At 38.2% G+C, this 63,842-nt stretch overlaps 2 protein-coding genes, 1 long non-coding RNA gene and 3 other non-coding genes across 21 annotated transcripts in view; 4 read left to right on the forward strand and 2 right to left on the reverse strand.

The window, feature by feature from the left end:
* Nucleotides 1-5,849, reverse strand: part of LOC148875241 (G1/S-specific cyclin-E protein) — a 9,692-nt gene extending 3,843 nt beyond the window's left edge. For 5 of the 16 annotated variants that reach the window (XR_016104926.1, XR_016104927.1, XR_016104928.1 and 2 more), the window contains exons 1-8: nucleotides 5,069-5,848; nucleotides 4,828-4,943; nucleotides 3,422-3,563; nucleotides 3,033-3,326; nucleotides 2,798-2,945; nucleotides 1,437-2,411; nucleotides 1,078-1,316; nucleotides 909-982 (exon numbers count right to left, since the gene is read on the reverse strand). Coding sequence is in view for 5 of the 16 variants with exons in the window: in XM_088964320.1 (XP_088820446.1) it covers nucleotides 909-982; nucleotides 1,078-1,316; nucleotides 1,437-2,411; nucleotides 2,798-2,945; nucleotides 3,033-3,326; nucleotides 3,422-3,563; nucleotides 4,828-4,889 (1,934 nt within the window). In the remaining 11 variants the exon portion in view is untranslated. Of the gene's footprint in view, nucleotides 1-908; nucleotides 983-1,077; nucleotides 1,317-1,436; nucleotides 2,412-2,797; nucleotides 2,946-3,032; nucleotides 3,327-3,421; nucleotides 3,564-3,977; nucleotides 4,670-4,827; nucleotides 4,944-5,068 lie in introns of those variants that run through there. The other 11 variants (XR_016104932.1, XR_016104933.1, XR_016104935.1 and 8 more) reach the window with 8 other exon arrangements.
* A 40,246-nt stretch (nucleotides 5,850-46,095) lies between these two features.
* Nucleotides 46,096-46,304, forward strand: LOC148875242 (small nucleolar RNA Z112). The gene has a single exon (XR_016105973.1). It is a non-coding gene; the product is annotated as a small nucleolar RNA Z112 (small nucleolar RNA).
* A 28-nt stretch (nucleotides 46,305-46,332) lies between these two features.
* LOC148875243 (small nucleolar RNA snoR2/U65) lies at nucleotides 46,333-46,491 on the forward strand. Its single transcript, XR_016106007.1, has one exon. It is a non-coding gene; the product is annotated as a small nucleolar RNA snoR2/U65 (small nucleolar RNA).
* Nucleotides 46,492-46,556: 65 nt separating this feature from the next.
* On the forward strand, nucleotides 46,557-46,650 carry LOC148875244 (small nucleolar RNA snoR77Y). The gene has a single exon (XR_016106193.1). It is a non-coding gene; the product is annotated as a small nucleolar RNA snoR77Y (small nucleolar RNA).
* A 165-nt stretch (nucleotides 46,651-46,815) lies between these two features.
* LOC148875245 (uncharacterized) lies at nucleotides 46,816-47,105 on the forward strand. Its single transcript, XR_016104938.1, has 2 exons — nucleotides 46,816-46,948; nucleotides 47,061-47,105. It is a non-coding gene; the product is annotated as an uncharacterized LOC148875245 (long non-coding RNA).
* LOC148875246 (nucleobase-ascorbate transporter 1) lies at nucleotides 47,105-57,119 on the reverse strand. Its single transcript, XM_088964327.1, has 14 exons — nucleotides 56,820-57,119; nucleotides 53,666-53,763; nucleotides 52,679-52,855; nucleotides 52,010-52,110; nucleotides 51,844-51,919; nucleotides 51,292-51,351; nucleotides 51,007-51,194; nucleotides 50,823-50,919; nucleotides 50,254-50,340; nucleotides 49,145-49,203; nucleotides 48,950-49,041; nucleotides 48,678-48,755; nucleotides 48,246-48,406; nucleotides 47,105-47,611 (listed from the first exon to the last, which is right to left on the reverse strand). The coding sequence occupies exons 1-14, from the start codon at nucleotides 56,893-56,895 to the stop codon at nucleotides 47,399-47,401; spliced, it is 1,563 nt and encodes a 520-aa protein (XP_088820453.1). The 5' UTR covers nucleotides 56,896-57,119; the 3' UTR covers nucleotides 47,105-47,398.
* Nucleotides 57,120-63,842: the final 6,723 nt, after the last annotated feature.

Here is a 63,842-nt window from a genome sequence, read left to right on the forward strand (position 1 = left end):
AATGAACAATCATTTCACAGTTAGATATAAATAAATGTCTAAACTTCAATTATCAAAGCAAAAATAAATTAATTAATTGCTAAAAATAATAGACACACCAGTAACTTGAATGGCACAATTTTGGAAAATGGGATACATCAACCATATGCTTTGCAACCATTAGTTGTTGGTTATGTGCGTAACCCCCCTGCGCCTCTCGGAACATGAGTTCCCTATTTGTCAATGCTCTCTATTAATCTACAGATTTGATTTTAATTAGTTGCATGGCACTATAACATTTTGAAAGTTTGAGGTGTACTTATTTTCCAGAATTCCAAATAAATTGATTTATTGCCCAATTTCCACTCTGGGAGTCCAAAATCTACTGTTAAAAAATTGGCAGAGTTGATCCAGTGGGTATGCATATGACTTGTGCATGGTTGATGCTTATCCTTGTTTAAGCCAACCGATAAGGGTCGTTGGACTCCGAAATGTCCAGAGGGATGACGGTAGTTCAGGTTGGTGAAAAGGAAAAAGGAAAGAGGAAAGAGAGGAGAGAGAGAGAATCTGGGTTCTCTCCATAATGGATCTAACTAATGTTTTAATAACGAGTCCCCATATGGATATGGGGCCTATTTATAGTGTTTCGGGTTTCATCTTTCTAGAATTTTCTTTTTCTTTCACTTTACCCATTTTTCCCTTGTGCTTAATTAATGCACATGTTTAGTTAATGCATGTGCTCTTAATTATCATTCTAGAATATTCTTAAATGTTATTGTTCTAAAAGCCTCAACTCTTGATTTGTTTTATAAATTTATAAATAATTGGCAGATAATTAATCTGACCCGGATTTATGCCGGATTGGACGGGTTGATGTTCTTACACAACTCCACTGTATTACACCTTGTTGCAATTTGCAAACAACATACCTTAATCGATGCCTGTTGCAGGCTATGAAGAAGGCAATGAAACCATTTAAGATGCTCCGGACAGCACGGAAAATCTGCAGGAAAGAAATGAAAGTTGATTTGAAATGAAAATAAAATGTGTGAATTTTACTATTGACCGGAATATATATAATTATACAGTCACAAAAACCTGAGAGAAAAGGTCATTCCACAGTGCACGCCACATGGAAATCTCAGAGGTGCTCACTGCTGCCTCAGAAGCTGTGGCAATCTGGAAGATACTACTTATTGATGACCACAGCTCTCCCAGCAAATTAAATATGCAGGAGCAAATAAAGGCCATAGAACTTGCTAATGCAATAACCAGGCGGATGGGAGTATATAGTATTTCCTTAAGGGCCCAAAATATTGGGTATATAATTGATGATCCTTTGATATGATACAAACAAGAAAAACATGCTGTTAGTATGATATCCCATCAAGACATTAGCTAACAAATATATCAGTAATTTGAAAGAAGCATAGTCCTTGCATCGAATGATGACATACCGATTCTCCAGATGATAGAAATAATAAACCACAATGGTGAGAATAAAACCTCTAAAAGGTTCATTACTAGGCTGCATGAAGAACCAATTGTAATCCAAATTACAGAACAGAAGCCCTCAACTGCTTCAAGACATGTATTCCAAATGGGAAAGAGGAAATCCATAAACTCCAGAAATGGCCCTATTGGTTGTGTGAGAACTGAAAGAAATGATCTGATGGCATGTGTGACCATTAAGAACCACTTAACTGCCTTCTCAAAATTATGAAGAAACAGCATGGTGCCCAAGTATCTGATCCTTGATATCATCTCCCAACTTTCTATCCAGTCAAAAAGAGGCCCACACAAGCGTGATGCAGTTGCTTTCAGGAGTGGAACATTTTTGTATAAATCATAAAACCCAATGAGAACAGTAATAACTGAAATCAGCACATACAAACCTCTTGCAAGGGGGCACATCCATGGACGATAGAGGTGGCAAAATACTGGATATGATTGAAGAAAAATAACCCAAGATGGAAGCCCAGACTCTAGTAAAGTTAGTAACCGCACATCTGACATGATTATTTCCCTCAATTTAAATGGAAGGTCATGGTCATTGAACCTAAACAAAATCAAAACGTCCCTGTACTCACTAGCTTCAACTGTATTTTCACTGTCACTGCTACTAGTAGAAGTTGAAATCTCTGAATGTTGTTGTGAGTTATCAATTTCACTGTGAGTCTTGGAAAATGTATCCATTTCATCTCTGGAATTAATGTATTTTATTATTTTTCTTCTCTTGTATGGCCCAGTGGCAGGAGGTGGTGTGTGTAGTGCACTTTTATTTTCAACACTTGCAGGGTATACACCAAATTTGTTGCCGATGCTGTAAGGAGATTTTTCTGGAAGACAATCATCATCAGAATAGATGCTTTCACTGAAACTAACAGGTTCAGTCCATGAGAAATCTTCTCTGGTGTCATAGAATACATCTCCTGGAGAAGTTTCAAAAACTATCAGTTGTTGAAAGGGAGTGTATAAATAAAGTAGTATCTCTAGTCAGCCAGAAAATGGAGGGTCGTGCTACCCGTCATTTGGCGGTCCAACAAAACAGATCTTCTAAAAGCCATACAAGAAGATTAATTATCCAAAAGAATATAGTGGATTAGATAGTCGATTTGGTAAATTTGTGGACAAATAATTTCATGGTGATTATGTGGGATGCATGGGTGCTCCATCCCCACCACCAACAAACAAAAAGAAAAGAAAGGAAATAAAATGGTATGGCATGTGACAGAATAGACTGTACCAGTTGCTACTTTCCATTCATCCACCTTTATGCATATTAAAAGAAAGGAATGATGAAAAAGAGAGAAAATACCTCTAATGGAATCTAGGCACTTTCGCAATAGAATCTGTTCAAAGTGTGTTCCTGAGAACCATGAAGGAATTGAACTTGAAGCTTGTTCTATACTTTCAAATTCCCATCTTTTCATGAATTTAGCCTCTATTGCCATACATGTAGCTGTCTGTTAGTGGCACACAAAAACATTTAGGACACGACAGCAAGCAGAGAAAAATAGACATTGAAGATGCAGCACAAAGTGTGAGACTACCTGAAGCTCATTCAAATAGTTGATACCGCGGACACTTTCCCATGCAACTTCAAATACAAAGAAACCATATAAGATCTGATTCAACTGACGATCCAAGAGCAAGGAATTCCTCAGTTTCTCAGGCAACAGGGCTTTCTTTTGAGATAATTTTGTCACATCAATCAGCATGGACCATCTCTTATATTTACCGGGCTTGCTAGTGTTGAATATGGAGCTATCCTTCAAATCAAACCTATTCTGGAGGTTCTTTCTCTCCCTTCGTGCTTTAGTGTTTGCAAAGGGGGATAACCTAGACTGTACAGAATACAAATTAATGTCATTATTGTCATTATTCAATAACTGGCTAAGACTCTATGAGCAGCACTTTGTCAAAGGAAATATGTTATAACCTTTACAACCATGAATTGCCACAAATGTGCAGCTCGTGAATCCAGGTATGTTGACCATGGTCGATTGTCCACTAATATAAAGAATTTCTTAGTTTCAGGGGCCAGGAAAAGACTAAGATGCGAAAGATAAGATTGTAAATCCCTGCATGGTGCAAACATGGAAAACAAGGCAAAATTATTCACCATAAAAATAACCAGTAAATGCACATGCATGAGCTTTACATATCACTCTGATCATATGACAAATTATTTCACTATTGGCCTTGGTAACCCTTGCCCTAGAATAAACTAAATTGTTACATATTCATCTATCTCGGTGTTTAATGTCCAAAGGGGGAAAAAGAGAAATAAAAGGAATAAATTATATGATATATCTAAGAATGCAATTCACATTTTTCAGACCAACAACATACTTAATTTTCTGCAGAACTGCATGAAATTGCCAATCTTTCATGTTGGATACTAGCTGCTAACTGCCTACCTTTTAGAGGTCCACATTGGAAGTCCAATGGGTTGTAAGGTTGTTGATATCAAACATATGACTGAGAATATTTACCTGTAGTGGCATTTTCCTTCCTCTTGTATTCCTATAAAGAGTATTTAAGGACATTGAAACTTGAGTGAAAACCACACTAGAAAACCTGTGGCTCTCATGCTTCACCAAAATCAATACTTCTAGGGTGGTTTTTGCCTTTTCGCGTATGAGTTGGGGTGGGGGGGGAGATTAGAATAGCTCAACGTCTGACCCATGCAAGTGCGATCAGATCATTTCTGGTGGCTGAGCAATACTAGCACAGAACATAACCTCATAATGCTATCAATTAGTACAGCCGTCTGTCCAAACCTTGAAATGATAATTAAAAATTCAAAGGAACAAGAAGGCTTTTAAATGATAAATATTTAGGAGTGGTGTACATTATGCTGGGAACCCGCAAATGTGATTGTATAGCATACATTCCACCAAAGAGGCATTGACTGGTCTCTAAGAAATTCCCAGAAATCAATTTGAGTTACCTCCAAAATCCTGCAATGATAAGTAGAACTGCCTCTACAAGCAGAGCAGAAACAAAGTTTGCTGAATTTCATTTTCAGGCTATGAATACTCAACGATATGGCAACTCCCGAAGATCCAATTGGACAATTATGTTTAGATTCGGTAATATAAATACAATCTTTAATTCAAAATTCAAACTTTAAGAGATCTACCTACTCAAAATTTTGAAAAAAAAAAAAAAAAAGCAAAAAGAAAACACAGTAAAGACGAGAAAGAGATTGAAATTGATTTCAATCAGTCCTCATGTGTCTGGATGGGAACAATGGTATGATTAAAAACGTTTCACATTCCTATGATCAGTGTCCAATAAATTCCAACAAAGTGAAGAAGGGGGAAGGACAGTCTTACACACCCAATTTGTAAGCTTGTTAAAGGGAAAAAACACTGATCATTTTCGTCTGTCATCCTCGACATTATGCTCTAAGCGCTGCTTAAAGCAGGAATTAATACCGAGAAATCCTGAAATATCTGCAAAAGTTTAATACAATACACGACATGTTAGAGAATTCTCCACTACAATTAAAACTAAGAAAAAATAAAAGAAAGAGGGACGATACTAGGAGGGAATATGAGAAAAAGGAAAAAGAGAACACCTAAAACCAAAAGTTGATCAAACGCATTCCATGAGAGCGATGGAATGACGACGAAGAAGACGAGGAAACAGAAACGAAGCAATCACCACCGAACTTCATAACAAACTAGCCGCGCCCAGAACTAAAGTGAATTCGTCTGAGAAACGTTAACGGCCGTGATCAAAAGACGGCAGATATCATACGGACAAGCAGTAGCGACACGCGCACCGAAACATCGAGAATTCGAGACAGAAATTAATACGCAATAAGAAGGCAGTTAATGAAGGAGACGGAGAGAGAGAGAATTCAAAACCCAATTGGAAGGAGAAGAGCAAACCAGAATCGCCCCTTCTCTCTCTCTCCAAACATTATTGCACTGATGGAGGAGTTCCCTTCGCTTGTAAGGCGTGTCCAGGAGAAGCCTCAATCGAGGAGAAGGACACGTTGAGGGGGAAACGTCAATGCCTCATTGGTGATTGGAGTTTTTCTCGTAGCAGAAGAAATCCGAATAAACAATTAATAGAAGAGGCTGCTTTATTCTTAATTCTTAAGATTTTTCTTAATTAAGCCTCAATTCCCGTAGGGATTATCGGGATCTGATACTCGCCGCCAGCATCATCTCTCTGTCTCTGAACTTCGGTAGTCTTTTCAGTCTTTCTCTCCCTTCTCTCTCTCTCTGTTGTCTATCTCTAGTCTCTTCTCAGAAGGAAAGAGAGGATTGAAGGAGGGCCAAAGACAATTAAAGATTTCGAACGCGAGTGGGAAAGCGAAGGAAATCCCCAGGGAAATTATATGGACACGCGTTGTTGGCGACAGCCAGACACAGAATTATGTCAACATTACAATTAGGTACCGAGTACGACTACCGAGTCGAGTCTTCCTCCATGATACAGTTTAGTTTAGCTGGTGGGGCCTCATCCACTGGATCCCATTCAAAAGGGACATCATCTCTCGTCTACATCTAGAGCGATGATCTGCGATCCTATCTTGATTTCATTTTAGATAAGATACATCCGTTCGTACCATTGATTTTAACAGTTCGGAATTATTCTTGAACGGCAAACGCGGCCAGGGCCATCCTCTTTTCTCTGCCTCGCTTTGGCCTCTGGGTACGAGAGACGGTGGGGGTATGGTATTGGTATGGAGGAATGTGTGCACTTTTCAGTTCACGGCTTCACGCATTCCGTGGACTGGATTCGTTCAAATTATTGAGTAGGTCCCGCTAAAGTTTGGAGGTATGTAGGGCAACAGCGCGGTCGCGGTGGGCTTGGTGGTGGGGTCCATCAGCCGTTTCGGGCAAGATCTGGCTTCTTTCTTCAGTGACAGCGTGCGTGATGTACAGATGTGATGCTATATCAATAATTCCGATTTACTTTAATTATGGGATAAGGTACTGTGCATCACATGGGGGGTAGGACTAGGATGGATTTATGTATCTCCAGTCCTATGTATAATACCATTATAGCCTAGTCTGGCCCGGCCTCATCTCACCTCTCTCTCTATCTATGGATCGGATCGACCTGTCCAGCGGCCCAGCCCAATTACTGATATAATTTGGGGAGAATGTCGGCCCAGCCTAATGAATCGACTGATCTCAGTCACAACTGATAGTGATAATGTGATATTGACATCTTCCTAATGGATATCAGTAAATTTCCAATTATATCCTTGTTACAAATTTTAACAGTAACAAAAACTGTTTTGATTGGAAAAACATGATGGTTAACAAAACCAGTGAGCCAGTGGCTTGTGCAGAGCAGATTCGTTCGTTCCTTGTTTTGTTTTTTGTGCGTCCAAATGATATTTATTAAGGCTAAGCGTAAGTGCGTAACATGCTTCCCAACTAATCCTCTCTACTATCCACCAACTATTAATATTTTAATGAAATTTCCTTTATTCGCTTATTGCAATCGTTTTCGGACATAAGTATCTAAGAAGAAATCAGTTCACAATATAAAAGATATGGTGGGTTGGGAAAAACAGAAGCATCTCAGCCATTATTTAATTGTAATTTAAGGAATAAAGAAGAGAAAGGAAGCTGAAGTTGAAAGAGTTGAAAGAGTTTCCCCATAAGAGGAAACAGTCTCATTGATGATGATTTCATGGCCCATTAACAAACCAGTTTAAATCCAATCCAACAGAAAAAAAAAAAAAAAAAAAAGTGGCAAGTTAATTCCTGATTAAACCAATATGACTAAGTTTGAGAGTTCTTATTTGAAAAAAATAAGTATTTATTCTAATAAGTGTTTATGAGCTTTTGGTGAAAAAACACTTATTTCAAATAACGGTAGTATAGGTATTTTGAAAATGATGTGACAGGCCAAGCAAGAAAGGAAATAAGAACTCGTTGAATAATCACTTAAAAAATAAGTCAGAATTTTAGGCTTCTCAAATAAATGTTTATTTTTGGAATAAGTATTTATTTTAGGCTTATTTTCCAAATGCCCATAAGTGTTTATAGGTATGGTCCGGAAACATACATGCTGGCCTAGGCCCATCTCAAATAATAAAAAACTCGAATTTCTCGGGCCCAGACCGAAAATCCAATCGCAACCTGTACATTGGACTGGGGTTTGGCTCACCCAAATTGCACCCCAGCCCAAACCTGCTACATTTATCATTCATTACAAGGTCCAAAAGGTATAAATACTCTTCCAGAACAATGATTTTAGTTTCTGAATCAAGCAAAAACTACTTAATGGTAGTACGAAAAAAATGTGGTCCATTGGTGGTAAATATTATTAGTACTACTGAATGCATGGCTTTAAATGACCACTTGTGTAAATGTGTGATAAGAAAATCTGGTTTTTACCCGATTAATTTGTTACCATATCCGGTTTACACGGTCCATTTCATTCCACTTTCTTAGTCCAGGACACCTCTGGTTGATGTCAACCACTAGACTGGGATAACCCATCTAACTAGATTCCTTTTCCCTTCTCTTTCCTCCTCCAGTTCTTTTCCCTTCTCTTGTTTCTCCATTTCTTTCCTCCTCTAGCTTATGACAAGTGATAATTTATAAGGCATTCTACAACATGAATTGTTTTTCTTGTTGCTAGTTCTGAAAACAAATCAAAGCTATCTCATTTTAAAGAAGATTGTTTATTAAAACAAAAGCACAAGAAACATGTTCTTGGTTGTGTATGTGTTTTCTGTTTTTAAAACTGGAGCCAAAAATATGTTTTTGAATCTGATTTCAATATCATATTTTCATTTGATTATTCAACATCATGTTCTATAAAATCATATAATTTTGTTACTGGAAATTTTGTTTTTGTTTTAAAAAGTAATATTTTGTTGGTTCCAGAAACATGTATTGCTTTTTGAAACAATACCAATTTTTTTCCCTTTAAAAACAAAAACAAAGTTCAAGAAAATGTTTTTATTTTTATTTTTTGCTGATGTGGCAATGGTGATTCCAAAAACAATTGAAAACAAAAGCATTCATGTTGTAGAAAGCCCCCTTAATAAGTCATCAACGTTTTATTTCTGTTTCCAATGAGGTAGAGTCACACACTCAAGAGTCCATTGCCCCTCCTTCAAAAGGATCTTTGGCGGGTGTGACAGGCGAAGAGAAAGAATAATCTAGTTGGCTGTTGCAATTTTTGTAAGTATGGTAAATGATTCTCTTCTTGTAATGATGGGAGAAGTAAATTTATTCTATGTTTTTGGAATTTTTATTGACTAATACCTTTCTTTTTGAAATATGTGCCTCTTTATTGTATGGGTAAAAATGTAATTTGATTATTATTATTAAGTTCATTCAATTTCTTTTCATTAAATCCCAAATTTAAGGTATTTGCTCCCATTCTCCTTCATTAAATTATATATTTAAGGCATTTATTTCTAATCACCAAATTCTAATAATTAAACCAATACACAATAATTTTTATAATATAAAAATCAATATTTTTAAAGTCTATCCAGAAACAAAATCATATTTTTGTCTAGGTGGTGGTAAGAAGTTCAACCATTTTGGATCAAATGGGCCAACACATGATACCATAAATAAATAAAATACAAAATATAAAAAACAAAGGAAATATATAGAAAACCTTAGGCACATGAATGATAAACAAAAATATTTTTATTAATGATGGAAATGAAATATAAAATTTAAAATCAACTAGAAATGAAACCACTTTCCAATTGCCTCTCATTAAGTTCCATATATAAGGTATTAACTCTTATTCTTTCATTAAATCCTATATTTAAGGTATATTTGTTTCTCATCATTAAATTCTACTAATTAGATCTATAACATTAATTTTCATAGTATAAAAATCAATATTTTGAAAATTAAATCACCTAAAAAAAAACTATTTTCTTCCTGGGTTAACAAATGGTACCATAATTAAGGGTTAACAAATGTACCATAATTAAGGGTTAACAAATGTACCATAATTAAATAATAAAAAATCAAAAATAGATATAGATAAGGTACAAAAATACAGAAAAAAAAAGATTTAGGCATATCTCTAATATTATACAGTATATATTCATTATACTAAATAAAAATAAGTATGATATTATTATAATTTGAAATTTCTACATGCAACACAGTCCATTTACTAGGGGATTGGCCAAAAAAGGGGAAAGTTATCTTAATATGAATAGCATCTTTCAATTAATATAGCAGTAATCTTTGACAGGGTCTCACACTTTTTTTCTATTTCACTCAGATGATACAGATGTTCTACATTCTTAATGAGTTGATAATGGCTTAACAAATAGGGTTAAAATTTCTTTACCAAAGAAAAAGGTTAAAAGTTTCAATTTAATGGAGAACATAAGCACAGAATAATCACATTGAAGAACAATTATTTTCTGCAATGGCATTTTACCATTTCTTTGTTCTTTACATAAAGAAAGTATCCTCTAATTGAATGGAACCTGGAATTAGTACATGGTAGAACTAGAAGACAAACGCAGAGCAGACAAAAGAAAACAGAGTAACATTTCAAAATCCCTACTGAATACTGTAGAGAAAGGAATTTACTTTATCACATGCACCCGTTGCCACTGGATAAAACATAACGCTGGTGATCTCATGAGAGAGAATCTGTTATACATGCACAGATACGTAGCTCATCCTTGCCCACATTATTAATTGGTATCAAGAAATGCACCATATATAAGCATTTTAATGTTACATCATACATCAACAGTTTCTCACTCACAGCATTCATTTTGCAAACATATGGAGTGCATTATTTATTGAGCTCAGGTTGTAACATTTACAACAATAACAATAATTACTGAGAGATGCTGAAATGAGTGTGGTTCGACACTTGAGCTCTGGATAAGCTCTATTTAAAGCCATCACTGTTTTCAACAGGAGTGGCTCACAAGCTCTGCTGCAGGTATTCCTGTGGGGGGGAATTTGCATGAGCTTTGGATTGGATATCAGTCCATATTGAGAAATAATTGAGGGATCACATTGACTTGAACATTTAAGACTAGCTGGCCTGCTAGGTGTAGAAAATATCTAAAGGAAATAAATTCAAAATATTTGAAACGTCTGGTTGGATATATGTCAAAAGCAAAAGAAGAAACTTGAATGAAATAAAGAGTCGAACCATTTAAATTTGGGAGAATGACTGTTCAGCTCACCCTAGAATTCTTAACCCTACTGTACAGTTGGAGTAGGTGATAGTTCGGAATTGATGCTAGACGGGTATTGGTGTTTAGGGTGGAGATGTTTGACATTTTAAACTACTGTAGGTCTGTAATAGAATTCAGAATTCTTCTGTGAGGTGCAGTGTATTTTTCGGTTTAAATTTTGGTTTCAAAAACCTGAGATTTGATATAATGATATAGATAAGTATCTCATAATTATACAAATATATAATCAATTTGATAGTTTCCTTCACACAGGAGAGAACTCCTTGCAAATGTCTATGCATTAACATGAAAAAGATCACAAATGGGAAAGTTTGATTCAATCTTTGCAATGAGATATTCTTCCCTTCCCTTCCCTTCACATTGTTTGCTCTTATCAATGAACGATTCATTAAAGATGAATGAGAAGCATATGGATGGAAGCAAAAAAACAAACCGACTAAGTGTCAAAAGGTCAACTTCCAATATTTAAGTGTAAAAACATGACATCATTCAGTAGATGAGAAGAGGATATATGGGAATAGACGCTTAAATAGGGGCGTGCTGCTCGTGGCCTGGCACAATTTTGAGCAGGCCCCACACGATCGTATGGGTTACCAGGTCAGGGGTTTTACGTCTATGGGTTGATACGGCACAACATGACTGAGCGGCCTGTGCTCCCGAGGCTCGCATGCCAGCACAGCCCATACATACATACGTACACATATATAATATTATTAATATATATATATAATTTTATTTTCAATCTTATTATATTATTTCATTTTATTATTGTATATATAAACAATTGTAAACATCAAAATTCATATAAAATAAAATTTTAAGATCTTTTTTTATTTTTGTCTATTTTTTCTTTTTTTTTTCAAAATTTTTAAAAAACATGGCTTGACCCAATCTACAGCCCAACCTGGCCCAACGCTCAGCCCATGAACCAGCCTAGCCCATAGCATGGCATCGGCACGCACGGGCTCGGGTCGTGGACCATGTCAGGCCAACCCCCCAAAGTATCCCAGGGGAGAGAAATATGACTCGGCTCGGCCCACACTTTGCATAGGTCGCATGTTGGCTAAGGCATGTCGGCCTAGCATGGCCCAATTTATACTTCTATATGAGAACTAACTTCTAAGAAACATAAATGTGCTTTATCTTAGTGTGGGCCTCGTGTATTTTATCTTAGTGTGAAATATTATCATTGGTTCTATAGCCCACGAAACGACTCAATTAATCCAAATTCAAGTAATAGAAACAAAAAGTTAAGGGAAACCAAATATAGTCTTAGATTAGCTAATCAGGGTGTTGATTGGTTTCAATAATAGTATGTATACAAGAAATTTGACTTGGTTTGCATTGGCAAGTTTGGGTTTGAAATCAATATGGGCATAGGCTAGGGTCCATATTTAGGGTTGGTCGTGGGTTTGCCCTTAACCTGATCCAGTCCATCTAAAACGTAAGAGGGTTTTTATTTTTGACTTTTATGTTTTTAATAATTCATTTTGAAAATAAAAAACTAAGGGGCGTTTTACAACATGAGTGTTTTTGTTTCCATTTGTTTCAGGAATTGTCACGTGGCCCACATCAACAAAACAAAAAACAAAAAAAATGTTCTTGAACTCTGTTTTTGTTTTCGTATGGAAAAACAAGCTGATTTTTTTCAAAAAACAATACATGCTTTTGAAACCAACAAAATATTGGTTTCTAAAATAAAACAAATTTTCTAATATAGAAATTATATGATATATGGAACATGAAGTTGAATAATCAAATGAAAACATGTTTTCAAAACCAAATTCAATAACATGTTTTTGGTTTCAGGATCCATGTTTTCAAACCAAATTCGACCAAATAGAATTGGATCTCAAATCAGATCGGATCATGATCCAATCCATTTGCACCCCTAATTATAAGAGAAGGGGTCTACTTGCAATTGTGTTAAAAAGTTTAGATTAGGTGATTTCAATTACCAAACATCATGTGAGGTTTTAGCATTTTATCCTTAAGAAAACATGGGCTTCATATTGGTAAAACTTGTTTCATAAAGATTTAATTATTATAATTTATTAAATAAAAACACCTTAAATACAAAATTGAATGTGAGAGAATGTGAATTAATTCCTTAAATATAAGGCTTAATGAGAGGGAATTGAACAACGTGAAAACTTGTAAAGGATATTACATTATTGGCCCTCAAAATTAAAGAAGAAATAATTTATTAAACAAAAAAAAACACCTTAAATACAAAATTTAATGTGAGAGAATGTGAATTAATTCCTTAAATATAAGGCTTAATGAGAGGGAATTGAACAAGGTGAAAATTTGTAAAGGATATTACATTATTAGCCCTCAAAATTAAAAAAGAAAAAGAAAGTTTCACACCCTCATTGGTACTTTTAATAGTATAAATAAATATACTATACACAAAGTATATGTATGTATGTATGTATAAAAATAATAATATTATTTTTCATTTAATGTTGATTTATAAAAATTAATTATTGTTAATTGAATATGAACAAATATTTTATAATAGCTTTAGTTTTATTAATAATTTATAGTAATTTTAATAAATTTTATTATTTTAAATGAAATTTTGATTTATTTTAAATAAATAAAAAATAATTATAAAAGATAACATTTTTATTAATTCCACTAATAATTAACAATTATATAGGAATGACAACGGGGTGGGTTCAAGGCAGGGCACCCCATCTCTTTCCCTGCCCCATAGTCAAGACACTCTACCCTATCCTCGCCCTGTCCCTAGTGTCACACAGGTTTAGGGCAAGGTAACCACTCCTCAATATTGGGAGAGTTCTAGGGCAATGCACCCCAATCCTCATCAAAGATGGAGAATCCTCAAGTTTCCCTAGCCTATCCCCAGTATTGGGTGGGTTCAAGTAGAGGTGTAAATTGGGTCATGCTAGATCAGCACGACATGACCTGCATATGACCCACACAAAGTGTGAGTCGTACCGTGCTAGCCTACGAGGCATCCCGAGCCATGCCTCCCTCCTCTAGGATAATTTGGGGATTGGTTCGACACAGCCCATGGCTTGATCTTGCACGGCCCATTTCGTAACGTGGGTTGGGTTGGTCCATGGGTTGAACCTTGGGTCAGGCCATGCTGCACACCAAGCCAAGCTCAAGGCAAGGCAACCACTCATCGTCCAAGGTTTTTAAAATTAGACCGGGTAGGGAATCGTTCTGGAGTCGAACGGTTTGACTATTTTGGTCTGAACGGATGACTCACTCTGACAAAAAAAATAAAAAATTAGAAAAACAAAAAAATGCCAAAAATTGTTGTCCAGGTTGACGGTTCGACCACTTAGGTCAACGGTTCGCTAACCAAATAAACGGTTTTTGGACAAAAAGCGGTTTTGAGGTGAAATGGTGTCCAGTTCCCAATTTTTTCGGTCTAACCATCTGGTTTGATCCAGTTTTGAAAACACTGTCCTCATCAACCCAAAATTCAATTTGATGATACAAAATGATCAAATGGATATATTGAGTATCAACCACATGGTAAATTTCTAAAAGTATACTAAATTGTCTTTAAGATTCAAAAATGTAATTGTGTGAAAAGTTTAAAAAATTTATTGTACTTGTGTAATTTGAAATTTTATTCAAATTTATTTAAATTTTTATTAAATAATTTATATTTCTTTTTAAATGGTTTACTTACAGAATTAATAATTTCTAATATAAACTAACCAATAATTTCCTTTTTTCCAATATTATACTAATTTATCTTAATAATTTGTATAATTATTTGATCAAACTATAGTTTTCCATTTCCCATAGTCATTTATCTTTAATAATTTTCAATAATTTGCAATGGAAATTACATAAATTTTCAATGGCTTTCCAAAATATACCAAATGTAATAAATTTTCCTAAATTTTCCAAAATATTCTAGTAATTTTCAATAATTATTTAATGCATTTTAAAACTTTCAAATACTTTATATCTTTTACTTTCAAAAATGTTATTTTGCGAAAACGTAGTTTTATGAAAATTTTTGAAAAGTTTATTATATTTGTGTAACTATGGGGATTTATTGAATTTTTTTAAATTGTTATTAAATATATTTTTTATTTGGTAGTTTACTAACAAAATTACACTAATTTATCTTTTATTTTTTAATATAAATTAATTAATAATTTCATTTTCTTTTCTAACATTATAATATTTTGTTCCCCCATTTGCATTTGGTTATTAATTATAATAATAAGAATAACTAACATTTTATACTTTTTGATAATTGTTAAATATAATTCCCAATTTTATAGAAATTAGTTAAAGATTTTTCGGTTTATATAGAATATTGTTAGTGAGTTAATTAATAATAATATTTATTAATTTTTGGTAATTTACTAACAGTACTAATAAGAATATTTAATTTTTGGTAATTTACTAACCATATTTATTAACTTTTGGTAATAACACTATTTAATACTCATTGAATATGGGTATGATTAAATATTAACCATATTTAACTATTTATTAATTAATATGAATATTTTAAATGAGGGAGAGTGGATATAGATTGGGGGGATGCATTTTAGGAATTGATTAGGGAGTAGGGCAACATGATACTTTCCTATTGGTTTAAATGAGATACGTTAGGAGAGAGATTATAGGAATATCTTTAGGTAGTTGGGTGATATGGTTAAATGAGAGTGGTGGGAAGGGGAGATGAGAGAAAGTCAAAGAGAATGTAGGGTGGGGATAATGGAGCAAAGAGAGGCATGGTGACAGGGACCCGTGCTTTGTTAAGCAAAAGTTAAATGATAGAAATACATAAGAGTATATAATTGTTTTATATTTTAACTTTTTAATAAACAGTTTGATCAAAATCAACTGAGTTGGTCGTTTTTCTAGTACTTCAGATTGGCTTTGGTTTAATAAATATATATTAATATGTTATATTTGAAATTTAATTTTTTAATATGAGAAAGTAAGAAAATTTCCATATTTGTTAGTCTAAAATATTTTATATCATAGATTTATTTTTGTAATTTATTTTTTAATAATATCATTGTAATTTATGAAATTTAAAGTTAAACTTTTAAGTTTAAATCTTTTGAACAAACAAACTAAATCAAAAATAGACCCAAATCGATACAACCCAAGTTGGTGGGTTTTTGCTAATGGTCAATCGATTTCGAGTGACAAATTGTAGACTTGACTAGATTGATTTGGTTGGCGAAATAGCCTGCAACTAAACTGAACCAATCATTGAACACTCCTAATTTCAACTAAATTTATAGTCTAAACTCTAATAAATTACAATAGTTTAATCTCCAATAATTATTGAAAATTTATAGCAAACGTACACAATAATTGAAAATAAGTTTATAATGAAAATATAATAGATATATAATAAAAATACAAACATTACAAAAATATAATAAATACTGAAAATATACTAAATTGGTCAATAAATAGTGTAATCTTAAATAATAGTTTAATCTCAAATAAGTAGTAATCTATAAATTATAAAAATATATAATTACCAAAAATAAATTTATAACAAAAATACAATAAAAATGATAAATGAAATTTTAAAAGTTAAATAATAGTTGTTTAATCTCCAATAATTATTGATAATTTGATATTAAATAACAAAAATAAAAATGCATTTATAAATAATTATTGAAAGTATATTTATTAAAAAGAAATAAATAATGAATGAAAATAAAATAAATATTAATTATAGTATATAAAAATATATAATGAATATACACTATTATTGTAAAATTATTACTAATAAATATGATTTTGTTGATAGTTATTTTCTATAATTATTAATTCATATAAGTAAACTTAGTTATTTACAATATTATTTAGTTATTGAAACAATGTTGTTATTTAAATTTTTAAAATATTAAGTATTTATTGAATTTAATAATCCATAAAATTATAATTGTACTATTATTACATAATTCGTTAATAATTTTGTGAAATATTAAATTATTATTAATACGAATATTATAAATTCTATTATAATTATTTTTCTACTTTTAATATTTTTTTAATTTATTACATAATTTCGTTATTTTAACTATTTAAAAAATTGTCATGTTAAATATTTTGTTATTTAAATATTTAAATAATATATAAAATATTTAATTTTTGTCATTATTTGAATTTTATTTATTTTAATGTTATTATTAGCTAATTTTAATGTTTTTATTTAATCTTTTTATTTATTGAAATTTTTAAATAATGTTTTATTTTTTAATGTTAAATTTTTATTATTTGAATAACATTTAAATTGAATAATTTGTAAAACTATAATTTATATTGTCACAAAATTTCATGATGAATTTTGTAAAACATTGAATTATTAATAATATAAATATTATTAAATCTATTAATTTTTTGTGTTTTGAATAAATATTTTAAATTTAGTATATAATTTCATTATAACATTTAAATAGTTCTGATTTTTTTAATTGGAACTTTCTTTAGATAGATATAGATAAAAAGTGGGGGAGAGGATAAATAAGAATTAGATATAGTTTAGGAGAGAATCTCTCTACTAAATTAGAGATAACTTAAAAGATAAATAGGAGTCATAGATAATTTAAGAGATACATAGGAATTAGAGACAATTTAGGAGGAAGTGGGGGAAAGTGGTGCCACTTGACTAAACATTAGAAAAACAAATCTCTCTTTCTTTATGGTTGTTAGAAATAGTAAGAATATGTGATTTACTTATTCCTTTAATGGGTAATTATGTGGAATTAAAAAAATTCAAAAATTAAAAAAAATAGAAAATTAGGAAGGGGATTTGAAGCAAGGAGAAGTATGGTGATGTAGACAGACCAATTTTAATATATATACTAGTATGGACTCGTGCGATGCACGGGAAAATCTAAAAGATTTACTAATTTTATTCTTTATTTAATGTTGATTTATAAAAATAAATATTATTAATTGAGTATAAACAAATATTTTTTAATAAATTTAGTTTTATTAATAATTTGTAGTAATTTTTATTATTTTTAAAAGAAACTTTGATTAACTTTAAATAAATCAAAATAATTATAAAAGCTAACATTTTTATTAATTCCACTAATATTTAACAATATGTAAGAATGACAACAGGGTGGATTCAGGGCAAGGCACCCCATCCCTTTCCCCGTTCCATAGTCAAGACACTCTACCCCATCCCTACCCTGTCCCCAGTGTCATGTAGATTCAAGGCAAGATAGCCACTCCTCAATGTTGGGTGAGTATAGGGGTAAGGCACCCCACCCCTTATCAAGGATGGAGAATCCTAGAATTTCCATGCCCCATTCCTAGTATTGTACAAGTTCAAGTAGAGGTATAAATTGGGTCGTGCTAGGTCGGCACAACACAACTCCCATGTGGCCTGCACAAAGTGCGAGTCGTGTTGTGTTGGCCCACAAGGCGTCCTAGGCCATGCCTCCCTCCTCTACGATAATTTGGGGGGTAGGTTCGACACGCCCCATGGCCTGAGCTCACACGGGCCCATGTCGTGCTATGGGTCAGGCTGGTCCATGGGCTAGGCCTTGGGCTAGGCCATGCTGCACACCAAGCCAAGCTCAAGGCAAGGCACCCACTCCTCGTCCAAGGTTTTTAAAATTGGATCGGATAGGGAACCGTTTTGGGGTCGAATGGTCCGATTGTTTGGTTTGAACGGATGACCCGCTCTGACAACAAAAACTGGCCAAAAAAGGTTGTCCAGGTTGGCGGTTCAATCAACTAGGTCAGTGATTCGCTAACCAAGTAAACAATTTTTGGACAAAAAGCAGTTTTAAAGTGAAACAGTGTTTGGTTCCCAATTTTTCTAGTCTAACGATCTGGTTTGATTCAATTTTGAAAACAATTTCCCCATCAACCAAATATTCAATTTGATGATAGAAATGATCAATAGGATATATTGAGTATCAACCACATGGTAAATCTTTAAAAGTACAATAAATCGTCTTTAATATTCAAAATTTTGGAAAATTTTAGAAGTACAATAAATTTTGGAAAAGTTATTATACATGTGTAATTTTGAAAATTTATTCAAATTTATTTAAAATTTTATTAAATAATTTATTTTCTTTTTAAATGGTTTACTTATAGAATTATACTAACTTATATTATAATTTCTAATATAAACTAACCAATAAATTCCTTTTCCAATATTATACTAATTTATCTTAATAATTTGTGTAATTATTTGTTTAAATTAAAGTTTTTCATTTCCCATAGTCATTTATCTTTAATAATTTTCAATAATTTGCAATGAAAATTATATAATTTTTCAATGGTTTTCCAAAATCTATCAAATGTAATAAATTTTCCTAAAATTTCCAAAATATTCTAATAATTTTCAATAAGTATTTAATGCATTTTAATAATGCATTAAATAACTTAATACTTTATATCTTTTAATTTCAAAAATGTTATTTTACGTAAGTGTAGTTTTATTAAAATATTTTAAAATTTTATTACATTTGTGTAACTATGGGGATTTATTGAAAATTTTTTAAATTGTTATTAAAAATTTTTTATTTGGTAGTTTAGTAACAAAATTACACTAATTTATCTTTTATTTTTCAATATAAATTAATTAATAATTTCATTTTCTAACATTATAATATTTTGTTCCCCTATTTGTATTTGGTTATTAATTATAATAATAACAATAACTAAAATTTTATACTTTTTGGTAATTGTTAAATATAATTCTCAATTTTATAGAAATTAGTTAAAGAGTTTTCAATTTCTATAAACTCTTGTTAATTAGTTAATTAATAACAATATTTATTAACTTTTGGTAATTTACTAACCATACTAATAAGAGTATTTAATTTTTGGTAATTTACTAACATTTCTAATAAGAATATTTAATTTTTGGTAATTTATTAACCGTATTTTATTAACTTTTGGTAATAACACTATTTAATACTCATGGAATATGGGTGGGATTAAATATTAAACATATTTAACTATTTATTAATTAATATAAATGTTTTAAAGGAGGGAGAGTAGATATAGATCGGGGGGATGCATTTTAGGAAATAGTTAAAGAGTGGGGCAACATGATACTTTCCTATTGGTTTAAATGAGATACCTTAGGAGAGAGATTATAGGAATATTTTTAGGTAGTTGGGTGACATGGCTTAATGGGAGTGGTGGGAAGGGGAGAGGAGAGAAAGTCAAAGCGAATGCAGTGTGGGAATAATGGAGCAAGGAGAGGCATGGTGACAGGTGCTGTTAAGCCAAAGTTAAATGATAGAAAATACATAAGAATATATAATTGTTTTATATTTTAACTTTTTAATAAACAATCCAATCAAACTTAACCCGATTTGGTCGGTTTTCTAGTATTTTAGACTGACTTTGGTTTAATAAATAAATAAATAAATAAATAAATATATATATATATATATATTAATATTTTATATTTTAAATTTAATTTTTTAATACAGGAAAGTAGGAAATTTCCCATATTTGTTAGTCTAAAATATTTTATATCATAGATTTAATTTTTTATAGTATCATTATAATTTATGAAATTTAAAGTTAACTTTTAAGTTTAAATATTTTGAACAAACAAACTAAACCGAAAATAGACCCAAATCGATACAACCCGAGTTAGTGTGATTTTGCTAATGGTCAATTGGTTTCAAGTGATAAACTGCAGACTTAACCAGATCAATTTGGTTGGCAAAACAGCTTACAACAGAATTGAACCAATCATTGAACAATTCGAATTTCAACTAAATTTATAGTAATAGTTTAATCTCCAATAATTGTTGAAAATTTATACCAAATGTACACAATCATTGAAAATAAGTTTATAATGAAAATATAATAGATATATACTAAAAATACAATAATTAAAAAAATATAATAAATATTGAAAATATACTAAATTAGTCAATAAATAGTGAAATCTTAAATAATAGTTTAATCTCTAATATTTATTAATATATAAATTATAAAAAATATATAATTATTAAAAATAAATTTATAACAAAAATACAATAAATACAATAAATTAATTTTCAAAAGTTAAATAATAGTTGTTTAATCTCCAATAATTAATTGATAATTTTCTATTAAATAGCAAAAATTAAAATACGTTTATAAATAATTATTGAAAGCATATTTATAAAAACAATAAATAATTACTAAAATTAAAATAAATATTAATTATATTATATATAAATATATAATGAATATAAAATTATTACTAATAAATATAATTTTTTGATAGTTATTTTCTATAATTATTAATTGATATAAGTGAAATTAGTTATTTACAATTGTATTTGGTTATTGAATTAATATTTTTATTTAAATTCTCAAAATACTAATTATTTATTGAATTTAATAATCCATAATATAATAATTGTACTATTATTATATAATTCGTTATTAATTTTGTAAAATATTAAATTATTATTAATATGGATATTATGAATTCTATTATAATTATTTTTCTACTTTTAAGATTTTTTCTAAATTTATTACATAATTTCGTTATTTTAACTATTTAAAATTTTGTCATGATAAATATTTTGTTATTTAAATATTTAAATAATATGTAAAATATTGAAAACTTTTCATTATTTGAATTTTATTTATTTTAATGTTATTACGTAATATTAAATATATTGTTATATTATTTAGCTAATTTTATTTAAGATTTTTAATTACTGAAATACTTAAATAATGTTTTATTTTTTAATTTAAATTTTTATTATTTGAATAACATTTAAATTGAGTAATTCATTAAATTATAATTTATATTTGTACTACATAATTTTTGATGAAATTTGTAAAAATATTGAATTATTAATAATATGAATATTATTAAATTTATTAATTTTTGTGTTTCTAATAAATATTTTAAGTTTAGTATATGACATTTAAATAGTTTTACATTTTTTTTAATTGAAACTTTCTTTAGATAGACATGGATGAAAAGTGGGGGAGAGGATAAATAGGAATTAGAGATAGTTTAGGAGAGAATCTATCTACTAAATTAGATAGATAGATTTATTATTTAGCTATGACATCATCAATTAATCCACTTGACCTAAACCAATAATCAACCACCCAAAATGGACAATGATTTGTTTGATTTTTAGGTTGACTTTAAATTGTGTATTATGTTTACATCATTGATAAAACTAATTCTTATGTATAATTCTTATTTTTATTCAATATAATGAATGTATAATATTATAGATGTACCCAATATTTTATTTTTTACAAATATATAACATTAGAAATGTGCCCAAAATTTTCTATAGTTTTTTTTTTTTGTGATTATTTTTATTTTTTATTTTTAAAAATTTTATTATTTGACTATGACATCATTTCATTTCTAAGTTGATTTTGGATTTCACATTTCGCTTTCATCATTAATAAAAATAGTTCTTATATTTCATACATATTTTTGTTTAGTATAATGAGTATACATTATTAGAGATATGCTTAGTTCTTTTTGTTTTTTCTATATTTTATAATTTATTTTTTCTAATTTTTATTATTAAATTATGACATTGTTGATTAACCCATTTAACTCAAATGGTTGAATTGCTTACTCACCACTCAGAGGGAAAGAAAATGGTTTTGTTTTCAAATAGTTTTTCAAAATATTTATTTTTATAGTAATAAAATTAATGTTCTGATTTAATTAGTGGAATTGATGATGAGAAAAATATATCTTCATTATAGGATTTAATGCAAGAATATAACTTAGATATGAGATTTAATGAGAGAGAATAGGAAAATAGTTTTATTCCAAATTGGTTTGAAATTTTATATTCCATTTCCATCATTGATAAAAATATTTCTTATTTATCATACTTATTATTGTTTAATATGTCAAATATATGATGCTTAAAATATTCCAAATTTTTGTTAATTTCTATATTTTTTTTGCATTTTTTATTATTTAATTATGGCAACATGAGTAATCCATTTGACCCAAAAAAACACTATTTTTCCATGTATATTTTAAAAGTATAAGTTTTTATGTTATTTAAATTATTAATTTATCATGTATGGATTTAATTAGTGGAATTTAGTGATTTGAATAAATAAAGATGTTTTAAATATATGATTTAATGAGGGTGAATGAGAGTTAATACCTTAAATGTGTGACTTAATGAGGGGGAATTGAATGCATTTAATAATAGCATTCAAATTGCACTTTCTACCCTCAAAATAGAGGGGTCATATTTCAATAAAAGGGTATATTTTAGTCAAGAAAAAATCCATAAATGTTAGAGGTTATTTGTACTTTTTATATTAGTATAGATATAGATATAGATGAAGGCAAGACCTCCATACCCATTCTTGAGCAATGTAGGACTTGGAACAATACTAAAATACTAAGTGCTACCATTGAGTGTTTTTCCAAGTCCTTCCACATTGCTTAGGCAATGAGAATGATGGCCTTGCCTAGGAGGACAATATACATACTTGAGTTGGCTCAAGTGTTTAGACATGTATTGACATGGGTCAATTAATTAATATTTATTTATATGTTAAAACTTAAAATTTTTATATCTTATATAAAATAATAAATATTTAGTATAAAATAAAATATACTTATATATAAAACATTTATAATATAGTATTATAATATATGCATTGGACCTAAGCCTGGCCCAAAATTTTACAGGCTTGATGTGGCCTAGGCCAGGCCGGGCTTGCACACAAAAACTTGGGTTTAAACCTGAAAATTTACAGACTGATTTTCAAGACGAATCATGAATTGGTGAAAGACCATGGCACACCTTGATGTAGGCCAAGCCCCAATTGCACCTGTGGCACCTACCGATTTGTTTAATTCCATGTCCGAGTCCCAAGTCTCGGCATCATTTGTGCTTTGTGCAACATCATTCAACCATCCGATGGCATGCATATGTATGATCGTCACCGACCAGTAGCTAAGACCAAGCCTTGAAAAGTTGAAATGATGCAGGCCTCACATGAACTCCTATTGCATTGGGCTTGGGCTCAAATCCAATTCTGACTAACTCAATGCTGGAAATAAGGTGGTGAGGCCCAGGTCCATAATGTGATGTAAGCTGTATTGTCAACATAAATTGATAATTTTGTATGACTGTCAGACTCAATGCTGGAAAGTTGGTCAATAGGATTTTAGTTCCCAATAATCAAGAATCCTATTCTTTTTTCAGTTTTATGTAGGGATTAAGGAAAGTTTATTTTTCTATGTATCACTTACCGAAAGTGATATATATCTCCTAGGTGGATAAATAATTTTCTCATATGGAGAAAAAGTTGCCAACAATTGAATGAGATAAAAATCTCTCTTTTAAAAATAGATTTTTATGACTAAAATGGTCATTGTCTTATTTACCTGAGAAATAAAAGAACATGGATAAATGCATTTACCCGAATAAATAAGTTACGAAAAGAGAACAGGGCTAAAAGCCTAAAAACATGATAATTCAATCAAATTATCATCCCCATGTACAAATTAATCACCATAAAAATCATAAATATCAAAGCTAAGCAAGACCCATGCATGCATGCATGCATTAATCTCAAAGATTTCCATTTCATCGTCACTCGGAACACAAGAAAAGCTCGGTGCAAACTTGATGGAAAACCTCGAGTATGACTGGTCGATATTCCTCCGAGTTCATCGACATGTAGCAATTCAAGAGGCAACGGAGCTCCTTGGGATCCTCCATCTGATTCCTTACTATCATTTCCACCATAGACTCTCTGAAGTCCTCTCTGGGCTCTTCAGAGTATTTGTCCTTGGCCACCATTATAATGCATTTGGATCCATCAAACCTTGATCTCTTCTTCCTCCTCTCGCTTCTTATTGCTTCCACTCTCTCCCTCATAATCATCATCTGCTCAAGTTTCTCCTGAACCATGGCGTCCTCTACGCCGAACCTATCAGAATTGGAACCTTCAACCTCCTCTGAAGATTCAGAAGACACACTAAGCCGACAACTGCAACAGAGAGCTCGACACCCACTGAGCTGATTCCTCTGCTTCTTGGCAATTTTCCGGGAACCCTGCATTCTTAACATCGACAGGCGCCGTAGAGAAACCATTGAAGTGGGAAGTGAAGAGTGGGAATGGGGTGGCGTATTGTGCTGCTAATCATTTATTTGCAATTAGCGCAAGTGGGTTTGGTGCTGACGTAGGCACTGATTATGTTTTGTTTCCTAAGAATCGGATTCAACATTTCTTTATTAGTTGTTCTTATCACCAAGGTGTGAGACCCAGAGAGGGATGAGGCCTGAGGGAGACCATTTGGGCAATTGGAAACATGTTTTATTTCTTAATTTAATTTTAGAGGGGGGTTAATTATCCTTTTCTTAGAACTTAATTAAGTGGGGATTATATTATAGAGTTATTAGGTGGCACGCCATTAAAGTGTATAGCCGAGAGTGGAAAGAGATTGGCCTCTATTTATATATATGAATCAACTACCAAATCCTCTGAATTATATGTAGGTTTAATGACGCATTCATCATGATTAGTGTTGCCAAATTGCTTGCTTTGTGTCTTGTGTACTACTTACTGAGACATAGTTTGAGCTACATTTTGCTTTTTTCGCTCTTTTGATCTAAAAGCATGTCGGAATCATTTCTTTAAGCCATCTATTTAACCTTCCAATTATGAAGATATCTGCCAGATACAACCACAGCTGTTCGGGAATCTTCTTTGTATTTTTTTTTTCAGGATCCTGGCCTCTTTGTTTATCTCCACACCCAGAGACACAGAAAGAGGGAAATGGAGAAGCAGAGGGGATGTTTGGTTGGAGGAATCAAATGGTATGAAAATCCCCAGTTTTGAGAAAAAACAGTGGAGTGATGAATTGGAGGTGATATTTCAAATTGATTTCTGACATCCCTGTGAATATGTTTATGCCAATAATATGTAAAACCAACAATGTTGACAGTTGAATAGTTTTTTATTTTTTTTTTGAAGAAATTGGATCACTGACATTATTTCTACCATACTCTTCAAACTCTTAAACATCACTGATTCTTTTGTAAATGATTTTGATAAGTCAATTTCTCCAACCAAACACCCACAGAGATAGCTCCAACTGCAAGCATGAACAAGATGGTGTGCAGCAGCAAAAAAAAACCACACGGATGCCAATTAGAGCCCTTAGTTATTTGGATGGTAAAAGTTGGTCTCCCAAGTGGGTAATTGCCAATACTTTAATAGAACAAAATTGTCTCTTTTAATAATGACTTTTTATGACTAAAACGATCATTATCTTATTTAAAAAAAAAAACATGAATAAATGTACTTATTGAAATAGATATTCCCAATATACAGTTGAAATGTACTGTAGGGCGCCGATGCAAATTTAATTCCCGAAAAGCGAAGGGCCTTAATGGAGAGTAGTCTATTTTAATCTTGCTTAATAGTAGCATAGTTGGGGAATAGTGACTGACTGACCGACTGGCTAAGGAATCCTCGTAAAGTGAAATAGTAGCATAGCTCATCTTGCCACCATGTGACCATGCTGGCCTAAGCCAGCAACATAGACATGTGCATCGCCACCACTAATTAACTATACACTCTGTCCACCACTGTAGCAGTACAACATAGACATGGGCAAATTCTCTTATGCAGCCTAAAAATGTTTGATACAATTGGACATTTTACTACAGATGAAAATTTTTCAATAGTATATCTTTATTAAGTTCACCAAGATATTTTAAAAATCTAGAAATTGTTTATATCAAAAACGAGAAAATCTATATTCTATTCTACGTACTTAAAATGCCATTTTCCGCATCAGCTTATTCTCTCTTTTTACCTTGCTTCCCAATCCCCAAACTGCATGAGAAAATTTTGCCATTTTCAATTGGACCAAGTTGGTTCAAATCCAACCCAAACATCATTTTTTTTTAAATTTACATGTCTTTATATAAACTCCATTAAATGTATCTTTATTTAATAACTTTTATAAATTTTAATTATTTTAAATAGAAATGAAATGAATTTTACTAATTTTTAGATGAAGTTCTATTAATTTTAATTTTTAAGTTAAAATTTATTCTTAAAAATATTTGTTATTTTTATTATTTTCAAAATATAATATAATAGAAGGAGCTTTGTTAAGAAAAATTAAAACTTGTATAATTCCCAATTGTACTGGTCCAAGTCCAATCCAAAAATTATTAATTTCTGTTAGAACTTTTAATTCGATGATTGATATTTATTATTTTTAATTGATTATTAATCTACAAAATTTTGAATGAAGTATGGGTCTTATTTTGATAATAGTATTATTAACCAAATATATAGCTAACCTTATATATATATATATATATATATATATATATATATATATATTTATTTATTTATTTATCACTAATACAAACTTTATTATGGTATCATACTTAACATGGGTTGCATATATCATACAGGACCAGCATGCTGTTCGGGTTGTGTGAAAACAGGTATTCAATGACCCATATAAATCATCTTCTTTACCCGTTCAGTCAAAACATGTTTCTTACGACCCGAATAACCACACCAACACCCATATATATATATCCTCAATGACCCATATAAATCGTCTTCTTGGGTAAGTATCCTTCCACTCGCCAAGTGAGGACTATTTGTATAGTTCCAAATTAAGCCCATCCAATTAATTACTAATTGAACTTATTCTTTTATTCTTTCTCTACACTTCAAAATCATCACCCATACTAATGCCACTGCAGTTTCTTCATATCTGATTTCTCATTGAGCCTACCATCTTGAACAAAAGATGACCTGGCAATATCCAGTCCCAACTTCCCTAACACCACCTCTAACTCCCTCACTAATAAAAACCCATTGCCATCCTTGCGACAAAAGGTCCATGGCACATGCTCTTTCATTTTCTTTGCCCTCTTCAACCATTATGACCAGGCAGATTGTATCATGGTTTTTAAAAATGAACTGGTGATCGAATTGGTCAGGGTCTGATTATCGGTCAAACAGTCTGATCATTTAATCCGAATAGTCAGCCTGTTTTAACAAAAAATAAAAAATTTAAAAAAATTAGAAAACAGTCAAAACCATTCGAATGGTTCGAACGATTAACTGACCAATTCAATAGTTTGCTGACCAAAATCAACATAGAACCGGTCATTTCCGATTTTTCCGATCCGATCCGGCTTTAAAAACCATGGGCTGTATTACGCTGTTGGACTTCTATTTTTTATTAGCTTTCAGAGATAAAAGAGCATAAAGCTTTTCACATCTTTTCACGAAAACTTATGATTCTTTAATTAAAACGTTTGGTTTCGCAAACATTTCAAACGCTAAAAAGTATCAACATGCACTAGGGTTGGTACCTTGGTTGGAGTGTAAGAGGTATTAGAAGCCATCAAATGAATCTATGTGGAATTATGTAAAATTAATAAAATCAAAAATCAAAAAAAGGAAAAAAAAAAGATAGATGCCATATCACACCATTCCATTTTAATATATAAATATAGATGAGAGAAACCTTAAAAAAATTATTTATTTTTTATTTCAAATTTAATTTCTTCAACAAAATCACAAAAGAACTCCACTTGCCCATAAGGGTGGATTCGAGCCACACTAAGGTAGTACGAGGCTCGAGCTAGAACGTTGAGCTTGAACTCAAGCTTGGTTCAAGTAAAAAATTCATAAGCTCGAGTTTGATTTGAGAAAAAATGTTTTATAAAAATAAATAATTATATATAAAATTTTATTTGATATTTAAAAAATTAAGAAATATAATAATTATTTATTATTATATATAAAAATAAAACATTATATATTATATATATATATATTATTTTTATTATATATATTATTATTATTGTTATATATATATATATATATATATATATATATATATATATATATAGTTGCCAATGTCTCATAAGCTCGAGTTTGATTTGAGAAAAAATGTTTTATAAAAATAAATAATTATATATAAAATTTTATTTGATATTTAAAAAATTAAGAAATATAATAATTATTTATTATTATATATAAAAATAAAACATTATATATTATATATATATATATTATTTTTATTATATATATTATTATTATTGTTATATATATATATATATATATATATATATTTTCAGTGTTACACTTAATCTCATCATGCGCGACCTGAACGCTCCCTGCGGGAGAACAGCTCGGACGTCAGAATAGTAATGTGGTCGGGTCGAGCTGCAAGAAAAGACGATCAGAGTGTTCTGGGCTGCTTTGTCCAGTGTGGGCACTCCATGTTTAAATTAACGATAAAGGTTTTGAGAGAGCTGATATATTGAAACTAAGAGAATGTAAGAGTTAAATCACACATACCTTGTGAGGCTGGAGGCGAAGCCTTTATATAGGCAAGCTGCCGTGGGCTTCACGATGTGTGTCCGAGATCATCGGCCCGTCTAACCCGGAGTTAGCTTTGCACCTGAAGATTGACTTCGAATAAGCTGATAAGGTTTATCTAGTTCCATCCGAATCAGGCATGGTGAAGATAAGATCCGTTAACGTACACCATGATTCCGAAGAGATCGAACACAGCTGGCTTGATTCTAGAAGGAGCCTACATGGCACTTCAGCGGATTGATGCATGCGTTGAGTTGCTCGGGCCTCAGTTTAACTGAATGTCCCAAGGTGCCTAAGGTGCCTGAAGTTGCTGAAGTATCACCACGTCATTCCATCGCTCCACATGTCATCACATCATTGGGTGGACCAAATTATCCCTCATCAAATCCCATGAATCAGATCAAGGTACCACCAAAGTTCTTTTATCAAGCATGTGAAAAGAATACCTGATTTGCTCACAATGTGTTCCTTTTGTCACTTTCTCAAATATTACATTTTGGGAGATTAGAACAAATGCATGCCTTTGCCAAGTACTATTAACCTCATCTGCATCGTACAACTATCCTTTGATGGAGATTTTTGCGCACTACAAGAAAAAAGGGTTATATAAATTGAAAATCTGCACTATAGATCTATAATGACGAACAAGTGATGAAATTTTATCCGTCACTATAGCCTATGGTAACGGATTTCAAAATCGGTCACTAATATTAAACCTATAATGACAGTAACATTCGTCACTATAAAGTTATGTTATAGCAATAAACAAAATATGACCATTACTATAGATATTTACCTATAGTGACAAACTTCAAAATCCGTAACTAATGTTAGGCATATAGTGACAGTTATATCCATCACCATAAAGTCTTGTTACGCTGTCACTATAGATATTTATAGTAACAGTACTCTCCGTCACTATATTGGGTTTTGGATCACTATAGTAACAATCTTGTCCGTCACTATATCAAGTTTAAGTCTCTATAGTGATGCTTTTGTCGATCACTATATTCGATTTTGGTTAAATCTATAACGATGGCTTTCTATCACTACAAGTTTTTGAGTTATCCAACCTATAACAAATTTATATGAAAAACCACCTATTTTTTTTTCACATCACATTAAATTTACAAAATTTAATATATTAATTAAGATATGAAAATACATGACAATCTGTCTTCTTACATATTGATGAAGGAAGATTTGGCCCGACCTCTTCATTATGTGACACGTGGCAGAAACGACAGCTCGGCAGAAGGGGCCAAGCCTAGGCGGGGACAAGGGGATACACCGCCGAACTGACCGACCTTGTAACAGCTCGGGATAGACTTCGCCGAACTGACCCACCTTGTAACAGCTCGGGATAGACTTCGCCGAACTGACCCACCTTGTAACAGCTTGGGATACACTTCGCCAAACTGACCTACCTTGTAACAGCTCGGGATACACTTCGCCGAACTGACCCACCTTGTAACAGTTCGGGATACCTCCGAGCTCAAGACCGCCTCGCCCAACACTTCGCATCATCTTCTGGGCACCAAAGTCAAACAAGTCGTACCATGCCTAACACCAGGGAAGTCCGTGCCGAGGGCGCCACGCCTGACTGACTTGGGATCTGACGTTTGGCAGCAGCACTCTAAACGGCCACCTGCCACCGCCACTGACGCCGCCATCTCCAGTTAGACGATTAGGCAGTGACGGTTCTGTCTCAGCAGAAGGGACGACGGCCGAGTTGACAAGCGCAAGGGTAATCATACCCGATCTGACAAGGGCCTCGGGACGAGTACACGAAGTGACTATAAGAGCCCCCTGCCCCCCGACAACGGAGGTATGCAAACTTTGCGCTATCTGGTATTACCTTGCTTTTGAAAGATTCTAACTTGAGCTTCGGATCCTCTACACCGGGTTCCCCCCGGAGCTTTCCCATCTCCTCCGTTTCAGGTTCCCTGCTACCCCGTTCGGAAGCAAGGCAGCGGACAGCTAAGACCGGCCGGATCGTGCTCCATCAATTGGCGCCGTCTGTGGAAAAACGCTTCAAAAAGCCTCCCTCCAAACTTCGATACCCCCCTTTTCTCTTCAAAAAACCCAACACTCATGGCCTCCTCCAGCAACACCGGGCGTGGCACGGAGACAAACGCCACCGGGGAGCAACTTCAGGTCCCCGTAGTGTGCGTTGGACAGTTCACCATCCCCCTTTCGGCGGATGGGATCCCCATCCTGAACACGCCACAAGCAGTGGCACCCGTAAACCCTCCTACCACAAACGTCCCCTTTCCTCTCCTCATTGAGACAAGCTTCACTGAACCAACTGTCGTCCCCCTGGCAGCTAGCCAAGACCGATTGGAGGACCTGATGCAGTGCATGCGGGCAATGCAAGCCCAAATGCAACAGTTCCAGCAACACCAGCTTCACCAGCACCAAGTGCTGCACAACATCTCCCAGTATCACTATCAACAGCAGTTCCCCCAACTGCCACTGAACCAACCATTACTTCCACCTCGCCACCCCGCTCCGAGGTCGGTCAAGGCCTCCCCCCAGGATGGGCGCCCCCGCCAGGCGAAGGCCTCCCGGCCCCAGAACCACCCCAACAGCCAGGCCTCGTCCCCAGGCCGAAGAGAGAAAAATGTCATCCCCGCCTCGCAACTCGCAGGCGGGTCGGGAACCTCGCCCGCGAGGTCGACACCCTGGCGCTCCCAGCCCGAGCTCCCGCTCACCGAAAACCGATTCAACGCCCTAGCGGTAGACCGCCAGCACTCCGGGCCCATCGAGCTCGGTAACACGGAGGCCAGCAGCGCCAGCACAAAGCCCGCTCAACGGCGAAGGCGCCGGCGAAGTCGCCAAACCGCCACCCGCGCCTTGTCAGAATTCAGAGGCAAAGCCACGAGCTCGGACGAGGTAGGGGCTACCCCGGCTCTCTCCGTTCCTTCCCCCCTCGCATCGGAACTCCTAGCGGTCCCCTTACCCAGAGACTTCAAGCTCCCACCTCTGGACAAGTACGACGGGTCCTTCTACCCCAACGACCATGTTGACGCCTTTCAGTCGCAAATGCACCTCGCCAGGGCCAGCGAATCGTGCATGTGCGTGGCCTTTACCACCACCCTCAGGGGGGTAGCCCGCACTTGGTACAGGAACCTGGCCCCCGGGTCGATAAAGTGTTGGGCCCAGTTCGTGCAAGTCTTCACCACACACTTCGTCACCAGCCGACGGTGCCCCAGAACAGAGGAAAGCATCTTCGGAGTGGTCCAAAGAGAAGGAGAATCTATTCGGGGCTACATCAAGCGGTTCAACGAAGCATGCTTGCAAATACCGCGGTTGGACCCCGCAGTGCAGCTCGCGGCGGCCAAAAGAGGGGTGACGCACAAAGAGTTCAAATGGCACATGGTGGCCAACCAGCCCGCGACCGTGGCCGAATTCCTCAAACTCGCCGATAAGTTCACGAGGACAGAGGAAGAAATCAACCAACGAACCAAGGGCGGGAACGAGAAAAGAAAGAGAGAAGGCGAGCTCTCCAACCCGGTGAATAGAAAAAACCCGAACCGGGAGCCGAAGCCGAACCAGTCCTTCCGGGCCCCCCTAGCAGTTCGGATGGACTACTCGCTGTTAAACACGAGGCGGGCAGAGATCTTAATGACGATCAAAGACGCTCCGTACGTTAAGTGGCCACCTCACCTGAAGGAAAATCCGAACGATAGAAACAAGAATTTGTATTGTAGTTTCCATAGAGACCATGGTCATAGCACCGAACAGTGTAATAACCTCCGGGACAAGATAGAGGGACTCATCCGTCGCGGATACTTGATAAACTTTGTACAGCACAACAATAACAATAAAGCAGGTCGGCATGGGGAGCACGAAAAGGATGCACCCGAGTCTAGCAACAGACCTGCCGAACCGTTGCAGAAGCAGCCTCCGGAAGAGAGGCCAGTTCGGGGAACCATCCATGTAATAGTGGGAGGATCCGTGGTAGCGGGGTGTACCTCGGCAGCAGCTCGGACTTCAGTTCGCGAAGCAGCCCTCGAAGAAAAGAACCCCCCAAAGAGACCAAAGACCGAAGAACCAATCTTTTTCACGGAGGACGACGCGCGAGGAGTCCACTACCCCCATGATGACGCGCTTGTCATTAAGCTAAGGATCAACGACTTCGAGGTCAGGCGCGTACTCGTAGATTCGAGCAGCTCAGCGGACATCCTCTTCAAATCGGCATTTGACTAGCTGCAGTTAAAGAGGAGCGAGCTGAAGCCCGCGAACACTCCCCTGGTAGGTTTCAGCGGAGAGGAAGTTAGGCCTCTCGGAAAAGTTACTGTCCCTGTGGAAGTCGGCACATGGCCTTGTGCGGTCAGACTCAACCATGATTTCCTGGTAGTCGCGACCCCCTCCCCATACAATGCCATAATAGGGTGGCCAATCACGCATGTCCTACGGCGGCGGTCTCCACCTACTATTTGGCCATGAAGTTCCCCACGGGCTTCGGTATAGGGGTAGCGCGGGGCGACCAGCTCAAGTCCCGCAAGTGCTACGTTGCCGCCCTAAAGGGAAAAACCAAGGCGGCCGACGACCTCGAGCTGGAGCGGCCGACGGAGCAAGGTGAGGAGCGAGCTTCGCCCACGGAGGAAACAGTCGCAATCCCGACTTCAGCTACGGACCCAGCTCGCACACTAAGCATCGGAGCTTCCATCGAAGACCCCCTACGAGTCGAACTGGTGAGTTTTTTACTTCAAAATTTAGATATTTTTGCCTGGTCCGCGGCCGACATGCCCGGCATTAGCCCCGGACTGATAACTCACAAACTTAATACTGACCCTGTAGTCAGACCCGTTAGACAGAAGAACGCAACCTAGCCCTAGAACGCTGGAGAGCGGTCGACGAGGAGGTTGAGAAGCTCCTCGCAACAAACTTCATAAGGGAAATCCACTACCCGAGCTGGGTGGCCAACCCGGTGTTGGTAAAAAAGGCAAGCGGCAAGTGGCGCATGTGCGTCGACTATACCGACCTGAACCGAGCTTGCCCGAAAGATTGCTTCCCCCTTCCAGAATTGACCGCCTAGTGGACGCGACCTCGGGAAACGAGTTGCTAAGCTTCCTGGATGCCTACTCGGGCTACAACCAAGTTAGGATGGACCCATCCGATGAGGAGAAAACCAGCTTCATAACCGAGTTCAGCCTGTATTGCTACAAAGTCATGCCCATCGGACTAAAAAATGCCAGGGCAACTTTCCAAAGACTTGTAAATAAGCTATTTCAGCCCCTGATTGGTACGAAGATAGAGTGCTATGTAGACGACATGGTCGTCTACATCTCAGTTTTCACAAGAGTTAATACAAGACTTAGATTCTGTTTTCCAAATCTTGCGTCAGTTTAGCATGAAGTTGAATCCCAACAAGTGTGTCTTCGGCGTCACCTCGGGCAAGTTCCTAGGCTACATTGTCAATCGGCGCGGTATTGAGGCCAACCCGGACAAGGTAAAAGCCATTCTAGATATGAAACCACCTCGGAAAGTAAAAGAGGTTCAGAGGCTAAACGGCCGCGTAGCCGCTCTAAGCCGCTTCTTGTCTAAGTCAGCAGACCGCTGCCTACCCTTCTTCAAGGCAGTCAAAGGCAAAGGGTTCAAGTGGACCCAAGACTGCCAGTTCGCGTTCGACGAACTAAAAGGTTACATCGCTAGTGTGCCAACCTTAGCCCGGCCCGAGGTGGGCGAGGTCTTACAACTGTACCTCTCGGCTAGCGACGAGGCGGTCAGTTCGGTACTAATGAAGGAAACAGACCGGGTCCAACGACCCATATATTATGTTAGTAAAATTTTGCAGGGAGTAGAGGCAAGGTACCCGGAGATAGAAAAACTAGCATACGCCCTAGTAATAGCAGCTCGGAAACTCCGCCCGTACTTCCAGACTCACACCGTCATCGTCCTAACTGACAAACCTCTTAGACAAGTTTTACTCAAACCCGAAGTATCCGGTCGACTAACGAAATGGGCCATCGAACTCAGCGAGTACGACCTCCAGTACAAACCGAGAACCGCTATCAAGGCCCAAGCTTTGGCAGATTTTATCGCCGAGTGCACTTTCAGCCACGAAGCCTCACAGGTCGAGCCCGAGGTCCCCATTTGTGGCGAACCCGGAGCTCCTGAGCCCATAGAGTTTGAACCCCGTGAAGTAGCACCCAGTGTGGCATCTCTCCTGATCAGGCAAAGAGCGAATTGGGATGAGGAGCCTTAGATCCTTCACGTGGATGGTTCCTCGAACCAGCAGGGCAGCGGAGCTGGAATAGTCTTGTGCGGCCCGAGCGGCACAAAAGTAGAGTACGCACTACGCTTTGAGTTCGCGGCATCCAACAACGAGGCAGAGTACGAAGCACTGATCGCCGGGCTGGACCTAGCGCGAAAGGTTAAGGCAAAACACTTGGTCATCTGCAGCGATTCTCAGCTCGTGGTAAACCAAGTTACCGGCGAATACGAAGCACGCGATCTCTCCATGATCGCATATTTGGCCAAAGTAAAAGAAGCCCTGCTCAACTTCCGGTCACACATCATCAGGCAAATCCTGAGGTCCGAAAACACTGAGGCCGATGCCCTGTCCCGGTTAGCCAACACGAGTCACAACAATATGAGAACTGTGTACATAGAGGACTTACCTCGGCCTAGTATTCTCAGGGGGACAGAGGAGGTCGCTCCCATCTTAGAAGCAGAGCCGAGCTGGATCGGTCCACTCGCGAGCTTCCTGATAGACGGAACCCTCCTTGTAGAATGCAATGCGGCCAAGAGGGTGCAGCGCCAGGCGGCCAAATATGTCATAATAGACGAACGGTTATACCGACGATCGTACACGCTCCCCTATTTGCGGTGCCTGCGACCTACCGAAGCTGAGTTTGTACTCCGCGACACTCATGAAGGCCTGTGCGGCGGACACTTGGGGGGCAGAGCACTCGCCCAAAAGGCACTTCGACAAGGATACTACTGGCCAACGATGAAGGCAGAAGCTGTCGAGCTCGTCAGAAAATGCGACAAGTGTCAGAAGCACGCTAACATCCACCATCAACCTGCCTCTGACCTCAAATACCTCGCCAGCCCGTGGCCCTTTGCACAATGGGGCATCGACCTCCTAGGACCATTCCCACCAGCAACAGGCGGAAGAAAATTCTTAGTTGTTGCAGTAGATTACTTTACGAAGTGGATAGAAGTCGAACCTCTGGCAACTATTACGGCCCGAAACATACAGAACTTCTTTTGGAAGAACATAGTATGTCGGTTCGGATTACCTCGGGTTCTAATCTCCGACAACGGCAAACAGTTCGAGAATATCAAGTTCCAAGAGTGGTGCCAGGACATGGGGATTCGGTAAAATTTCACGTCAGTCGCGCACCCACAGGCAAACGGCCAAACGGAAGTGATGAACAGAGCCATCCTGCGCGGACTGAAAGCACGTCTGGATTGTGCTAAGGGATTGTGGGCCGAAGAGCTACCAAGTGTCTTATGGGCTCACCGAACGACCGAAAAAGCAGCAACGGGAGAAACCCCCTTCAACCTCACCTACGGCACTGAAGCGGTGATCCCGGCGGAAATTGAAATACCAACGTTGCGATTAGAAACATACGACGATCGGACGAACGGAGACGAGTTATGCACCAACCTCAACCTACTGGACGAGGTAAGGGACCTCGCGCACATCCGAACAGTGGCATACCAGTAGCAGGTAGCTCGCTACTACAATAGCAAAGAAGCAACGAAGCTTCCGAGTCGGCGACCTGGTCCTCCGTAAGATTATGGTGCCCAAACCCGGCGTCGGCAAGCTTGGACCTAATAGGGAAGGGCCCTATAAAGTAAATACAACGTTCGGGGGCGCGTACGAACTCGAAACCTTGGAAGGAAAATGAGTACCCCAAACGTGGAACATCGTGAACTTGAGGCGATACTACCTATAAACCACCTAGCGAAGTGGACGAAATCGGGCCATGTGCCACAAGGCAAGCCAAGGAACTTCACCACATTATCAGCTCGGCAAAAATCAGTTCGCGGCATAAAAGGCCACGGAAATTTAAAAAACCCGGCAAAGAAACAGCTCGGGGAAGATGAGCAAGGGGAAAAAGACACTCCATTGCAAGAAACAGTACACTGGCAAAAAAAAAAAAAATTTACAGGCCTGGAGCCACTTCTTCGCCATCGGAAGGCACTTCAACAACACCCGAAGGCCCTACCTCTCCTTCAGAGTCCGGCTCGCCATCGGCAGCATTGGCCATCTCCTGAGTTATACGCGAAGTGGTTATGGCACTTACATCGAGGTCGGGGTATGTATTCCGGATCATCCACCAGCTCAACTTGAACCCCCTCCTGTAAGAGTCCACCATCAGATCGTCAAAACGCGGGGAGGCAATGTAGTCTTCAACTGCCTTCTTCTTGGCGTCTTCAATGCCTTGGGAAAAAATCTGCATTCTCCCCCTAATGTCCTCCTGAAGATACTCGACTTGATGCTGCAAATCCAACTTCAAGTCCGCCATATGCTTGACAACTACCCCCATGGCCTCGGCGTCACGCTGAGACCTCGCCTGTCTGGCCACCGCGACGCGAGCAGCCTTTTCAGCAGCATAAGCAGCCGCCTCAGCAGCCCGGGTATTTGCCTCTGCAGCACGGAAGGCTTCTTCAGCAGCATGAGCGGCAGCCTCAGCAGCTCGCGCCTGTCGCGAGCTCCTCTCCACTTGGGCCGCCAAGGCATGAATCGAAGAATTCACCTACCAAAAGAAACAAGTGAGCAAAATGACAACAGAAGCAACAGGATAAAAAAGGAAGACAGAATCTAACTTACCTCCATGGCATGTGTTACGGCGCGGCAAGCGACCTGATTCAAGGGAAGATTGGTCCACGCCGTGACCTCCTCGGGGAAAGTAGCGTCCCTACTCTTCTGAAGAGCGTAGTTCGGCATCAACACGCTCCTATACTCCCCTTGAGCTCCCGAGCCTGAGGGCCCAGCCTGCGTACGAGCAAACCCGGAGTGAGCAGGAGCACTTGAGTACGCAGGAGCGCCCGTATGAGTGGTTTCAGCGAAAGGCGCCTCTGCAGTCTCGTGCACCGGTGGAGTCACTTCGGGCTCCCTAGGCAGATCCTCTGGCGTATGGTCTGGGGCTTGGGGTTCCTCATCCAGGGGCAGCTCGTTACGAGTTCGCTTGGCGACCCGCTTCCTCCTCTTCATACCTTGGAACAAACGCCCCCCACGAGTTCTCAACGCATCCATCACACCTACAGAAACGAGTTCGACATAAAAAAAAAAAAAAACGCATAGCCAGAAACCTACCCGAACTCAGGCCGGCTGTAAAAAGCTTAGCCTCCGTTAAGTAGTGGTGGCACTTTAAGCCTTGTCGTGCCCACTGCCGGAGACCCTTCACCGTCTCTTTATCAAGAGTTACGCCCAAATCGGGAGCGGCCTCACCCCACCCAGTCTGAAAGGGCCATCCTTGTGCACTTCGCACGCCGAAGTAGTCCCGCTTCCAAGCCGGTACCTTATTAGGAAGATCGTGCAGAAGCTTGAAACCCTGGCGAGGAGTAAGGTAATACGCCCGTCTCCCCCCAAGAAGAGAACCCGCCTGTCTCTTGAGCATCAATATAGAGGAGAATATCTCTAAGTCTAAGGGAAAGTTCTGCTCGCAAAAAAGGGAGATTGTCCCCACCAGGTTCCGGATAGAGTTCGGATGAAGCTGGCCAATGGTGACACCGAAGTGGTTTATGACTTCGACGAGAAGGGGATGGAAAGGAAGTCGCAACCCTGCAGCGAGCTGCTCTCGAAAAATCACGATCTCGTCGGGACCGTGTTCCCAAGGAAAGCTACCCGAAGGGATAAAATATGTATACCCCCCGGGAAGATTATAAGACAGAAGTATGGATTGAAGCCCCTCAGGCGTCATGGTCGAAGGGCCAAACCGGTCTAGCATCCGACCTCGGCGGGAGGTAGACTCCAAACTGCCCGAAGTGACTCGACCTACTGGTTCGTAATCCCCAAACTCCACCTCAGGATCACTGAGGCAGTCTGGGGACACGGCTCGGTTGGTGGAACCTACATCGGCCCTACTCGAAGAGTCGTCTGAGCTATCAAAGCTAGACATTGGGAAAAAGACGAATTCAAGAAAGTACTCACCGGAAAGTTTGAAGAAAAACTAAAGAACCGTGAACTGTATAAACAGCCTTGACGCGAGCTAGAAAAGACTTGGACGCGAGCTGAAAGTTTGGACGCGAGCTCAGTAGACAAACCGCAGAAGTGACAAACAACCGGGGTCCCCCACTATTTATAGCTACAGTAACCAAGAATCAACCGTGCAGGCCGAAGACAATCCGACGGCCCACGTTCTTACCGGTCGCACAACCCTTAAGGTCGAGACGTGATTGGCGCACGTCTTTCCGAAAAAAGCGAAACGTCAGCGCGTCTTTTTGAAACCGGCGTCGCTTCGACACGCGTCTTTTCGAAACTGACGCGCCGCACGTCTCCCTGACAGTCGACCGCGCACGTACAGCAGTGGCGTGCCTTTTTGAAATGACCCGCTGTCACGTCCCAGCGGCGCGAGTTGGTTTGAAATTTAAAACGCGCGGTCACAACCACCAGCGTTCTTGAGTAAGCACGTTCCCAGCCTCCTTGAAAACCGAAAGAACCCTAGCAAAAGCGTCTCGTACAGTGAAGGTTTGAAGGATGGGACAAATCCACCAGCTACCTCGCGAAAACTCCCTGCACCATGGCAAGACCCTCGGCGCAAGGAGTGGGGGGCAACTGATGAAGGAAGATTTGGCCCGACCTCTTCACTATGTGACACGTGGCAGAAACGACAGCTTGGCAGAAGGGGCCAAGCCTAGGCGGGGACAAGGGGATACACCGCCGAACTGACCAACCTTGTAACAGCTCGGGATAGACTTCGCCGAACTGACCCACCTTGTAACAGCTCGGGATAGACTTCGCCGAACTGACCCACCTTGTAACAGCTCGGGATACACTTCGCCAAACTGACCCACCTTGTAACAGCTCGGGATACACTTCGCCAAACTGACCCACCTTGTAACAGTTCGGGATACCTCCGAGCTCAAGACCGCCTCGCCCAGCACTTCGCATCATCTTCTGGGCACCAAAGCCAAACAAGTCGTACCATGCCTGACACCAGGGAAGTCTGTGCCCGAGGGTGCCACGCCTGACTGACTTGGGATCTGACGTTTGGCAGCAGCACTCTAAACGGCCACCTGCCACCGCCACTGACGCCACCATCTCCAGTTAGACGGTTAGGCAGTGACGGTTCTGTCTCAGCAGAAGGGACGACGGCCAAGTTGACAAGCGCAAGTGTAATCATACCCGATCTGACAAGGGCCTCGGGACGAGTACACGAAGTGACTATAAGAGCCCCCTGCCCCCCGACAACAGAGGTATGCAAACTTTGCGCTATCTGGTATTACCTTGCTTTTGAAAGATTCTAACTTGAGCTTCGGATCCTCTACACCGGGTTCCCCCCGGAGCTTTCCCATCTCCTCCGTTTCAGGTTCCCTGCTACCCCGTTCGGAAGAAAGGCAGCGGACAGCTAAGACCGACCGGATCGCGCTCCATCACATATAATAAACAACAATAAAAATAAAAATATTGATTTAGAATCGCTTCGTCCATGTATGTTGTTATTCCTTACAAATGCATTAAACCTGAAAAAAATAAAATAAAAATTAGATGTATTTTATAACTCAAGACGGAATTCATGATATACAAATGGGACTTATTTGGATTTTTAACTTGGAAGAATGACCATGAATCCACATTTCACAAGGCAAACATGGTCCAGTCACAAAGAGTAGGCCTAGATTCCAACCAAATATGGTAGACCAAAAGCTGGTCGTTAATCAGTCCTCAAGAATCCAATATGATCCAGAAAGATCGATGTAAAATATGATCCAGAAAGATCGATGTAAAATATGATGTAAATCTATGCATCAATAGAATCTTCAATATGATCCAGAAAGATCGATGTAAAATATACTTTGTTTTAATTTAGAGAACCAAATTCTTAGTACAAATACTAGATCAGTTAAAGAATGTTTCTCCTCAAGAATCAAATTACCTTGTAATCAGAATTCAGAAACAAAAATGTGAGATCAACAATTTTGGCAATATTTTCAATTCCATCAATTGAATAAATAGAAAGTAAACGAAAAGAAAAAAGAAAAAAAAAACCATAGGCTTTGAAGGCCTGGAAAGTTTAACCACCCTTAGGATTGCAATTATTCTACTGATTTTTTTTTTATTATTATTTTAAATCTCAATACTTGGCTACCAAGAGAAGAACGTTTGACCCTATATATCAGTCTAAGATCTAATAATTTATTCAACCAAGAAAGTGATGTAAAATGCCATTGGCTTGAATGAATATCAAGAAAAAAAAAAAAAAACAAAACAAAACAAAGCTATCAAACCCAGCAAATATAACCTTATCCAAAGCATTTTCTAGGGAATTGATATTGCTTAGGACATACATCAAGTCAACAAAACAAAGTCAATCTTTAGAAGTTTACCTATTAAGGTCCCAATAGATAATGATGATCAACAAAAGCTTAAGGAAGACGAATTGATCATGAACAGTGATGCATTCTATTAATTTTCACATCTCCAATGAAACAAAAAAAAAATTAATTTTAATGGTTAATTAATTCCTAATTGATTGGACCAAGAATAAAAAATTAATTTAATATTTATGCTTAATCTATCATTAATTTCAGGAAGAGAGAAAAAACAAAATAGAAAGAAATAGTTGAACAACTGGGGACTTAGAACCAAACCTTGAGGTAGAGGTGAGCGTTATGGAGAGAGTAGAAATGTGGATACTAAGAGGTAGTGAAGCCTCTTTCAAAACTGAAATAGACCAACAAGAGAGGGATTGGATTCCATCCCATCCAAATCAATTTGGACGGATTGGATGGACCAACAAGACATATTGGATTGGACCAATCTGCTCCAAAATATTTATTAGATTGGATTGGACCTGATCTGTCCATAATAAATTTATATTGAATTGGGTTGGATTAAGCCAATATCTGATCCATTAGTATAAGTTAAGAATATAGGTGCCAATGGACCAGGTTTGGATTGAAACTAATGTAAATCAAAACGAATTTGAACAGATTGAATGGTCCAGACATTGAATTGGATCGACCCAAAATGGTCCAAAATATTTATTGAATTAAATTGAACAGCCGATGGAGTGACTGGGGGCGAGAAGAGACATGGGCAATTAGAGTTCTTTAGTAATTTTGTTCAAGAAATTAAATTTGAAATGAAAATTAAATAATATTTTTAAGGTTTTTCTCATCCTGTCAGGTCACTTTACTATTTGAACTATGAAAAAGTTTCAAATACCCCCATCCAAACTTTCACTCGTGTATCAAATAACCTCCTTCGTTAGCCTTTCACAAGGAAAATGGATGAAAATGATCATGCGTGAATCATGTAACCTTTTAGGGTTTTTCAAAATTCCCAAAGCACCCTTGAAACTTTTTTTTTTTCTCTTTTTATCATTATCTTCTTCAAAAGAGTTTTTTCTTTGAACAAATATGTCTATGTGAGACTTTCCTTTAGGCTATGTTTGGTTTGAAGAAAAAGGCAAGGAAAGAAAGGGAAACCAATTAGGCAATTAGGGGTGCTCACGATTTGGTTAACCGAGCCGTGGGGTGATTTTCTGTACCGAATCGACTTGTTTGGTTTTTATATTTAACAGTTTCGAAACTGAATCGATGCAACCAGTTAACTGGTGGACCGATTAATAGTGGTTTGGTTTTTTGGTTTTTTTGTGCCCTCAAAACTATAAAAAAAAAAAGGAAAAACAGAGAGTCGAAGAGAACTGGGAGATGTAGTAGAGCCTCTAACCCATTGAGCAAATGCAACCGAGCCTCTAGTGTCACCAAAGCAGGAGGGATTGCTAGTGTCGGAGGCCGTCGATGATTCAGTTAGAGGGCGGAGAGCCAAAGGCCGTTGGTCCGTTGCGGAAAAGGGAAAGAAAGAGATCTCAAAGAGAGAGAGAGAGAGAGAGAGAGAGAGAGAGAGAGAGAGAGAGAGAGAGAGAGAGAGAGAGAGAGAGAGAGAGAGAGAGGGAAAAGTCCCTGGATGGCGGGTGTCAAATAGGTTGTTCACTAGTCTACCAGACTGACGAACTAAAACCTGAAAATCTCAGTTCGGCAGCCTGAACACTCTCAGACTGCCAAACATTTTTATTAGATTTTCAAAAAAAATATAATATAAGATATATATATATATAAGTATATAAGTATATATTACTGTATATATATCAATCAGGTTGGTTAACTGCTGGTTTTTTAAATGGTTAACCGAAACTAAACCGATCGGTTTGATTAACCAATTTTTTTTCGGTTTCAATCATTTTTTTTTCAGTCGGTTCGGTTTTTTGGTTTTTTTGCTTACCCCCTAAAACCAATATAAGGTTTGTAAAGGTTTTCTTACCTTTCCCTACATTTTCCTTCAAACCAAACATAGCCTTATTATATACAACTTTTAGAGATTTAGAATGGCTTGCAGCTTGCACACACCTACAAAATTGAAGATCAAGAATAGACTTGTAGTAATGAAAACATGAAACCATAGGTGAACAAATTTGTGCCACATGCCAAACCAATGGCGGGTAATATAGTTGTTTTCTTCCAAACACAAACCCCATAATTCAAGGGACTATCCAATCCTTGATTTCAACTCTCTAAAAAGTTTAGGTGGGGGTGATCTTTGCTTCAAAACAAAGTTAGAGGACATGTCCCTACCCCCACCCCCCGATTACAGCCTACATGTGGCGATTTATAATTGAGATATTATCTAAGGTGGTGTTCAGTTTCGTGGTCATCTTGTGGATGGCCCGTTTTGGTCCATGCCACGGGATGGCCATGGTGTTCGGTTGGCAATGGATGGAGACGATCTATGATACGGTCCACGATAAAATGGCCATGATGTTCAGTTGGTTGTGGATGGGGACGGTCCACGATTATCATGGATGATCCTGTCCACAACCCAAAATCTCGGCCACACATATATCTCATGGATGACTTTCCATAACATTCATACACTATTTTGATACAATACATCTCTTTTACATACTTTTCTTGATTAATATTAATTTGTCGATGCCTTTTTCAATTTATTTGTCATATAAAATGCAAAAATTAGACATTTTATGATCAATGTGTAGGTCATTCATAAAAAATATATATGAAATACATGGAATCAAAAAGTGTGGTCCACACCACACCAACAAAATGCCATTATGGGTGTGGATTGGTCTCGTTCACACAATCTATTACCAGTTTAGAATAATTGTTAGACTGTCGTGTGTTGTGGATTAATCCCTACCATTGGGTGTGGTGTGGACCGGTCCACTCCCACCAATTTCTTATCCACGCTATAGAATACCCCCTAAAACTCACCATGACATTTCGACATTTCTCTTCAACTCATTATGATTTTTGAAAACATCTAAAGAGCCCATGCCAAAGAGTTTTATTGTCTAAAAACTCACTTTCCATTAGATTTATGTTAAATCACTGGTACTGATTTATTAATAGAAGTTGTCCACATAAGCTTTTAAGTATTTTGTATGACCAAACTATTGCTAATGGTCAATCAAATTTATTAAAAAATATATTTTAAATATATGCAGGATGGGCCTAGTGTGGGATCAAGTTCAGGTTATGTGTAATTTTGTCATAAAAAACATTTAATAATGATGATTGGCCATATAGGGGTAGTTTGGTCATGTAAATTGCTTAAATGTTTATATGGACAACTTTTATTAATGATCACTAATAACGATTTAACGGAAATCTAATGGAATGTGAGTTTTGGACAATAAAACTCAATGAGAGGGGGCTCCTTAGAGGTTTTAAAAAAGTCATGGTAAATTTTAGAAAAATAGGTTTTTAGATAATATTCGTTTATAATTTATCTAAACTTTTAATTTGAGTGAAAAGTCTTGACTTACCTTCCAAAAAGGATTCAAGGTAGGGATGATCATCTAAAACCAAAAAACTGAACCAAACCTACAAAACCAAACCAAAAATTTCGGTTAACAAAATTGATTGGTTCAATATTTTTGAAAAACTGAAAGTACCAGTTAGGTTTCAATTACCAATATAAAAAACTTACCAGTTAACCGAACTGACTGATATATGAATATTTATAGATATTATATATATTTATGTATGTATTATATACTTATAATATATAATATATTGTATGCATTTTTAGTTTTTTATTATATATTATATTTATTTTGAACATATATTATAAATATCAAAATACCAAAAAACCGATGAATATAGCGCGCCCCACATTGCATCTCCCTCTTGCATAACATATCCAGTTCTTGTCACATGGGAATGGGGAGATGTTCCCAATTCACGGGGGATGGGGCGTGGGGCACGCTGTGTGGGGAGCCCATCCCTTCTCCTCCCAAACCGGCACTTATCGTGGATCGTGGCTGTGTGTAATGGGAGTTCAGATCTGCGCCCCATTACGTTCAACAGCGCATCCCTGCCTTGTATTAGGAGCATCTCGATGATGATATTATTGGGTCTAATATTATAATCGAAAGATGTTCTTAATACACGGCGGGGATGCGCTATAAAATATTGTGGGGCGTAGATGTGAACTCGTGTCCCGTGAGTCATGCATCGGATAAGAATAAGGAAAAGGAATTTGCAACAGGGATCAGCATCCAACGGCTGTTCTTTTGGACTACATGCCTCTTAGCGTGATCTGATCGTGCATTCACCCCTCACCAGTCGCAACTCTCGTAAACGCCGGAATTAGGGCTAGGGTTAGGGTTGCTGTTGAGGGTGTGTGTCTGTGTGTACTCTATATAATGAGCATCGCTTCACCTTTCGTCAGGCCAACTCTGTAGCTAATCTCAGATGAGTGTATGCCTGGAAGGAGAGTTTGTTTGCATTGGGATTTCGTTAGAAGATTAGGAGGAAGAATTTTTTGAAACAAAATTCTTAAGTTTTTGCTTTCGTTTGATTGTTCATCATTTCTTTCGGTTTTTCATTCTGTGGGGGGAAAAGCCAAAAATGTTTTACGGTTCCCGATGAGGAAGCATGCCCTTGATAGGAAGTGCCGTATGACACTCCAAACAGCAGCGGTGCAGTCTCTTTATCTCACAGAACTAACGACTCTCCTCTGATTGCTTTCAATTTATTTGATTTGCTTTCTTAGGGTTTCGTTTTGTTTTTTGTTTTGGGATGAAGGGCTCCTGCTGTGTGCGTGATTTGAAATGGGTCTCTGAGGGTCTCTTTTTTATCTTATCCATCTTCTTCTGGGTCCGATGCCACGTCGCCGGTAGCGAAGTTGTGCAATGACCGGCGATGCTACGATCGGACCTAAATTAAAGCATTCATTGTTGTTTCGCATATTGATAGGAACCTGTGGATCTGATTTTAACCATTCATCCACAGAGCCGGTTTCTGCGATTACATTTTCGGTTTTATACTCACTTTTCTCTTCTGCTTGACATGCTTCTTTAAATACTGTAAATCGAAATCGAAGCCTGTGAGGATATCATTCAAAGTTGGAATTACCGGCTGAATATCCAGTTGATGTTAAAATAGAAAGACTGGCTGTCTGTCTGAGGCTTCTTTGAAACTTGATTTCTCGACTGAGAATTCTTCGATTAAAATGTGATTAAAATTTCAATAACTTGGGTATGTTATTTGTCAATGTGATTTCTACTAGACTGAATTGACAAAAAAAGGGTAAAGAAGAAAGAAGAGGAATCTCACACATTGAATCTTGATAACAACATGCCAAGAAGAAAAGGAATCACACCCTTCTTGAATCATGAATGAATGATTTCATTATGAAATCCAATATTTTCGCCAAAGGCGTGATTTTAATATCTGAATGATGCGAGGCTTCGCCTACAATTTGCTAGTAATGTAATTTGGATTTAAATTTGTGGTAAAAGCCACTGGTAATCTCATAAATTCGTATTTGTAAAATCTGAAATTCTCAATTAAAGTTTTCATCTCCGTTTGATACAATTAACAGGATGAATTGGAAGTTAGGAACACAAGAAAAAGAAGACAAAAGAATGGAGATGGGGCAAATTTCACTGCATCAGATCAAATATCATTCGAAAAAGGCAACAGAACGGATGCAGGAAACAAAAAAAATGGTAATGTCTTTCCCTCTTATTACATGGGATGCGCCACAAAAGCATATAGATTAAATGCCCAAAACTCCTATTCCCACAAAAAATACATTATGATGATGCTCAAGGATAGGCTAAGATGTTTTAATTCGAATAATATATCCGGCGTTTCTCAGTTCTAAGGAGAAGACGCTTCAGCTTGATTTCTTGCTGCCTCTTCTAGGGTTTGAGCTTGTTAAGTAGGTGGAAAGAACCTGTTGAGATTGAAGGGCAACGTGTAGAACTCTTCATTCCTGTTATCACCTCTAAACGTTCTGAACTTGACCCACCATGGCATTCCTCGGTCCTTCTTTGACTTCTCCACGTCCAATGTATTGTCGAGAATCACCGCAACAATCAACCCCACAGTTGGTGCTGATGAGAATATGGTGTTCAAGAATGCATTGAACTGCAAAGCCATCATTGTATAGTTTTACATCAATAACATATATCATGAGAAAAACAAGGAAAGACTGCTTGATCCACAAAGAACCCAAAACACCACAAGTACATGTGGCATACACTCAAGGTTTTTATGTGGCTAGGAATCCAGTTGGTATATCCACTGGATTGAAGAATTTGTCAACCCCCCCCCCCAAGTTTTCAGTTGTCAGTTGACCGAATATAACCATCTGCATTCCACAACAGGGAGAAATAATGGAATATCCAGTAAATTATACATGTTTACCCTCTGCTTTGGTTTCTTTCTGTTCTTATTATAACCACATGTACCCATGTAATGTTCTAAAACGGTAAAACCCAGTTGGTGACTTCTTAGAAAACCAAAATGAGGTTTCTAAGAATCCAGTAGGTAAATCCACTGGATTGAACAATTCGTCAACAACCCATGTTGTCACAGTTGAAAGAATATAACCATCTACAACAGGGAGAAAAATCCAGTAAACTATACATGTTTACCCTCTGCTTTGGTTTCTAGATGTTCTTATGATAGCCACATGTACCCATGTAATGTTTATAAGCCCAGTTGGTGACCTAGTTTCTTCTTAGAAAGCCAAAATGAGGTTTGCAGAAACTTCACTAACCCATCCTGCATGGGTGTGAACAGGTCCATGATGAGAAGAAAACCAGAAGTCATTGAAATACTGTGGGACGGATATCCCAAGGAAAAGCGAAAGACCAGTGATGAAGAGGTTTCTCATAGAATTCATATTGGTGAACTGTAGGAATGATAGCCCCACTGAAGCTGCAAAAATAGACAAGAATCCAAATCAGAAAATGCTAAAGGAAAAAAAAAATACATGGGGCTGTTCAGCGGGCTGTGGAACCAATGATAAGGTTCCACGCCAGTATTTAAATACATGGGGCCCGCACCTTTTACAATGGGGCCCATGAATCCATTACTGGTGTGGAACCTCATCATTGGTTCCACAGCCTGCTGTACAGCCATCGTGTTCAGCTAATCCGAATTCAACAGGAAGCAAGCAGGATCCAACTTGCCAAAGCTAGTGGCATACCAACAAGGCCAAAGAGCACGCAGTAAAGTGCAGCAAATATTGGGAAGGGTATAGATGCAAAGAGAGCTCCAAATTTTCCTGCAATCATAAAATAGAAGCAATTAATTATCACAAATTGTCATGCAAACCCATTCTGTTGTGCTCTGGCCTTCTGGGTCTTCTGGCTTCTGAAAAAAAACAGGAAAAAATGGTCTTTCCGCAGCACACTCTGCCCAAAGGAAAATTAGAAGGAAATAGAAAACAAAAGAAACAGTTTATTGTGGCCAGCCCACCTAAGATAGAAAAGAATATCATGAAGCCAGCTGAAATTTGAACAACTCTTCTGCTCCCAACTCGGGTTATTCCAAGGAGCCCCACATTCTCCCTGAGATTTACTACCAAATCAATTATAGTTTTATAGACAATAACGAAAAGAAGAGACAATCACTAACCCTTGGGTCTAGCCAATTGAAAGGGCATTTTCTTACACTGATACAGTGGAGCCAGTCCCTGTTCCAAAAAGGCCATCAAGCAATACACCAATACCCTGCATATGTGATGCATAATCACATCCATACATAAAATTCAGAATCCAAAAGGGCATTTTCTACCACTGCTGCACCAAGCGTAATGTCATGATGTGGGACACAATTCAGAATCCAAAAACTGATTATTTGGTCTGTTAGGTGATGCGATCACAAAAAGGCCCTAAACATATTATTCGGAAGTGCTTGAAGCCAGTTGGTACTTGGTAGTCGATTATGTTCTTTCTTATTTTGTCTTTAATCTTTAATTTATCGCACAGGGATACTTCAGTAACATTTTTTATGAATGATTTTTTAGTAACATTCACTTTATGCCTGCTGAGCGGTTGTATTTTGCTAAGCTTTAAATTTGTGAGATTTGTCTGTGGGGTTGGGAAATGTATGTGTGTTTAATTGGACTGTTTTAATTGTAACAATTATTGGTTTAGTAGTTAGGAAGTTACTTTTCTTTTGCTTTATTATGCAGAGTTGGAGTTCTAATTTGCATAATTAGACTGGCCCCTATTTTAGGACTCACATAACTAGCAGGTAGTGGATCTCCATGTACTTTCTTGAAAACTTGGGCAGCATTTACGTGCACTTGTGACAACAGAGCAACGAATGAGAGAAAGAGTTAAGTGTAAAAATCTAATAATTGAAGCTGTCATGCAATGTAATCTAGGGGACTTTTCATAATGGTCAATTTTGATCAGATAGATCAATGGAAGTACTCCCTAACAACAGGACTTCATTGTCTATGGTCCAACCATGCTGGACAATAGAAGCATTACAAGGACAAAAATTAAGAATATTATCTTTTAATTATTACTTGTTAATATTAATACATTTTGTCCGCAGATAAATGTCTCCATGAACCTTACAAGTCATGTGACAAATATTTGTCTTCAAAAACTAAATATCAACTATAGCACTTAAAATTCAAATATTTTATAGTTATGTCTTTTACTGCAACAAAAATAATCTTATCCAAGATGTTGAAATGAAGTATATTCCAATTACAAGTGCATCTCATGACTGAAATACTAAAGATTAGATGTGTTGACTCAACTTACCTGCCAACCAATGCCTCGGCTCAGCACATAGGCAGGAGGTGGAGTGGCAATTGCCAGCCGAGATGCTGCTTTGTATGCACCAGTTGACTACAGTAGTGAAAACATGGATAATGAACACTTTTTTGTAAGTACATAAAGTAAAACATGAATTATGTCAAACAAGCAGTTAGAGAGCTTTGTCTGATATCATACACACAGACGCACACACCCTTCACCAGTGCACCAAAAACTTTGAAGGGAACACCTTAGAGGCTAGTTCCACAGAAGCTAATCCTACTGCACAATCTGTATTTCTTATTTGCAAAATGGATTTGACATATTCCTATCAGAATCTCAAACAATCATATCTTTTATGCTGCACAACATTTTTACTGGATTTTGCAATTATGTGGTTTGTTAAAATAGCAACTGATGTAATTATTGGTATATGGAACCTTAAAAAGGTGGCCCACTAATTTAACACCCCATGCCAAGAGTGCAGGACATGGTGGGGAACATTTACATTTGACAGCATGAACTAAGTTTCCCGGAAGTTGTGAAGACTGAAAGAATTGATCCCAATAAAATACCTCTACCATAGAGACTAGGACGGCAGACATCATAGCAAATGTATGTCCTGCAGCAAAAGTTGGTGGACCCCACTGCAAAGGATATGGGAACTTGAACCTGAAAAACACACCCCAAATAGAATTGCAGTAGTGACTACACAAGTACACATTAAGCAGGAGAAACAAGGTCGTTCCTTTCTCTTACCAGGGAGCAGAGTATATGAGATTAGCCCTATCAGTACGACAATTATGTTGAGTTTTGAGGGGTCTGTTTCTATAGGCCCCACCTGCAGTCAAGACATGTGCATATGCCCATATAATTGAGACACAGATGAGAACAGGAAATCGTTCAAAGATGGGAACATCCTTGATGGGCCTTATGTGCTTCAGATACTGCAAATTCACAAAATTGTCTGTTAACAAAAGAACAAGAAAATAAACAAAAATAAAAATAAGAACAACTTTCCCCGTTCAATCTTAAACCACCTACTTGTGTCAATCCAATGACAACCAGGAGCATTGGAATCCCAATTTCGATGCAGTTTCCCAACTAAAGACCAAAAATTAAGATTAAGTTTTATCCTTGCAGCCACAGGAAAAATTACATGAAGATATTGAGGAGAAAAAAGGAATAGAAAGAGAAAAATTTTGTATTCATTGGAAGAGCAAGATCAAAGCATTGTAATAAAATATAGGTGCATGTAGGTTATGCAGGAGGGTGGAACCCACCCATTCAATGGGTTCCCAGGGCTTAATTATCAACCAGCTTGGATGTCCTTGTGTTCTAACAAAGATATATTGAAATCCTGTGAATGCCCAGAGAAGATAATGTCAACTGTCCACAATGAAGGTGAAAGATTAGAGGCCAAGGAATGTAGAACATTCTATCAGATCAAATCTGGTCATAGGATATCTTCCAGGCTCATCCATTCTGGTAGGTCCTACCCCCTTGCATGTGAACCACTAAAACTTTTACACCATTTCTAGTCCATTTTGCTATACATGATAAGCACAAAAGATTCCCTCTAGTTGCAAGACCTACCGAAGGAAACCCTCGCTCAAATAATCCCAAACCAACCAATCCAACTACAGGTGCCATACCAAGGGGACTGAAAAACCTGCAAAGAAAAACAGAAAGAACTAGGAAAACTACCATTCAGAGTATGTAGTAGTATAATATCAGGAAACAATGGTCTGCCAAAATGTACCTTGAGAAAAGTCCCCAAATTTGGCTGTAACCCAGGATGATCTGTATGCTTGATGCTACAATCAATGCTCCTTGGATTGCTCGCATAGTTTGTATAAATCTCTGCAAGTCAGAGACACATGCATGTAACACTCAGCACCTAGCAAATCTTTACTTCTTTTTATCAGTACCTTGCTAGTCTTTATAAGCGCAAAAAAAAAAAAAAGATACAGAACCAGAAAGGGGAATATACTTGACAAGTATCACCTTTTGGCTTTTCTGTACTGGTTATCCTATGGGTTGAAAAAGCACTCTCACAGGTTCTTCTCCAAATGACCTTAGATATTTTTGCCACATGGAAGTATGACATCAGATAGAGGACCCTAAGGATCACCCACATGTTTGATCCCCCCCCATGTCAACCCTATATCCCACCTAGTTGCCCAAAGGAAATGCTTATTCTGAACAACTGATAAGGGTTTTTATAGCTAAATATTACACTAGTAATAGAGAAAGGAAAGGGGAACATGTGGGTCAGTTCAAAGCCACGACAGTCTTGCCATTTGCAAAAATTCTTGTCATGTAGGTTTCTTCATTCAAAAACCCAGCTGACATTCTCCCTTGTTTCCATTTATATTTGTACCTGTATTTGTATTTGCATTAATAGAAAGAAAGAAAGGAGTAAACTTACTTCATGAGGTTCAGGAATTCGTTGCAGTGATGAGTCACCTATAATATAAAGGATGGGTATGACATAAGCAAAAGAACCACCCACTACTGCTGGTAATCTGGTTCCAAAGAGTGCTTGCAGAAGTGTTTTGATACCAGATACAAATAACAGAGTTTGTATCACCCGAATTTTGTCACCCTGTTTGTGTAAGTAATAAAATGCATAACTATGCAAAATAAAACAAAAGATAAAAGAAAAAAAAAAAAGAACACTTAAGCCAGGAAATCCATATAATTGTCCTCTCTCAATTGCATATAGAACAGTAGAACCAAAATTAGTGAATGCACCAAAGATCTTTTACAAAAAATGTTGACCTTGTCACATGATCCAAACCATGCGCTACCAGCTTTTCCACTCAGAAAAGAAGGGTGGGGAGAAAATAAAGATGAAGGGAAACTCCAAGCAGGGATGAGTGGAGACATCCCTGCTTGAATGTTGGTAACATTTTGAATACATTCTTATTTAAATAGGAACATTCGAGTGTTTAGCATGACATTCTAAAAAGGGATTTTCCAAAATGTAAATGAGCTTATTTTTTTTAAAAGGCCTTTTGGTGCTGTAAAATGGACTTCTTTTTTAAAAAGGGCTTACTAAAACATAATAAGCAGTAAGCCAAATTTTTTGGCTTTTTCTAAACTGGCTTTTTTGGGTAAAAAAGTGCTTGTTCTAGGCTTTTTTACCAAACACAAAATTGGGCTTTCTTGGGTGCACAAGTGCTTTTGGCTTATAATAAGCGCTTATTATAAGCAATCCCAAACATGGCTTTGGCATGTTATGCTTGTCTAATAGACACCAAAACCTTCTCCAATCACATCTTTGTCAGGGGAATGAAGTTCATACTATCCTTTCCCCATTATTCTTTCTTCCAACTATATTTACCAAGTGGTCAATCAAAAGGTAAATAAATAAATACATACATAAAAATTAATATCCTAAAGTCCAGCTTACATCAGTTCCACCCATTACTGGGACAAGCAACGAGGGGATCATAACACTAGTTCCCAGTGTGAGGATGTAGTTTTGAAAAGCCAATAGTATAGTTTCAGCTGCAAGAGAAAGCTTTAATCAACAAACAAAAAAAAAAAGTGAACAAATAGCTTAGTTTACAATTCACATATAAAAATCCTGACCACACAAATAAGAAAGTGAAGCATTAAGAATAATAAAAGCATCTAGTACCAACAAGTGCATTATAGTTGGAGTAAAGGCAAGCTGATGTAGGAAAACCAAGGGGATACAAAAATATCTTATCACATTTGAAATGCTGGACTTCTAGTGTTAAAATAACCAATTCACGAGAGATGTAGACCATGTAATGAAGAATTAGGGAATGGGATTTCAGGGGTCTCAATTGGCTAATATAAAACTAGTGAAAATATCAGATAGTTCAGAGTTTAGAGTTCAGAAAACAAAAGAACTAGAACTCAACACCTAGAGGATAGAGTTAATGAGTAGTTAAGGAAAATGATTGGAGGTGTATCACCTATGGATTCTCCCCTCCTAGAACAAGGCCTCATTAAGGTTATAGGCCTAGAGCATTTAGGTTAAGCATGGAGTCACACCACAGAGAAAGAGCATACACTTTAGGAGAAAATTCTTCTTTTATTAGTCTTGACAGAAAATACTTTTAGTAGACAGTTATTACATAAGATTTGCCCCTATTCATAGAGAGTCATTTATCATTTAACAAGTTGAGAAAAGTATGCATTGGTTGTGAAAATAGGACAGAAGAAAAGTACAACCTCCCACATCATGTGTGCAGGACCAAAAGAGAAAAGACAGACATCTAAATGACCATATACCTATAATTTTTCCAAAAGAAAACTAACCCTGTAATCCCATTCCCTGATGCATTGATTTCTCCCTATCCCCTTGTTAGACTATCATCCAGGGAAGCAGGGAGTGGGAATTGGCTGATATTGATACCCATTTGAACTAGTTTTTCGTCCTTGCCTTCAAACTCCCCTAACATAGTGACAGAGCACCCATATGGATATGTCATCCTTTAATATCTACTGTTTCTAGTCCTGAAGAAAAAACAATTATCAAACTTTACACGAGTGGCACTATCTTAGCTTTCACAGCTGTTGTTGCTCCTCCAACTGGGCCACAGGAACCAGCAAAAACTGGTTCCCTATGAAAAATTATAGGTTGCTTAGGGAAGCATCTTCTTTTTCTCCATTTAACTCCTTCAAATATAAAAAGTAACTAGGTTTTAATTTTTCCCTGTCCCTACCAAAAAAAATATCTTTGCCCCGAAATGAACATATTGAAATTTTCTAACTTCTGTTCTGCTATAGTAGAAAAACAAAAAATAAAAATAAAAAAGAGATCGAAATATTATATATATATATATATATATATATATATATATATATATATATATATAAATTAGAACCCAACTAGGATAACTAAGTTATCAAATATTAACAAAAAGTAGATATTCATCAGTTGTGCCCTAATTTGGCAATGGTTTTTCCAAAAAAATGTCATCGCATGAATTTAAGTTTTTTGGTCCACAAGCAAATAAGCTTTTTTATGCATCCTCTCCTTCAGAAATCAATTTAGTCACTTTTTCTTTCTTAAATTTATATTGTAAATACAGTAGAAATTGTAGTTTTTCTTAGTGTTTATTTAGAAAACAAAAGAATCAGAACCATCCAAATTGGGTATTGCTTAATTTTTTTATGCCAAAGATACTTTTATTTTCTGGTAATAATTGGAAAGTTACAAAGAAAGAAAGAGAGAAATATAAAATTATGTTTTTGTATGCATGCATTTATGAATGTATGGGTTAGGTTCTGGATGAATTGATTGAGAAATTGAATGAATGGCCACATTAACCTATGTTGACTGATCAGTTGTATTGATAAGAGTATTCCTTTAGTAGACAGAGGACTAGGTTTAAAAGGAGGGAATGCTAGGATGTGGGTATGATGAGTAATGATAATCAACACTTTGTCTCTCAAAGGCATCCTATTTACTTGCCAAAGGGTTTTGGGAATTAGATTCATCCCTGCATCCTATTTTCCTCGCCAATCCCTCTTAATCAGAGGGAAAGTATTTAGGCCATCCAAACTATTGTCTCAAGTCGGTCTGCCAACAAGCAATTGGATTGTGTTCCATGAGTAATTGAATTGGTTGTGGTCTAGGTTAGGGTTCCACTATAACCTTCAGTGTGAACCCTATGGCTCCTCTAATACAACCATTGTGTTCCAAAGTTAATCAGACCATCACTGTCATTTTCCCACATCGTATCATCTATCAAAGCTACCTCTTGCCACAATGCCACCTTCTTAGTCATGCCACTCATCTTGACCATGTTCATTGTAAGCACATTTTTTTATTACACTATATTCTCTCCCATGAGCAAGACTGGTCGTACGGTAGACTTGTAGACCTTTCCCATCTAATAAGTTTGGTTGGCGGTTCAGTCAGATAATTCCAAAAACACATTTCCATTTCATCCGACCATTATAATTCTATGACCAACACCCCCATTCAATCTCTTTTTCCTTGTAGGTAACCAAACTATATTATCGAAAATGATTGCTTCCAGGTATTAAACTCCGACAGTATGAGCTCGCCGGTCCCAAGCCCGGATAAAGGAGAAGGGTTATGTCAGGTCGGCAGTTGACATTAAAACTTCTGCCAAACTCTTATACTCATGGATCCGGAATTCTCTTCTCGTGCTCAGGGAGTTTCCCGAAGCAACTCCCTACACCTTAACCGGTAACAAATGGGCAAGGGTACAAGGACATCGGCTGAAGTTTCAGAAATGATTTTAGTGCTCATTTTGTGAGCTAAACTGTTTCAGTCTGCTGTTTAGGTGGATAAATACACAATTTTCTTTTGATGGGACACTCTATTAGCGTCTCCTTGTTTGGAAAAACACTGAAAGTGATGACAATAAGGAAATATTCGTTGTTTCCACAGTAAGATGCCTTGCAAATGGTGTTACAATGCAGCAACTTCAAAGCACAAAAATCCATTTTCACTTATTTACTATTTCAGAACGCTAAAATAAACGTCAAAAATAGTACCACCAAGATGAGACAGAAATGCAGGGGGCAGGGCACAGAGAGGAAGTAAGAGAGCTTACCCCATGGAGGGTTGGAATCTATACAGTATTCAAGGTCTTGCAGTTGCTCCATGGGAGGATGACTTATGTCCGCCATTGAAGAAGCCTCAGCGCTTCAGTTGAATCACAGGACAAGAAGAAGAAGAAGAATAACTAAGAAGAAAGTAAAAGAGGAAGGAAACTAGGAAAGTGAAGAAAAGGAAGGAAAAATATGCAAAGGAAGAGAAGCCCCTCGGTGAAGCCCCCTGCACCCCTCCCTTGATTGATCAACCATGAAACTTTTTTTGAATCGGACAGAACATTACCAAAAAGCCCCTAGTTTTTAATTAAACTACGACGAGCCATCCTCAGTACTCAGTAGCCAGTACTACTACTCTCATCAGGCATTTTCTACTCATTATAGTACGGTAAAATTGTAAAGCTGGGGTTCCTTTCCACCAACCTATGTTTCGGTGGTAATCTATCAATTATCATTTAGCCTTCAATGACTTCATAATTTCACTCCTGACACTCATTAAGATCAAGCTTCAGCCTGCCGCCCCAAGCCTGTCTTTGTAATTGTACAGCCTGTAGAGTTGGAAAAGCTGCTTCCTCTCGAGAGGACCCACACCCACACACACTCGGCCCCACCTTACAAGCCAACTGACAACCGTCCATTGATGATCTCATGATCATTTTTTTCCTTTGATCATGGAAATAGACGCACTGTACTGATTCTGAAGAGTTGCTGAGGGTAACGAAGAGGGGTATTAGCGTCCATAGATATTTGGTGTGGCCGTACTTCGACTTCGAACTTGAAAACAGGAAGTTGGGTCATGGTGGGACCTTGGGAGACACTAGACAGGGTCAATTTGGTAATTCGAAGGAGGGAGAAGTACTAGAAAGTAGAAACAAGACAGGACAATTCATTTGTCAAACAAGCTGACGTCGCACGTGCGACTCACTTTCGGCTCCGGCTCGCAAAGTCCCACCAATATTCCCCAACGACATCCTCCCCCCCCACCCGAATCCCCGTTCTTACGTCAAACCCATCACTCCCGCAAGATAAGAATCTTTCTCTCTCACATGCATCCACGTGGCGTACGTCTGCTGAACTTTCGAACACTACACCACCTTGGATTCCCTCAAAGAACACAAATGGATCGGATATGGGTCAATGGTGTCACCGTGGGACTGACCAAGATCCACCCCACCCTAATTGATCAGTGATCGTGTCCCGACTTGTGACTTGTCCCAACCCAGACGCACTGTAGAAAGGGTAAAATGCCGAAAGCTGGTGGGCCCAATTGAAGCCCTAGGGAGGGGGTCCGACTGATGACTTGTGGGTAATAGTTCGTCTGGATACACCCGACAGAAACAGTCCGATTCCGATAATTGCAATCATCTTGACTCTTGACTCTTGAGAAAGGTAATAATTAATTAAAGCTTTATAAGTTTATATATGTAAAACAAAGATAGGTTTGGGATTAAAATAATGATAGCAAATAAAGAAATGATTAGGAATTTGGAATAACTGCAATAGCTTCCAAAAACCATCTTCCAAATGACCGCTTTTCAAAGCAAAATTCCCGACTAAAATAAACAAATCAAGCACTTTATACACACAATTACCAGAATACCCCTGTGGTGCTATTTTGGTAATTACGTTGAAGCCTGGGGTTACTCTGGACTGCTTGGAACTTGGAAGTGCTAACTGAATGAGGGAATGGACTACTAGTGTTGGGGTGTGTGGACTGTGGAGTGAGGGAGTACTGGTCTGAGCGAGTCTGAGGGAATAAATGTGGAAGGCATTATTGTAAGAGGGCGGGGGTCAGGTCAGTGCAGCTGCCCGCTTCAGAAAATAGTAGAATACTGGGCTGGAGATACTGTTTGGCTCTTTGCCCCGAATTGTCACCTTCCGATTGAGTCCACAAGCTCTGAGACCTGAGTCTTGACACGGTCACAGCTTTTTCTCAACCACTTGGCCCTGCCCGTTGGCACCTACGTTTTTCTGAATAAATACGTTTTTCGCTGTACTTGGTGCACAAGTAATTACAAGGGCCGAAGGGGCATTTAACTGTTTCCGAGACGGACGGTCCAGGCGTTTGCCACCTTGAACAGTACCATGCCACGTGGCAAAGATAAAAGAAGATTAATTTTTTGTCTTTCACTTTTTTCTTTCAGCCACAAATGCTTTGCTTTTTAAAGGAAAAGATGCCGGCCACAGCTTAGCCTTTAGAGGGATCAGATACCACCTAGCTCGGCGCCTTGGCCATGTCATTAATTAATTAATTAATTATACCATATTATAAATAAGGAACAAACACGCAAAAAGAAGTTTTTTTACTTCTTACAGCTCTCTGCTCGCCGTATAGAAATTAAAAATAAAACCTGGCTCATGCGTTTTAAATTTCAAAATCATTTATTAAAAGAGAAAAACAAAAACCCTCGAGGGCTGCAGCCTGGTCTGGCCTGGCCCATTGAGTTTCAGTCTTTGGCAATGGGGCCGCCACCATGTGACGGTCTGAAACAGGCTTAGCCTTGCCTACGCTTGGCAGGCTTACGTTGGGGATATGCCCGTCATTTTTGCCTGTAAGATTTTTGGGAGAATTGATGTCATCTTCAGGCAGACCACAAAAAACTTAACGTACTCCTTGAGGAGGGGTGGTCGACCTCCTTGGGTGCCTAACCTTGGCACTCCTAGACCATCATCCCCTTGCGGGGCGGCCCTAGTTAACGGCTAGCATGGCTACCAGGGTTCCTCATGGGCGCACACTTGCTCATGGGGACAGTGTTGGACCGGCACCGCACTGCCGTTACTCAAGGGAGGCTTGGCATATGGGCTTGGCTCAAGCACGTCCCTTCACCATGCCAATCCCTTGCCCAAGCTAAGTGAGCTACCCCGTTGCCCTTGGTGCACGGGTGTGTTCCGACCCAAGCGGTTGCCTATCATCGTGGCACACAGGTGCCTGTCATCATCGGCTTTCAGGAGACCCATCACATCGGTGCCAAGTCACCTCATCGGCGCATGGTCGCCTTCCATTATGGTTGTCCCCCTTTAGCACGTAAGCGGTGCCTCCCATGGACCGGTCTGAGCCAGGAGAGTGCCCTGGCCATTGGACTTGAGGTCATGATCCAGTGCTACTGACTTTGGTGGAGCCATCCCATCGGGCAACTCCTAGCCTCTATGCGTCACAAAGGCTTGTTCTGGCCTGCCTTGGCCAGGACGCCGCACGGGTTCTTTCGCTGTAGAACTACCCCCGTGACAGTTGGTATCAGAGCAAGTTGGTCAATTGCAGCCGTAGTTGGTTTTCAGCAGATTAGCCTAGAGCCAGTTGAAGCGGTCATTTCGACAAGTAGCATTTTGTGGGGTGTGGTCCCTAGGCACTTCCACCCAGGATCGAGCAGAATTCAGACCAGGCCTGGAAAGATGTCATTTCAGTGTTTGTGTCCCCATTCCAATGACACTAAAACAGCTTTCCTTGCGGTTGCAGACGCATTGGTTGTTGTCCTCATGCGGGGGTAGACGCGTGAGCCTTGATAGGAATGCGGGTACACTACCCAAGCAGATTGTTTATCCGGCCTAGCAAGAGGCAATTCAATGTTCGCATTCCCATTCCAATGACCCTAAAACAACTTCCCTTGTGGGTGCAGACACATTGGTTGTTGTCCTCATGCGGGGGCAGACGCGTGGGCCTTGTTAGGAATGTGGTTACGCTGGCCGTTGGAGCATGGTGGCCCTACACCGGCAAAGTTTCAGGTGGACATGCTCAGTTTTCTGGTTGAACACTTGCAGCAACAGAAGCTCATCACAAGGCGAGCGCATGTTCGACAACTCATGGGTAAAAGTTGCCACACTCGCACAGATTGCGGTCAAGTCTCCTTGAGTCAGCAGCAATGGGGCCCCCTCGGAGTGAAGATGTAGCCCGAGTCGGCAAGGCGAAGCGTAGTTTCGAGGGCTAGGAGAGCATAAGCCATGGCTAGGTTTGAGTAACCCGCACAGGGCGAGGTGAAGTCTGCAGGCCATCATGGTGAAAGGGTACCCAGGTCATCGCCAACAGGAGGAGTAGACCTATCAGCGTGTTCGGTAGCATCACTGAAAAGCTACCAAGAAGACGGTTGAGCCTTGAGGTAAGATGATACATGGGGCGGACCTTCGTGAAGCACCATACACATTTCTTCGAGGGCCTTTCTTTCACAAATCAACGGCATAGCCATTGCGTGGTTTGAGTAACCTCAACATTAGAGGGGTGAAGTCCAGGCAGGCCGGCATGGTGAAATGGTTCTGTCCCCATAAAGGACACCAACATAGGCAAGACCAGGGTTGACCAGGCAAGCCCAGGAACTGGTGGAGAAGTGGATGGCGCGGGACATAGACGCGCATTCACATGAAGACCATTGTCGAGGTCGACAATGGATTGAGTGGGGGAGCCTGTGACGGTCTAACACAGGCTTAGCCTTACCTACGCTTGGCAGGCTTATGTTGGGGATATGCCCGTCATTTTTGCCTGTAAGATTTTTGGGAGAATTGATGTCATCTTCAAGCAGACCACCAAAAGCTTAACGTACTCCTTGAGGAGAGGTGGTCGACCTCCTTGGGTGCCTAACCTTGGCACTCCTAGACCATCATCCCCTTGCGGGGCGGCCCTAGTTAACGGCTAGCATGGCTACCAGGGTTCCTCATGGGCGCACACTTGCTCATGGGGACAGTGTTGGACCGGCACTGCGCTGCTGTTACTCAAGGGAGGCTTGGCATGTGGGCTTGGCTCAAGCACGTCCCTTCACCATGTCAGTCCCTTGCCCAAGCTGAGTGAGCTACCCCGTTGCCCTTGGCGCACGGATGTGTTCCGACCCAATCGGTTGCCTATCATCATGGCACACAGGTGCCTGTCATCATCGGCTTTCAGGAGACCCATCACATCGGTGCCAAGTCACCTCATCGGTGCATGGTCGCCTTCCATTATGGTTGTCCCCCTTTAGCACGTAAGCGGTGCCTCCCATGGACCGATCTGAGCGAGGAGAGTGCCCCAGCCATTGGACTTGAGGTCATGATCTAGTGCTACTGACTTTGGTGGAGCCATCCCATCGGGCAACTCCTAGCCTCTATGCGTCACAAAGGCTTGTTCTGGCCTGCCTTGGCCAGGACGCCGCACGGGTTCTTCCGCTGTAGAACTACCCCCGTGACAACCAGGCAGTACCCCTTCATCAATACAATTACTCTATTTGAATGAGCTTTCAGTATTAATTTTCAATCAATGTTGTCAGAGTCGGACGACCGTAAAACCGTTTTGATCACTGAGTCAGTCACTCACAGAGTCACAGGTTAAACGCTTCAATTTCAATCATCTGCTTCATTTATTCCTTTGTTTAAATAAAAAAATAAATTTAAGAAGAATAAATACAAAATGGGCTACACAACAAGTCAACAATCAACAAGGGGTAGCCCGTTCCCCGCAAACCGATCACTCAGCCCGGTGAAGTAAGATTTGAAGCGAGGTGCCAAGATTGAAATTATGTCACTCGACCCTACTTTGAAGATGGTTGACAAAAAAGATTTTAAAAACATTGTATAAGTTTTCAAAAACTCCAAGAAATTTCAATAGAATTCAAGAAAATTACAGAAGTATTCTAAAGTCTCATTAGCACCTTACTATTCTAGAGCATTCATGTATCTAAGAGAACTAAGACAAGTCTTGAAAAATGAAGAGTCTAGAAGCAAGTCTAAAATATTCATGCTCTAGAAAAATCCTTTAAGGAGGTGGAAGTGCTTATAAAAGGGGACCCCCTCCCCATTTACATTCGCCAAACAATCAAGTGTTGTATTCTTCTCTTGAGCAATACAAGGAATTCGTTTGAGTTCTCCATCTTTCTTTCCTTATGTGCATTGTGCCTTTGTTGACTAAGTGTGTGCTTTAGTGTGAATGACAAGTTGGTGAGCTACTTGGTCTTAAGAACCAAGAGAGTGTTCCAAGTGGGGAAGGCTGACTTGTGAAGCAACAAACTACTACTCAAGTGCCGCACAAGACACTAGAGGAGTCTAGGTCCATGACAAGTGATATCAGAGCCTTGTCAACACTAGCCGCATGATTAAGGATGAGAATGGCATTACCTTAGAAGTGGAGGATGCCATAAGGATTGATGTGACTAAGGCGGAGCCAAGCAAGAAGAGTAAGCATGGTAACAAGAACCGAGAGGCATCCTTGGACAAGGTTGCTAGCCTGGACCACTGGTTAACCAAGGTGGAGATGCCTCTTGGTGAAGCGAAGAGGAGATCGAGAAGTTTAATGGCAATCTAGACTTCTTTGATAAGGAGCTATCCAAGTTCGAGGAGGTCATGGATGACACTATTACTAGGGCCATTAAGGCATTGTGCAAAGAGTATCAATGCCAAATGGAGGCCTTGCAATGTACTATTGTCAAGCATTAAACCAAGATGGAGATGCAGGTAGGTCATGCCTTATAGAAGAGGGCTATAGCCAATGGCGGACAATCCACCCTAGCTCATGAGGTGGTAAAGGTGAAGACCCTTGATCTTAAGCCATTCAAGGGAGCGTGAGATGCACGCGAGCTAGACAACTTCCTATGGTACATGGAGCAATACTTAGAGGCAGTTGGCCTTGAGGATGAGAGGTCGAAGGTACATACTACAACTATGTACTTACTAGACACTGTCATGTTGTGGTGGCATAGGTGATGCATGGATGTCAAACGTGGCATATGCACCATGAATACTTGGGAGGACTTTAAGAGGAAAATCAAGAAGCAATTCCACCTGGAGAATGTTGAGTACCTTGCTAAAAAGAACCTTAGACACTTCAAGCATATTAAGGGACTACGTGAAGGCATTCTCCACTCTTATGCTAAAGGAACCTGACATGATAGGCAATGACTTCTTGTTCCACTTTATGGAAGGCCTTTAGCCATGGGTGGAAAAAGAGTTAAGGCTCTGTGGCGTTCAAGACTTAAGTAGTGCCATGGCCGTTGTTGAGCAGCTGTCTGAGTACAAGAAGGAAGCCAAAGGCCAACCCACCAAGCCAGGTTAGGGTAAAGGTGGGGGAGAAAATG

The sequence above is a fragment of the Nelumbo lutea genome, chromosome 1 (assembly GCF_056320005.1).
Source record: "Nelumbo lutea isolate HS-2025 chromosome 1, American lotus-T2T, whole genome shotgun sequence".
Lineage (NCBI taxonomy): Eukaryota > Viridiplantae > Streptophyta > Magnoliopsida > Proteales > Nelumbonaceae > Nelumbo > Nelumbo lutea.

What these genes read in the sequence shown, in the direction of transcription:
- LOC148875246 (XM_088964327.1), bottom strand. Translation starts at nt 56,895, where the DNA reads ATGGCGGACATAAGTCATCCTCCCATGGAGCAACTGCAAGACCTTGAA. An exon ending in CTCATATACTCTGCTCCCTG is followed by an intron (nt 50,920 to 51,006) that starts GTAAGAGAAAGG and finishes TGTGTTTTTCAG; the next exon opens with GTTCAAGTTCCCATATCCTT. An exon ending in GCCGAGGCATTGGTTGGCAG is followed by an intron (nt 49,204 to 50,253) that starts GTAAGTTGAGTC and finishes TCACATATGCAG; the next exon opens with GGTATTGGTGTATTGCTTGA.